Source organism: Helianthus annuus, chromosome 14 (genome assembly GCF_002127325.2).
Source record: "Helianthus annuus cultivar XRQ/B chromosome 14, HanXRQr2.0-SUNRISE, whole genome shotgun sequence".
NCBI classification, from domain to species: Eukaryota; Viridiplantae; Streptophyta; class Magnoliopsida; order Asterales; family Asteraceae; genus Helianthus; species Helianthus annuus.
This window is the reverse complement of record NC_035446.2, coordinates 118,413,142-118,484,124: the sequence shown is the minus strand read 5'-3', so window position 1 is coordinate 118,484,124 and position 70,983 is coordinate 118,413,142. Positions and strand designations below refer to the sequence as shown.

At 37.3% G+C, this 70,983-nt stretch overlaps 6 protein-coding genes, 2 long non-coding RNA genes and 1 pseudogene across 21 annotated transcripts; 4 read left to right on the top strand and 5 right to left on the bottom strand.

Annotated features, from left to right (window-relative positions):
* The first annotated feature begins 5,018 nt into the window (after positions 1-5,018).
* Positions 5,019-7,746, top strand: LOC110905807. Its single transcript, XR_002573434.2, has 3 exons — positions 5,019-5,154; positions 5,816-5,902; positions 7,564-7,746. It is a non-coding gene; the product is annotated as an uncharacterized LOC110905807 (long non-coding RNA).
* A 10,504-nt stretch (positions 7,747-18,250) lies between these two features.
* LOC110909163 (BEL1-like homeodomain protein 3) lies at positions 18,251-22,417 on the top strand. Of its 13 annotated transcripts, none has more exons than XM_022154183.2 (6): positions 18,251-18,375; positions 19,943-20,301; positions 20,402-20,477; positions 20,692-20,785; positions 21,934-21,988; positions 22,070-22,417. In XM_022154183.2, the coding sequence occupies exons 3-6, from the start codon at positions 20,468-20,470 to the stop codon at positions 22,202-22,204; spliced, it is 294 nt and encodes a 97-aa protein (XP_022009875.1). In that variant the 5' UTR covers positions 18,251-18,375; positions 19,943-20,301; positions 20,402-20,467; the 3' UTR covers positions 22,205-22,417. The 13 variants fall into 13 exon arrangements, 9 of the variants coding, with proteins under 9 accessions (XP_022009875.1, XP_022009876.1, XP_035838699.1 ...); XM_022154184.2 differs by having other exon boundaries at positions 20,394-20,477; XM_035982806.1 differs by having other exon boundaries at positions 19,943-20,317.
* Positions 22,418-23,344: 927 nt separating this feature from the next.
* LOC110909165 (ras-related protein RHN1) lies at positions 23,345-25,936 on the bottom strand. Of its 2 annotated transcripts, XM_022154190.2 has the most exons (8): positions 25,744-25,936; positions 25,599-25,676; positions 25,327-25,494; positions 25,089-25,137; positions 24,927-25,000; positions 24,364-24,457; positions 23,790-23,890; positions 23,345-23,550 (listed from the first exon to the last, which is right to left on the bottom strand). In XM_022154190.2, the coding sequence occupies exons 1-7, from the start codon at positions 25,780-25,782 to the stop codon at positions 23,790-23,792; spliced, it is 603 nt and encodes a 200-aa protein (XP_022009882.1). In that variant the 5' UTR covers positions 25,783-25,936; the 3' UTR covers positions 23,345-23,550. The 2 variants fall into 2 exon arrangements, with proteins under 2 accessions (XP_022009882.1, XP_022009881.1); XM_022154189.2 differs by having other exon boundaries at positions 23,347-23,890.
* Positions 25,937-30,043: 4,107 nt separating this feature from the next.
* Positions 30,044-35,544, top strand: LOC110909166 (protein SET DOMAIN GROUP 40). Its single transcript, XM_022154191.2, has 7 exons — positions 30,044-30,285; positions 30,366-30,513; positions 31,331-31,462; positions 31,557-31,697; positions 31,821-32,045; positions 32,530-33,646; positions 35,305-35,544. Exons 1-6 carry the CDS (start codon positions 30,113-30,115, stop codon positions 33,145-33,147), a joined length of 1,437 nt encoding a protein of 478 aa, XP_022009883.1. The 5' UTR covers positions 30,044-30,112; the 3' UTR covers positions 33,148-33,646; positions 35,305-35,544.
* A 3,392-nt stretch (positions 35,545-38,936) lies between these two features.
* On the bottom strand, positions 38,937-39,042 carry LOC118487058 (annotated as a pseudogene).
* A 1,918-nt stretch (positions 39,043-40,960) lies between these two features.
* LOC110909168 (sucrose synthase 7) lies at positions 40,961-45,847 on the top strand. Its single transcript, XM_022154192.2, has 13 exons — positions 40,961-41,256; positions 41,341-41,495; positions 41,559-41,748; positions 41,847-41,965; positions 42,030-42,342; positions 42,789-42,962; positions 43,058-43,174; positions 43,535-43,701; positions 43,795-44,019; positions 44,116-44,682; positions 45,218-45,356; positions 45,458-45,564; positions 45,660-45,847. The coding sequence occupies exons 1-13, from the start codon at positions 41,014-41,016 to the stop codon at positions 45,673-45,675; spliced, it is 2,532 nt and encodes an 843-aa protein (XP_022009884.1). The 5' UTR covers positions 40,961-41,013; the 3' UTR covers positions 45,676-45,847.
* Positions 45,754-46,927, bottom strand: LOC110909169. Its single transcript, XM_022154193.2, has one exon. The coding sequence runs from the start codon at positions 46,821-46,823 to the stop codon at positions 45,915-45,917; it is 909 nt and encodes a 302-aa protein (XP_022009885.1). The 5' UTR covers positions 46,824-46,927; the 3' UTR covers positions 45,754-45,914.
* A 419-nt stretch (positions 46,928-47,346) lies between these two features.
* LOC110909170 lies at positions 47,347-52,943 on the bottom strand. The gene is made up of 11 exons (XM_022154194.2): positions 52,542-52,943; positions 50,076-50,178; positions 49,925-49,938; positions 48,919-49,143; positions 48,682-48,753; positions 48,484-48,567; positions 48,287-48,325; positions 48,108-48,212; positions 47,857-48,022; positions 47,647-47,756; positions 47,347-47,570 (listed from the first exon to the last, which is right to left on the bottom strand). The coding sequence occupies exons 1-11, from the start codon at positions 52,746-52,748 to the stop codon at positions 47,484-47,486; spliced, it is 1,212 nt and encodes a 403-aa protein (XP_022009886.1). The 5' UTR covers positions 52,749-52,943; the 3' UTR covers positions 47,347-47,483.
* Positions 52,944-54,677: 1,734 nt separating this feature from the next.
* LOC110905808 lies at positions 54,678-54,966 on the bottom strand. The gene is made up of 2 exons (XR_002573435.2): positions 54,796-54,966; positions 54,678-54,731 (listed from the first exon to the last, which is right to left on the bottom strand). It is a non-coding gene; the product is annotated as an uncharacterized LOC110905808 (long non-coding RNA).
* Positions 54,967-70,983: the final 16,017 nt, after the last annotated feature.

Here is a 70,983-nt window from a genome sequence, read left to right as displayed (position 1 = left end):
TTCAAGAACACCAAACTTTGGCCTCATTCAACCATGAATAGCTTAGATCTGACCGGTTTCCACATGAACAAACTAAGATTCTTACAAATCTTAACATTTTTATGAATAATTTCCAACTTTCTTCAACCTTTTACACTCAAAACCTTAAAACCGGTTGAAACGGAGCTTGAACCGGCTAACTAATCATTCTAACAGTTTAGAGGTTCAAGATCCGGATTCTAAATACAAGGTTCACCGACGATGGGTTAAACTCTAAACCGACGTTCCGAACGTTCATCGGCCAGACTTGGGTGATTCCTGTCCGAGCCGAAGAAACGAGTAGGAACGAAGGATATCATAGTTCAACTCGTTATCAAACTACCTCGATATGGCAACAAGTGATCAAACAGCCAAGTGTTAGACGAAAGGCCGACCAGGTCAGAAATGCTGGCCGAACGACTAGGTTGTTCAAACAGCCCAGCCGATCGGACATACCAGCCGATCGGCTGGGCTAGCCGATCGGCTAGCACATGGTTCCACACTTTTCAAATTTTATGAAGTATGCTATTGACGAAGTGATGTTCGATCGAATACGCTACTCGATTGGTAAACATTACTCTTCGGATCATGAGATACTATGCTTCAACACTTAATCGTTTTCACAACTCGTTCGTAGTAGGGAATGCCAGCCGATCGAACAATCTGTTCGATCGAGCGACATCCTGTTGAGAACCACTTCAAAAGTTCCCAGCCGATCGGTTAAGCCGGCCGATCGAACGGACCGTTCGATCGATCGACCTGAAAGGTAAGAACACTTCAGTGTTCTCATATACTACAACGAAAACTTCAAAAGCTCAAATCCTCAAACACAAACACACCAGAGGAAGAAACAATCCACTCGAATGGCCCAGCCGATCGAGCCTACCGGCCGATCGAACAGGACTGTCCAATCGGATATACCAGCCGACCGAACAGCCCGTTCGATCGAACCTGCCGTTCTATCGACCAGCCTATTCGATCCATCCACATTTGTTTGCATTTCCACGTTACTCATTGTTGTGCTATCGAACTATTCAGGCTAACCCTACTCTCAGCGCTCCCTTCAATCCATAATCAATCACTGTGAGTATACTCGAACCCTTTTTGCTTTAGCACTTTTGGGTGTCACATACGTTACTTATCAAAATCACAATCGAACACACTATTCAAACTATTTGAACACTAACCGATTGCATGTATTACGTGATTAAATGTATGCTTGTTGTTATATTTACACGTGGAATGCTGTCTACCTGCCTTAGCAACGTAGTACTATAGTTTGGACTCAGCACCCGTTCACACGGGGGTTGTTAAGGACAATTACTTGCATGATTACGGTGGTGATCATGTATTGCGAACTGTCTCGGACAGTCAACCCGCAGTCGTTGGTATTGATAGGTCCATGTCGATAATTAACGTGCATCATTTCCCTCTGTGTACGTGTTGGTTATGCGTAAACTATTCGAACTCTATATGCTATTATCAAACTTGTATGCTCACCTTTACATTATATGTATTGACCTTATTTTAACGTATGTGACAGGTGTTTAGGATGCTTACTTGCTTTCTCTGCTGTGAAATCGAGGCTAGGAAAGAGTCTAGAAACCAAGACAATTTATATTTATATGTTTAAATCTGAGTTGTCGGAACATGTTTTTGTTTGAAGAATATCTATGTCTGTAATAACTAAATTTATCTTATGGGTCACGGTATGGGACGTGACATTTAAACTATTCGGTAATAATAGTTGTTATGGAATTTCTTTGAATAATCTGTTTCGCTCAGTGCCGCGCCCCGATGATTCCGCCATCGGTTGGGGTCTGACACCAAGGTTGAAGGGTAATGTGTTCGGTTCGAGGCTTGATCGCAAATCCGGTAAGTACATGTATGTTAAATGGTTTAGCGTGTTAAGGTGTTGTAAACAACACATAGGGTTATCGTGTAATACACGTTACCCCAATCAAACGATTGATGCAGTTGACGAAATTTCGCGCGTTGACACGTATAGTAGAAAAAGCCTTGTATTACAATACGGGCGATTATTGAAGGTGACACTACTAACTTTTATTAATGTGTTAATTCAAGGACACTCGCGCCTAAAGATGACGAGAGTTGAACGAATTGCGGATATGACAGAGGAACGGTCCGAAGTATGACAAGAGGAGCATGCTCACCAAGGACTAAATTGCGTAACGACCGCGAACAAGGTTAATGGCAAGGAACGCCCGTCGGGGCAAGCATTACAAGGTGCACACTTTAAATTCAATTGCACAAATAGTAATATGCAACAAATATGTAGAAATTGAAAGTTGCATATGTAGATTAGAAACTTGGAAAAAAAAACCGAATAGAAAATGTATTTGGGATATTGTTTCCAAGAGAAACAAATAGAGGCATTACTTACATAGGGCGTGATGTGAAAACTATAAAAAGGTCATGCGTGTCATGTGTTAATCGCTTACTCTGGCCAAGTAAGTAGTGGCATATGATACCATGAACTTCTTATAGCGGACACATTTACATCCGATGTAGTAAGGACAGGGTGAATGGGACAAATTAAAAAGTACCCAAATGAAACAAATGAACAAAATAGCTGATAATAATGTAAACGCACAGCCGGGTGACAGAAGCGTATTACATTAGGAAAATGAGCCCGAGAGAAGGGACAAGGATTAATGTAAAAGATGATATAAATGAATGATCAAAAGAAAATTTACAAAAATAAGTCATCTTGGACGAAAGGGCCATGGTGAACAAAATGGGCAAGTAAAACCAAAGTATAGATGATCCGCCGAGTCATAAAAACAAAGGTGTTGCCCACACAAAAAAGATAATCAAGGTTGTTAACTTTAGTCGTAGTAAAGAAAGGATAACGATGATAATCATCACTCATAATTAATAAGGTCGTCAATGGTGGTCACGTAAAGAATAAAAGACATGGTCGAATAAAAGCGACGGATTTCGCTAAGATGACCAAGTAAATCGAAATGAAGTCTTAATGCATACCGGAAGGGGTGCAATGATAATGATTTCGGTAAAACACCCGATTGATGGGTAAGGAATTAAACGCATGCGTAGACTGAGAAACAGGAACGCGAAATAGAAAGTCAAAAGACTCGGAATATGAGTCATGACTAAAAGATGACAAGAATTTTCGTAAACATAAATTTTGGTAATTACGTTCAGCCATTTCAAAGTTGGACGGGTCAAATAAAGAATGAAGTTTGACATTCATAGGTGATAAAAATTCACCCAAAATGAGTCAAACGAGTCAAATAAGGAATAATGCTTAATATAATAGGAAAACGCAAACCGGTGAAACCGGAAAGCTAAAAACAATAAGATAGAAGGACCCGGGTAATGGGTTGTAAAGGAGTATAAGTATGAACCGGGTAACGGTAAGCGTAGGACAAACCGACGTGTAAATGACGTTAGAAGTCGTAAAGTCGGAAAGATAGTCCGAAAGTAAACAAATGAAACCTTAGACTACGGTCAAGGTCAACTAAAGTTCAAAAGCAAAATTAAATGATTCCAAACATAACAAAGGATGCTTTAAAGCTATATATGTATGAATAGGCAATTGAATAAAGACTAGAATAAAAGATGATCTACGGGATCATCATAACCTACGGGATATTAATTAGTGTAAAGGTCTACGGGGCCAAAATGACCCACGGGTCATGAATTGAAGCAATGGGATCATAAGGGCCTCGCCTTAAAAAGATGAAAGCTTAAGGAAATAGCCTACGAGGTTAAGTGAAGGAACCTACGGGTCAATAGTGTAAGGTGAGGGAACTTGTTACGATTCCCTGCGTAAAACGAGAACGGAAAACAATAAATTATGGGTTGTCAATTTCCTTGATATGAGTAATTGACATAGTTAAAGAGAAAAACGTTAAACTAAAATTCAGTTTTAGTGAGAAATAACATTTTTACAAATATAAATTCTCATAGGAATTTGAATAGTAAGCATGAAAGATTCAAGTCTTGACGCTGATAGGCGCAAGACGATATATTCGAAAAGTGATCTTTTCGAAAATGAAAGGTAGATATATAAATTAAATATGATACGACACGATCACGGTTAAGAACTGTAATGTGAAGTAAAATCGCATTATAACCAAGCGAGCGATAAAAAGTAACTGGACTAATAAGTCTAGTCAGTGAGACCGGTGAAGGTCAGCAATTCAAATCGAGAAATTTGGTTTGCTCGTAAGAGGAGGATTCGGAGTAACTGAACCGAATAAATGAATTTGAAAACAAAAGAAATAGTTGCTAAAAGTGAAAGATTTCACTAAAGACCTTTAAACGGGTCAAGGTAACGGATTCACAAAGGGTTCGCTAATATATAAAAGTGATGGATATCGCTAAGTTAACTAAACTAGTAGAAATAATAGAATTACCTTATTTCAAATCACATTATGTCATATGAGGTACGTAGATGTTCTGTAAACAAAAAGATATTACCATAATTTTTCCGGTAATACTAACAATTGTTAAAGTATGAGTAATGCTTAAAAGATTACTCAGGTCAAACGCATTGAGTTTAGAACTCGATGAACTATGTAAGAAAGGTTTCGAGGACGAAACCTCTTTAAGGGGGGTAGACTTGTAACACCCCGAAAACGGGTTTGGTAATTAAACTCCGTTAATACTAAAATACGGGTAACGTACCGTTAGTAGTAAAAAAAAATAACCCGGTAAATATTTGGATTTAAATAAGAAATCCTAATATTAAATAAAAACGAATCAAAGTTTTAAGGAATTAAGTTTATAAGAGCCTGAGTTAACGGGACTTAAAATATAACGGGTTATAGCTTCCCGAACCCATCAAGTTAACTAGGAGTAATTAACCTAGTAATAAGGTGTAAATAAGTAAATAAAATATGGAGTTCTAGTACCTAATAATTAAAATCTAAACTTGAGGGACCAAAACAGTTGAAAAGGAAACAAGTTCTAATAAATAAATAAAAAAACACACCACACACACAAGGTGTGTGCGTGGATCGATCATCAGGAGCGACCAAAGAGGGTGAAACCCTAAAGTGCCAAAAATCATCAAATTGAAGGTCGATTTCAGTCCTAAATCGATGCATGATCACATAAAAACGATCACCAAGTCATGGGGATCACAAGGTATGTAAAAATTTGATGATTCGTGAAGTTGCAAAATTTGAGTTAGTATCATAATTCGCGAATTATGTAAGGATTAGAGGAGCTATGGCTAAGTTAGTGATGTACACATGCTTGGAAACTAAACCCTAAGTGAAAATCATACATATGATGCTATGACTTGAATGATTTGGTGATCACCTATATGTGTGTTAAATGGGTGTTGTAAAATGATGAAGAACACTAGAAATTAGATTATAAATTGAGTGTTATTTATTTACATGAGGTGAATCTAGATGTTATTATGAATACTAGATATATTAAACTTGCAAGAATTATTTAATCTTGGCTAAATAGTTAGTCATGAAACTTGATTGTTGATTTTATAGAATATGCCCACAAGGTGTTTGTTAAAAGGCCTAAGAGAATGTTTATATGTTGAAATTACGAATGAAACGCGTAATTGCCTTATTTGATTAATTATGTGAAATATGGGTTAAAACGGGTTCTAATCATAATGTTGATTTAACCTAATTATGTCTATTGTATGATTAAAGGTAGTTGACTTTTAAAGGTCAAACTAACCAATGATAAAGTCGAATAGTAGTTTCGACATAGAAAATACGTAAGGTGGAATAGTCGTCAGTTGAAATGACTAATCTAACCACCTTGTGAATGATGATAGTTTGTCGCCTAACGAGCTAGGTGGAGGCTTGGGAAAGAAGCGGTCAAACGAATCAAACACGAGAAGAAAAGCGTATTCGGATGCGAGGTAAGTATAGCTTACACTAGTCCTAAATTGTTGAATATTCTCTTATTGTATAAATTACGAATGAGATAACTAAACAATTAAAATATGATGTTCCATCATGTAGTTGTACGAAACAAGATAATCAAAGATGAAAGAAACCATAATAATGGTTAAAGAGAAGTAAATCGATAAGTCGGTCATATTATGACGAAAGGAATAATGAACTTTTAATGGTTACCCTTTTATGGTAAGCCAAAACAAATAACAAGGGTAAAACGGTAATTTAGTCACACGTTGACAATAACCGTTAGTTTTTTTTTTAAAAAGACGCCTTTTCGCGTAAGACATAAAGAGTTGAAAGTGGTAATAAACAATTTATAATGAAAATGACTGTACGGTGTTAAATGGAGCGAGTCATGTAGATGAGATGATAATAAATATCATCTCGCAAAGATAAATGGTCAATTCGGCCAAACGGGTCAATAGGTGTAGACATCACCTTTTGACAATATCTACTAATGATTTTGTCGAGTTATATGCTTACAGGAATAGATATCCAATGGGTACTCGCATCTTTCTTAATTAGCAATTACAAAGCAAGGTATTAAAACCGGATTAATAAGTTGATCCGAGCCAGATATGTATAATAGATCAACTCATCATTTAGAACTTGAAGTTCTATGAGAGTTAGGCAAAGTAAAAGGGACATTCGGTTACCTTAAAAGGTAGACTGGAGGATTTAGATTATAGACGGAGTGTTTTGAAAACAAGATTTGGTTAAAAATGAGATTTTGGGCGTGCATGGCTTAAGCAAGCCCTTCGTCGTAAAAGAAGGGTTAAAAATGACCAAAACGCCCTTGTAAGTGAAATTGAGCAAGCAACCCTGAGAAGTCACTTGTAAACGAGTTTTACAATCAAGCCAATACTTAGAATAAGTATAAAAGCAAAAGATGTAAAATCCTTGGTCAAAAGACTCTATATGGGTCGTTGTCGTAAAATGATAATCCGAGGGGTAAAACTCGGATTATATAGATCGCCACATTAAATCCATCACAAATATAGTTGTGATGGAAGATCATTTGATAAATAATGTGGAAATAAGATGCTAGGAATAAACGAGTGTGAATCTTGTGTAAAAGTGCTTAAATACCCTTAACGGGTCAAATTAAGCATACGAGCGAAAACGGGTTTAATTTGTGTAATAAACCTGTGATTAGAACCTAATAAGGTAGATAATCTTAATTTGAAGAAGTGTATGTGATATAAAGATCAAGCAAATATGTTTGTTTGATAAAATGCATAAACGGGTTAAATTTTGATAAAAAGGTAACGAGTCGAAGACTTAAAGGTCTGAAAATTTATTATGTTGGATGTTGGATTTTAACTCCATATGATGGAGAATTAAATTACGGACGCGTAGGAAAAAGAATCGGGTAAAACGGATTAAAAACGAGAGAGTTATGCTCGTTTCCGTGAAATCGGGTCATGCTGGGTATGTACAGCAACAGTTCAAGTAACATTCTGTGAAAAAAGGGGGCTAGGCGTCACGCGACGCCCCTAGGCGTCACGCGATGCCCCCTAATTCCGAAAAATTGTTAAATTTTGGTTTTTTAACCCATGTAACTTGTTTAAGCTTATTATTTAACTACCAAAACTAACTTTTAAGTTGGTTTTGATCTTAGGTGAATGTCAAGAGTGCTCGGATGAAGATCAAGCTCGATGAAGAACCGAACACACAAGATTAAAGCTTCCGCAAGGCGTAACGTCGTAACTTTTAAACGACGAACTTATTTATATTATGTTGAAAACTTTTAAGTTGTAAAAGTTTTAAATTACTCGTATTTTCTAAGGATACTTAATCGTAATTGCTTGTTTATTTTCGTTATTTATACGAAAAGCTTTATAATAATAACAAGGGTGTTACACAATCAGGTCCCCACACGACAGACGTGTGTCCGAATCAATCTCGTCAACAGTGCCTTGAAAATGAGAGCACACACATGCGTCGACAATGTCGACATAGTAAGCATGTCATCGTGACTTTGCGGATGCTGCATTGATCTTTTGATATCAAATGTCACGTGCTCGTCATTTACTCGAAGCGTGATTTGGCCAGCTGCCACATCAACAATCGTCCTCGCTGTATTGAGGAACGGGCGTCCAAGTATTAAAGGCACTCTTGAATCTTCGTCCATGTCAAGGATAACAAAATCCACGGGGAAAACAAATTTATCTCTTTTTACAAGCATGTTTTCCACAAATCCGCGCGGGTACTTTATTGAGCGGTCTGCCAACCGAATGCTCATTCGAGTGGGTGACGGCTCACCCAGATCCAGCTTAGTAAAAACCTTATATGGCATAAGGTTGATACTCGCTCCCAAGTCAGCCAATGCATGGCTAACAGACATGTTTCCAATCAAACACGGGAGCGTAAAACTACCCGGATCTCCCATTTTTGTGGGCAGACGGTTTTGCAGAACGGCGGAACAAGTTTCATTCATCACCACACATGATATATCCTCGAGCTTTTGTTTATTCGAGAGGATATCCTTTAGGAATTTCGCATACTTTGCATCTGGGCCAAGGCTTCAACAAACGGTATATTAATGTGTAGTTGCTTAAACAACTCAAGGAACTTACCGTATTGCTCTTCGTTCTTCTGTTTCTTCAGCCTTCCTGGATAAGGTACTGGTGGAGTGTAATCTTTGACCGGCTCCTGGACTTGTGCTGTACTTGCTGGGCGTAGCCTGGCTTGCACCTCGTCCGGTGTGTCAGTCGGGACCGCTCCAGTGATCGGTGATGAGTCCGATATGACGGGTCCGGTAGTCTTTCCACTCCTGGTCATGATTGCATTCACATGCCCACCCGGGTTTGGTTCTGTATTGCCCGGTAGACCACCTGGGGGCCTTTTAGACATCATCTGCGCCAGCTGACCAACCTGATTCTCGATATTCTGAATCGAGGCTTTCTGACTCCTCATTTCTCCCTCGTTAGCTAGAAAACAATCTTCACTTTCTTGGTATCGTTTTTCGGAGCTAGAAAGAAGCTGGGCCATCATATCCTCCAGCTTGGAACTAGACTGAAGGGCCTGCTGCTCGGAGCTACTCCCAGTGCCCTGATTCTGATACGAATATGGACGATACTGGTAAGGTTGGTTGTATTGCTGGAACTGCTGACCCTGCTGTGGCGCTGAAGCACGCTGAGTGAACCCCAATGGGTTCTGATTACCTGTGTTCGCTCGCCACCCAAAATTTGGGTGATTTCTCCAACCGGGATTATAGGTGTTGCTGTAGGGATTGTTCTGCGGCCTCACCTGATTACCCACAAAATCCACTTCTTCGTGGCCCTCATACACGACTCCCTGAAAGCATGCACCAGGCTCATGTGACACTCCACACTGGTCACATCCCGAACCAGCTTGTGCAATCGTCTGGGACTTATCGAATTTCGCTGCAAGAGCCGAGATTTGTGCAGTAATGGCCGTGTAGTCATCCACCGCGTGTGCTCCTGCGCGAGATGATGATAATGATGATGCTGCCCGGCCTCTATCTCCTTCCCGACGCGAGCTGGATTTCAACGCAGCTTTTTCTATGATATCATACGCTTCAGTCGGCCTCTTAGTTCCTAGATCGCCTCCTGCGTTCACATCTAATCGCTCCTGTGTATGGTAACTGAGCCCCTGATAGAACGTCAAAACCAGCTGTCTCTTGGAGAAGCCATGATGTGGAACATCAATCAACAGATCTTTAAATCTCTCCCAGGCCGTGTGCAACGACTCTCCCTCGTCCTGGCGAAAGGAAACAATCTGGTTCCGTAGCTTGTTTGTTTTCTCAAGTGGAAAATATTTCTACATAAACTGCTCCACCAACTGATTCCAGGTCCTAATGGACCCGGCTGGAAGTGACATAAGCCAAGCTCTAGCTTTGTCACGCAACGAGAAAGGAAATAACCTCTACCGAATTGCATCCTCCGAAACACCTGTAATCCTAAATGTCGAACAAATAGCAAGAAAAGCAGCGATATGCCTCCCGGGATCCTCATGCTCACGCCCGTCAAACTGTACTGAATTTTGCACCATGTTAATAATACTAGATCTAATTTCAAAAGTAGGTGCATCTATAGTAGGCTGAAGGATACTCGGTTCCAGGCCTGCCCTTCCGGGCTGATTCGTCTCATTCAAAGGTCGCTCGTCGTCCGCCATGACGCCTCTTTCTTCGTCCCCTGAGCTTTCGTCTTCAGAAAGTATCACCGGCTCGTCGATCGCGTTTGCAATGCGTTGTGCACTGACACGTGACCTTTCTCGCAGCCTCTTACTTCTCCTAAGATTATGCGCTGGTTTGTCAGTCGGCTCAGCAACAGCGGGCGCGGGAGTTGAGGACATCAACCTGTAAACGAAAATTTGACACAATGAATATTTTATTAATATAATAATGTTGTTTTTTTTTCTTTTTTGCTGTAAAGAAACATAATATTATTTTAAATGGGCTGAAAAATTTATAAAAATCCGAAAATGGGCCCGAAATTTTATAAAAATTAAAGCAATGAAAATAATCGAATCGGCTAGTGTAAAAATGATTTTGAAGAGCCGAAAACTCAACGAATAAATGAATAATTAAATCCGGATTAGAACAAATAAATGGAACAAAAATTTACAAGTGTACAAAAGAATCACGAAAACGAATAAATTGAATTAAAAGCAAGAAATATTAACAAAATAAATAAACAAATAGATAATCAAGAAAATATTCACGAATATTAACAAGTATATACACCGATAACACAATGACTCGGGTCGTTCCTAAAACTCGTCATATCCCCGGCAACGGCGCCAAAAACTTGACCTGTGCGCGACTACACATATTTTTACAATGAAATTACACACGATTTGGTTTTAAATTTATAAAAGTGATTATTAATTTTACATCAAAACACACACGAAAGAGGCAAGTGTACCCCGTCATATATGTAGTAAAGTATCTGTAAGAACCAAGTATCGATCCAAGGAAATGGGCGGAGAAATAATACTAGACCTTTGTCACTAAACTACCGGTAAAAACATAAGTTGTTTGATTTTTTAATAAACTAAAGTAAGCATAAACAAATACTTATAAAACATAGTAGAAAATAGATAAATAGCCTTGCTTAATACACAACCAAAGCATGTCAACTAAGTCGGTTTTGGCACTAGAAGCATTCGGTCAATTTTCCATTTTTAAGACAATTAGTATCCCTTTCGGGAATCCTAACATGACAATCATTCGAAAAGCTAAAACGATAAACACACTTTAACCACCTAAAATTGTTCTTTAATGTGCAATTGATAAATGTCTATGAAAATCTCTTAAAAATAAGTTAGTCATCCATTAGGAGTTTTCTAACCTCACTTAAACAAGGAAAGTGACACCGATAAACACAATGCAACCACCGAGACAAGCATAAACTAGATTAAATCACAACCGAGTTCATTTTACAAATCTTGCACATAAATTCACCAAGATAGCAATTTTGGCCTAAACTACTAACTAAGCTAACAAATCATGGCAAGAATTCATAACAACACCATTTAACCCGTTAAGGTCCTTACGTGACGGCAAGCATTCTTGATTAACAATAATTACATTTTATTAAACCACTAACCATTTCTAGTATCATGGTGCCCACATTTTAACCAAGCTAAACTAGTTAACCAAGTTTAAAGTTTACTAATACATGATTAATTAAGCTTCATTTTTCAACTATCTCAACTAACCAAGTATCAATCATCCAACACAATTACTTATAATCAAGAAATCAATATCAATAACAAGGTTACAAACTAATCATCAAAGATAATCATAGAAAATACTTCCAAATGTCATTACAAACAAAGATTAACATACTAATGGCTATAATCAAGCAAGGGATTGTTGTGTTTTTGCCCAAAGGCTACAATAATACATAAATATTAATCTAAATGCTTGAATGATTAACAAAATTATGGAAAGATTAGAAAACCAAACCATAAACAAGCATAAGATTAAGAATCTGGAAGATAACGAAGCTTATCGGCACAACGTGGCTTGAATCCGGGTGAAAGCAGAAGCCTCCGGAGCCTGAAAATCGCCAGAATCGCTCCCAAAATGTCAAGAGTTACGAGCAGAATGTTTCTGCAAGTTTTTATATAATTTCGATCTCGCACGGTCGTGCATCGATCGCACGACCGTTCACTTTTTTAATTATTGGAGTTACTGTTCATGACATCAGCAGAGTTGACTGGTCTTTGGTCTCGCACGACCGTTCTTCCTGAGGCACGATCGTGCGTTTTCGGGATCATGTAGCACGGACTGCTGCACTTGTAGTGCATTGCCGGGCTTTGGCTGAACATCGGATACGCACGGGGTGCAATCGGACGCACGCCCGTGCATTACCGAAATATGCTTGCACACCGAGTCGCACCCTCGTTCACTGCCGGACTGTGCTGCATTTGTCGGAGATGCACGGTCGTGCATTTGGTCGCACGACCGTTCCACTTGCCCAGGTCAGAATTCTAACAGAATGTCTGCAGCTTTGTCGTTTCGTCCGGAAAGTCCTCGTTTTCACTATTATCTTGTCTGGTATGTTGTTTTAGGCCTGTAAACAAAAGTATACACGATTAAGTATCCGAATGACGGTTTTATGGCCGAAAATGCATAAAATGGGGATAAAGTGGGGACTAAAATATGTGTAAATTAGCGAATATCAGTGACTAGGGGCGATATCCCAGCGCCTTGGCGGGGTTTGTTGCATTTGCCCCTTTACATCGTTGCTCAAGTTGGACATTGGAATTAGGTGTATTGCCGCACTATTTGGAGAAGGTTGGTTTCTAAGATAGTTGTGAAGAAGACGGGGAAAGAGATGGCCAATTACCTTAGTGATCTCCAATTCGGGGTAGGGATCCCTATTGGGGCGGAGGTTGTGCTCCATGGCGCGAACATGTTTTTCAATCAGTTCCATTTGGATGGGTCGTTGGCTATGCTTACGGTTGATTTCTCTAATGCCTCCAACCTTGTGAATAGGACGGCTCTCCTTGCTAGTCCCATTCTCGAGGCTCATCCATCTCCCCCATGGGTCAATTTTCTATATGGACAAACAGCTAGGTTGTATGTTGGGGATGATTGCATTGGGTTCACTACTAGGGTTCAACAAGGAGACCATCTAGGGCCCCTCCTTTTTGCCTTAGTTTTGCACACCCCCCCCCTTTCATTGGGTGCAGGGTTGTTGCAACTTACTTACTTTTCCATGTGGGGTACTTGGATGATAAAACAATTATAGGAGACACTATTAAAGTGGCTAAACTTTGGATATCATCAGGTCTGAGGGACCATGTTTGGGGCTTGAGCTTAACATCAAGAAAACTGAGGTCTTTTGGTCGTCATGCAATGAGGTAAAAACGAAAGAAGGTTCGTTCATTAGTGGGATCGGGAAGCTAGCATTGGAGGTAGTCGGGATGCCGGTCATATCAATAGTTTGGCTATGAAAAAGGGCTTCATGTGTGGTTGATCTTATGAGATACCTACCTCACTTGTGAGACTCTCAGTGCGAGCTCATTCTGCTTTGCTCTTGTATGTGGGTTACTAAGTTGTTGTTTGGCTTACAAACCTGCCAACCCATGCTTGTTGAGGAGGCATTATCTATTTTCTACTAGGGCCTCTGGATGCAATTAGGGATATTGTAGTTTGTGGAGAGGTCATTTATGGGGACTTTCAATGGAGGTTGGCATCCTTGCAGATCCATTTTTGGTGGTTTAGGCCTATATTCGGCGAAAAATGTATCTACATACGCTTTTGTGGCCTCAAGAGCACAATCTTGGAGTCTACAGGACCACATTCTACGAAACAGTGGTACCGATGGACTGGACGCTGATTATGGGTATGTTAATAAGGACATAGCCCCTCCAAATGTCCAAACTACTTTGGTGAGTGCCTTATATAGTAAGGCCGCTTAGAGTTTAGGAGTGAAGCCTGACTTATCCCTGCACCAGAAAGCAGTGTTACACTGTCTGCGGGACCCCATGCTCAATATTTCCTGACCGTTATCCCCAACAAATGGTTAGGCCAACACATGTTAACGATAGAGTATCGGGTTATCCTTAAATATTGGTTAATGATCCCTTTGTTTCCGTTTAATGAGTCTTGCCCAGTTTGCCATAAGGTTTATTTGGATTACTTTGTGGAACATGTGATCCATTGCAAGGAGCCGGGTTTAAAATACAGACATGACTTGGACAAAGATGTCCTATGTGATGTGCTTAAACAGACAAGAATCTCCGCCAAAGAAGATGCCCTTGTGAATTTCCTAACAGGCCCCCTTGAAGGGAGGTACACTCTTCGACTAGCGGATATTCTTGTGTTCTATTGGGCAGGTGGGAAACACGCTTGTGTGGACCTCACTAGAGTATCCCCCCTTGTTGGGCTCAGTGAAAACCATTTCGTGGTTGGTCAGGTTGTGTTGAAGACAGAATCAGGGAAAATTGTTAAACATGCAAAAGCTTCCACTGGGAATCAACATGTTTTGTCACACCTCGATATCATGGTGAGCCCGGATGTGGGGTTTACGCGTGACGATTGTATATCAGTTCACAAATAAAGCGGAAGTAGGGAGTTGATAAAGTACAAGTATTAAAAGTGCCAAAATATATTAAATTTCATGTATTGATATTCGGTACAAATATCTCAAAGGTAGGATCTAATAAAAATGGATTTCGGGACTTTATAGGTCTTTCTACTATTGAAGTCGCAAATTCCAAAGCCTGGCCGAACCTTATCCAACATACTATAGAGATTCGTCACCTGTAGTCAATCTTTAAAAATATGTCAGCTTTCGCTGGTAAATACAGTTAACCGAGACATTTGTAAAACATATGAAAATCATTTGATATTCATTGGGATAGATTCTTGTTACCATATTCACATGCTTGTCTTACATTCGGAACCAGTATAATAACCAGTATTTGATCAATATACACATCATTTATTTTGTGTCTGTCAGGTGTATGCCTACACCCCGCAATTTATCGCCATTACAATTAATGAATTGGGACGTCCGGATACGGTACTGTTAACCACCAATTGTTTAATTGTTAATCAAGCAATACGAATTAAAACTAGGTTATTCACATTTTGGAAGTATTTGCTCATTTGCGATACTCGTACCAAATGACTAGTGCCATATCATAAGTTTTATAATAAAAAGTGGTTAAAAAGTATTTACATGTACTAGTTGTGTTCACAGTCTATTTGGTTCTCGTAGTACAGCCGAATTCAAAGTTTATTGTCCAACAAGGTGACTACTAGAGGGCTCTATAGTCCAGATTGAATGGAAATATTTTCCATTAGAAAAGTTTACTGGTCATTATAAGTCATTTGGACTTGACCGATTAACTTAGATTAAGCTCGGTTCTGCTAGTTTAAGCGTTGACCGGATAGAATGTGGTTTATAACCATACGAGCGAGGAGTCTCGTGTAATATGGTTTATTTAACCACATATTCTGATTTGAAAGAGTTTTGAAAAGGTTCGACCCGTTACGACTCGTTTATATGGTGTAAGCCATTTTAACGAGTTATGCACGTAAATACGGATCCGGATGGTCAAAGTGGTCATAATCGAAAGTCAACAGAAAAGTCAAACTATTGACAATTCTGGACTTTTGGACGAAATTAGACTTCGAAGCCCAATTCTATGGAAAGAGCTAAGGAAAGAGCACTTACTAGCTTTAGAAGACTACTCCAAATAATCAGAGGAGACGCTTGAAAAGCAAGAACAAAAACTTACACACCGGACTCCTTTAGAATAAAGTGTGTTTGTTTGAGTTTTGAATTATAACTAGTTGGTTGCACCCGCGCTCCGCGGCGGGGCGACCCGGCTTTTAACAAAATTTAATTGGAAACATAGACGCAATGATATTGTGAAAGGTGTGAATCCGGTCGGTATCTGTTCGGCTTGTTACGGTACCAGCACTCGTTATAACAACCAAAAGAGAGATAAAAAATAAAGTCATTATATGACCAAAAGGATATCGACAGTGGCGAAGCTTGAGCTTTCCGACCGAGGGGGTGGAAGTTACCGGACCTAAAAATTTCTATAAAACGGGGGATCGAAAACGTATATACCAAAAAATTTCTATACAAAAATTAGATATTCTCCACTACTGAGCGAAAAGTTCGGGGGGTCGGCCGCCCCCTCCCGCCCCTTAAAAGCTTCGCCCATGGATATCGACACGTGTTTTACATTCATCGAAAACAATAAAAATGAATACCGATAACGGTACCGAACTTGTGATATGACCAAAAGGATATCGACACGTATTTTACATCAATGAAAACAATAAAAACCGAATACCGGTATCGATGTTGTTCGGTCGGTAACGGCACGGCTCATTCCGTTACCTATACAATACCAGAACTTTATAAAATAAATGAACGTAAGTTATTTAAAGGATAAAAATGTGATTAAAATAAAAAAAACAAAAAGATAAAAAATTAAAAGAAAAACAAAGGAAAATGACAAATAAAAATTCATCTGTATAATAGTTAAAACTTACGTAGAAAAAAAGAAAAGACAAAAACTAAAAGAAAATAATTGAAAAGGAAGTTGACAAAAAGTAAACGGATTAAAAGAAAAAGAATAAAATGAAATATAAACAAAACCTAAAAGAATAATAAATAGATAAAAGACTAAAACTACTGTAGCAAACCATTGATATCATTTGATATATATAATAATTATGAGTTCAAGGTAGCTATTTACAATGAATGAAGAGCCATGATTTTTAGGACAAGTGTCCGTGAGTGTTTATATGCATGATTAGCGTCTTAATATGTGTCAACACCAGATCAAGAGTGGCAAATATTGAAGAGATGTGGCAAAATGCTATTGCTAGCAGATTATCTGTTGTCTGGGACCCCTTGCGGACCGCGAGGGATACCCCATACGGTCCGCAAGGACTGCCGGAATGCTATTTTATTTCAATACCCATTGCGGACCGCAAGGGGTTTACGACACCGTCCGCAAGGGACCTAATTGCAACCAAAAATTTGGTTTTAAACATTTTCAGTCCCTCCACTCATATCTTTGCCCTTTTTGATGATTTTCTCTCCTTCAACATTTTGAATTATGTGGAGGTGTCTAGACACGTGTCACTTTAGGAGTCATTAAATAAATATCGAGGTGTCACATGTTTTCATTCTCTTTACCTTTGATACTTTTGGTTCCCTTTCTCCTGAAGCTGTCGGTTTTTTGAACAAAGTGTAGAAGGCCGTGCTCAACAATTTCTTAACGTCAATAAACCATGGTTTCGTGTTCAATAGACTTGGATTTACTATTCAAAAGGAGGCCGCGACGCAACATGTACCTTTCATTCTTATTTAACTTTCTTTTATATTAATTAAGATTATAATAAACCATAGTTCCATAAAACGTTTACAACTTTTTTAAATGATCAAAAACTTCAAAAATGAGTATGTTTGTTGTTGACTTGAAATTTAAAGTTCGACTTGTTTGATTGGCTCAAACTTGCCACTATCAAATTGATAGTATCAATTAATTTTTTAACGGCTAAATTTCATTTTAAATTACGGCTTATTCAGATATTAACATAGGTCTTTTTCAAAAAAGTTTTGCCGTTATCACTGGGTTACAACCCAAGTGACAATAGGATCAATCAATTGTTTAACATTTTAGATATATGTTTTAATAGACGCACAAATGTTATAACTAATAATGTTGGCATCCAAAACATAATGACATGACATCTTTAAGGGTGTTCAAAAAGTTTGCTGCTCGTGGCTCATTCTAAAAAAGCTCAGTTCGAAATCGGTTCAATTACAACGAGCCAAGCCAGCTTAGGTCAATTTGTAAACAAGCCCTCGCTAAGCCTAGCTCGGCTAGCCAACTCAAAATATTATAAATATATATTTATATATTCTTAAACATAAATGTCGGTGCACCCCTCAAAAGACCATAAGGGGATACGGTGTGGGACGCGACAATGCTCGGCAAACGTGTTTGCCGATCGGCAAACGTGTTTGCCGATCGGCAAACACCGCCGCCGACAATCTTGGGACGCGGCAAAGGAAAGAAATCGGTGATGGATTGCCGATTCGAGAAGCATGAGAGAGGGTAGTGAGAGAGAGAGAGAGGGGATATTGTGGGTGAGGTCCATTTCTATCTCAACCAATCACAATTTTTTCCTTTTTTTTTAAAAAAAATACTTTACCACTTCACCAAGTGTTTAAACCACTGCCAACAATTTTCAGCAAAGTTTAAACACTTTTGCCTAATTGACATGGCACGCTCTGATTGGTCGGTTTTTTGGTTTGCCACTTTAAAGTGTTTAACCACTTAATGCCCCTCAAACAAAGAAGTCGTACTCTTTACAAAAGTGTGTGGCCAGGGATTTCTTCCAGACCTTTCATCATTCTGCTCCACTATCTCCATCTTGCTTGCTCTCGCCTCTTGCAACCATTGCTGCTATCAGGTTAGTATCAAATTACTTTTCTTCTCTTTCGTCTTCTAGGTTTTCTGTTGAAGCTGGGTATTAGGTTGAGAGAAACTGAATTAGTGTTTGTAGAGTGTGTTTGACAAAAGAAACTATGGCAGATCTTTAACAAAAACCCCGAAATAAGAAAATCTAAAAGTACAAATTGGCCAACCAAAAGACGGGTTTGTGGCTAAAAAAGAAATCGCCAACCAAAAGACGGGTTTGTGGCTAAAAAAGAAATTGGTGATGGTGGGTCTGTGAAACGGGATCAAAACTATCATCAAAATGCAAGAATGGTTGTGATATAGAAGATGGTAATGTAACTGATATATCTGGGTTAAATGGTTCTCTTTCTTTCTTTCTCTGTTTTTTTTTTTTTTTTTTTTTTTTTTTTTTGGGATAAATAGCTTCACCATTAATAATGATAGGAATATAGAAGATTTATTAAGTCCTGTAAGTTTTTATTAAAAAAGGGCCGATTGGTTTATGATTTTTGTTGTTGCTGTTTTGTTACTCCACATTGCCCACTCAAGCCGATTCAATTTTGTTTTGTTTTCATCTTGAGCTGGGGACTTTGTCTTCCATTTCACAAAAACCATGAGGTTGTGAAAGGCAAGGTAGGCTGGGGGCTAAAAGGTCAAGTGGGTGAAAGTGAAGAAGGGGCAACACCAGTTAAGATATTGCCTTCTTTGAGGGGCAACGCCCATTTAATTTAACTCATTGTTGTGTTGACTGATTTGAAAATTTTATGTTTCCTGTTGGCTTCGTGGTTTATTATACATGTGTGGTAAGTGTTCTTTTTTGCCTTTCATGTGTGATTCGAATTGTGTGATGACTGCTGCAAAAGAGTTTCCCAAGTTTATGACCACCCTCATATAATATGCACATGTTTTATTCTTCTTATATCTGGAAAACCCCTAAATTCTTCCCAGGAGGTCTATTGCGCTGCAACGTGGGTAATCGTAAATAACATTAATCAGAAAAAGACATCAAATAAGGCTTTGGATTTTTTTTATTGATTTGAGTATAGAAGTACGTTTCCCTTTGTTAAGCATCTTACTGTGATTAGCATTAAAATGATAATTGAAAGTTCCTTATATGGAATACATCAATACTTAGTTTGTTTAGTAGATGTTAGTAACTTTAGATATATTTTACAGGTTACACATATTTGGTGATGTTGTTGGTTATATACAAGAGAAAATACACTAGGCTGAAGAAGCTTTCGGTTTTAAACCTTTGGAAGAAAACATAAGAATGATTACCACATGCAGAATTTTAAATTTAAGCGATGTGAGCAATTTTGTACTTTTTGTCACAGATTCGGTATTTTACTCAAGCTACAAACAACTATATTTTTTGTTTGTGGTATTAACTTTTAAGCCACTGCCATGAAAAACAATAAGAGTTAAGGGAAAATTACTTGCTGTCTATATCTATTAGTAGAGAAACCTAAATGAATAGTAATTTATCTATTAGTACAGAAACTTAAATGAATAGTAATTGTGTTTGTGCTGTTTTCTAATTGGGTTTTTTGGCGGTTGTAACATGTGGTTGAGAATAGAAATAGAGTGATACAAAGGAAGTGAAAAATAAAAGCTGAGAAGAGAGATAGAAAGAAGAGAAGAGAAGAAAGAGGGGTGCAGAAGATAGAGAGAGAACCACGGAGCCGGCGAGTTTCCGGCGACCGCCTCCGGCACGTGCTCGCCTTCATCCACATAGCGGAAGATGTAGAAACCCTTGGTGGTGTCGGATTGGTCAACTGAGTGACAGTGGTTCGTAATTCGCATGACGATTCGAGGGTTCAGAGGTGGTAGTGACGAGTTCCGATGAGTCTAGGTGATTCCGACAAGGTTAAACCTTACGGCCAACGACAACAATCGACCGCTGCCATGCTCACATCCCTGCAATTGGCTTTCGCACGTCAGATTGCCATGCTGCATGTTTCTTTCATTGTTTTGTGTATTTTTTTCCAGATTTTAAAGTTTTGTTCTATGTCTGACATGTATTTGCAGAATTGCAGGTGAAACGTGGGGTTGGTGTAGAAGACTACATGAAAATCTTATTCGATCCGCAAGGATAGTACTTGATGCGTACAGGTACTTTCGATTTCTATTTATATGTCGGTAAGTCTACGATTTAGAAGTGTGATTGAATGATTTTAGCATTGAGTTCTTTATCTATGGTTTTTGTTTGTTATGGTAGGTGTTTTCTTTCATAAATCCAGTTTTCATCTTCATAGCATGTTGCATGATTGATTTGCTAATCCTTTCTTTTAAGGTTTTGGGTTTTTTTTTTAATATATTCTTTTAGTGTTAATCATCAAGATGTTTGTTAACCGAGTAGAGACAACCACATTGGTGAACCGGATGTTTTCCGGGCATCTCCCATTTCCGATGAGAAAAAGGTAAAGTGTGTGGTGTACACATCATCTTTTCGGCGATTTGAAAGACTTTTTTTTTACATGTATGATTTTGGGGTAGCTTATTCCAGCGATTTGAAATGCCTGCATATATACCGTTATCAAAATCATGTATGACTTTTTGTTTTGCATGTTGATGAATGTTTATATATGATGAATGTGTCATCCGGAGTATCATGTGTTGTTGCTATTGATGACTATTCAAATATTGATGTCTTCAGTTTGCATGATTTTGATCTTGCTGATCTTAAATTGGGCTTTAGTATAGTTAAGTAATAAGTCTTTATTTTACGTTCATGCTATTGCTTTAGACCTTTAGTAATGTTAAATCTAAGGGTGAGAGGGGCACTCCTCTCTTAGGGGAGTGACATCTCTTACACACACCCAATCAGCACGCGCCACGTCAACTCCCCTCTTAAGTCCCCATTTTGCACTCAAACGTTGGCATCACTCCACTCACACAATTATTTTTTTATAAAAAAAAGAAGAAAAAAATATGATTGGTGGAAAAAGGGTGGACCCACATTAACAACCAATCATCCCCCCCCCCCCCTCTCTCTCTCTCCTCTCTCTCAATCGGTGAGTACACACCGCTCCCCCACCCCGCTTCCCCTCCCCGAATTGATGGCGGCGGTGTTCCCGCTCGGGGACTTCACTCCCCGCTCCCCTCCCCGAGAAGTGCCCCGCTCACCCTAAACATAATGTTCATGCTATATTGTCCATATGGAATTGAAGTTTGACCAAACCCTTTGTATACTTTGAAAAGATAATATTGCTGCTATATGAACAATCATATATCTTCCCCAACCTACTCAAACTAAATGATAATTTTTCTTCTAAAAACAACACGCACTGATCTGTTATGGCCGTCCGTTTGCCAGGATAGTTAAACTCTTTATTGTTTGATAAATCATATTTTGTTGTGCGTGGCATTAAACTAATTATGTCATTGTTCATAAGTTAATCAAAGCATGAGTCATGATATCATTATAAACTGATGTAGTGTTCAGCAAATTATCATTTTATAAGACAAGTCCAAACACCCTAACTATAATATGAAACAACAAAAGAACTGGTTATTTATTGAACTTTTATTAACTTACGTTAACAAATTTTACTATTGTTATCTTTAGTTACCCGAAAGATTCAGAGAAGATCATGCGACAAACGGGTCTCGCTAGAAGCCAGGTATATTGATAATCGAGTTGTATATATTCTTTAAAGATTTATGTTTATCGTCGTATAAATCATATTTAATGTGCGTATCAGATTGCAGACTGCAGACTGGTTTATAAACGAACGCGTGTGCACGCCTTTGGAATAATGGTTGAAATGTACAAAGAAGAGTTCGGTGATGAAGAGGTGAACTGTGAATCTTCACCAGAACAGGCTGCAAGTTTTTGATTTTGGTTTGGCTTGATCCACTTTAGATGAAGAAAGCCAAGAATGCGATCTTGAACCAACACTACGTGGGAGGTATAAACTAGTATATATTAAAACAAAATTAGTGTGTTATAGTAACTTTTTCTCTGTTTTTTTACCTTTTCAAGTTTGATTTTCACCCTTACACTTTAAATAATATGTCTTTGATTCAATAGTTTCATTTTCTTTTTATAATTTTCGTTGGTTAGTAAAAAAACAAAATCCATGATATAATTTCTTTGAAAAGCAGAGGGATCGAGCCGGTACCCAACGAAAACATCAGTACCGGTATTGTACTATTAGAACCGTTACTGGTATTCGTGTATTATGGTTTTTAATCGATGTAAAATCTGTGTCGACATCCTTTAGAACTTATCACGCTTTTATTTATTAAGTTCCCTCTTTCGGTTGCTATATCGAGTGTTGATACCGAATCAACATCGATAAGATTCCATACATTAACATCATTTTTACCACTTCATCTACATTTCTATTTAAATTTATTAAAAGTCGGACCGCCCCACCGCCGAATTCCAGCGGGGCCCACTTGTTTAATCATAGATTAATTAATTTTTAAATTTTAAATGTATGGAAATTAAAAACATGTGGGACGTTGTTGAAGAGGGGTTATAGTGTAAGCATGTTCAATTAATCAATAACATATAAAGACATTGAAAAAACTACAAATAATAACTATTATACTTTTAATATGTTTTAGGCCTTTAATGTAATATTGAAAAAACTACTAATAATACCTATTATATACTTTTAATATGTTTTAGGCCTTTAATATAAAAATCTATGTTATTTTTTTTTTAGTTTTTAATCTTTTAATATTTATTTTTATGTTATCAATATTTGTAATTTTACTTTTTGTTTTTATGTTATCAATATTTGTAAAAAAAATTCAACAAAAAAAATTAACGAGCCGTCTCGATTGGGCTCGAGCTGGTTGATCTTTTACGAACCGAGCTCGAGCTTGACTTTTCACCTGAGAAAATAAACGAGCCGAGCCGAGCTAGCTCATTTAAGTTCGAGCTCGAGCTCGATCCCAGCCTAGCTCGGCACAATTACAGGCCCTAGGCATCTCAATGCAACAAGGCACAGATGCACCTTAGCATCTGTTAAAACATTAACACAGTACTATCCTTATAGCAAGAATTACCAATACACAGTTATTTGCACATCGTATACAACTTCAAACCATAAATTCCACCAAGCCCATCACAAATTTACAATCTTCATCACACAATAGAGAACGCCCAGATTCCATGAAACCGTAGGCTGCTTCCACGTGTGTATCACAGTTACAAACAGTTAAATCATACCTGTCATCAGGTTATATCCGGTATCATAACAAATTTACTTGTTTAACGTTATATATCATTCAAAGGTTCAAGGGTCAGGCTAGCAAATCAAAAATCACATAACTAACAAGGACGACTAGCCGCGTACACCTTTTATTGATATCAAACTTTCATGCTATTCCAGTAGAGTTTCAAACAAATGTGCATAAAGAAAGAAAACCGCTACAGAATATAATAATAATCGAGAATTAAGACGTTACTTATGAACAGCATGATGCGGCCCGGGCCCCGTCAGCTGGTCTGTCCACAAGAACCATGCCAGCTGGGTTTTGAGTCGGTTGAGCTCTAGGGAGTCTCTTGGCTGTTTCAAACAAGACAACACTCCCATATCAGATATTTTGACAAAAAGAAGGAATAATGGATTTTAATAATCCCAACTATTAGCCGTTGGCCGGCAACGGTCCTAACTTCAAAAATAACCAGTGGTGGTCCCACCTTTTCATATATTGTAAACCAAGGACCTTTACTAGACCGAAAAGGATAAGGGGGCAAAAAGAAATAAAGTTTCCGTTAGTAAAGGTCCATTAGTTTACAATATGTGAAAAGGTAGGACCATCACTGATTATTTTGGAAGCTGGGACCGTTGCCAGCCAACGGCTAATAGTTGGGATTGTTAGAATCCATTATTCCTAAAAAGAAATACAATATTAAATAAATAATTTACAGTAATCGTTCAAATAAGGTTTGTATTTGAAGAATTGGGGATATTATTAAGAATATAATAACTTAAAAGATGTGATTTTTCAAAGCTTCTAAACGAGAAAGTGTGCATACCTATTTCATGGAATACGTCATTAACATTTGCAGCAGTTTTAGCAGACGTCTCCATGAAGAAAAGACCATTCTCTTCGGCATATACACGAGCTTCCTGCATGATAAATTACTAATCATTGTAGGCGATAAGGGTATCTTAGGAACTTGATTAATATATTACTTATTATTATTATCATCCAACTTGGATGCAATGTCTAGTGTTGCAATTAGAAAAAATATACAAAAGATAATAGCAACAGAAGTTCAACAACATGTCAGTTAAGTTTAGGCTCAGGGAAGAACTGTATACCAAGTCATTTATGCATAGAAAAGTGTAAAAACATAAGAGGGGTTGCAAAAACATAGATTTAAACACGTTAAAGTGAAACAAAATGCTCCAGATTAGCGCTTTCTTGTGTTTTCCGGTTTACAAAGGTGGAGTAAACATATCAGTTGAGTTCACGATGCAAAAACAAAGAAACGACGACCATTTTATGAAAAAACAAATGAGTTTCCTTTCTCCTAACATGAACAACCCTAAAGAGTCAATTTCACAGAAGTAAAAACAGAGGGAAAATGCATACTTCTGCTGTCACTTTCCTCTTCTCTTCCAGATCAGCTTTGTTGCCGGCAAGTGCCATAACCATGTTAGCATTGCCTGCACCACCCACACATTATAATATAACATGAAACATTCTTATATTAGTGTTCTGCTTATCAACCTAAAGTAGATGACATCTACTCACCTTGCTTTTGAAGTTCTTGCACCCACTTTTTAGCGCGTGTAAAAGAATCCTAAAAATAGTCACATAAACATCAAGTGAATTCAATTTCCAAACACATAACAAATAATTAAAAAAACCACAAAACAATCCAACTTCTCAAACCACAGACATATTAACACCAAACAACATATTAACCCAAATTCTATCAACATACACACCAAAAAGCATATAGAAATTGAAGCAGATAAATAAATAATACCGCGCTGGTAATATCGTAGACGATAATGGCGGCAGCAGCTCCTCTATAATACATAGGAGCCAAACTATGATACCTCTCTTGACCAGCAGTATCCCAGATCTCAAACTTGACAGTGGCATCATTAACTGCTAGCGTTTGCGAGAAAAACGCCGCTCCGATCGTCGATTCCTGCCATCAATTCATACAAATTCTTCAACAACAACCACAATAATCAAACTGAAACCCTAACAAGTCAACGTCAAAATTAAAAACGAAGAAAGTCAGAAAGTAACCTGAAATTCAAGAAATTGACCTTTGACGAAGCGTAAAACTAGACTTGATTTACCTGCTCCCATGTCTCCGAGCAAAACCTAACAAAATTGTGAAGGTTTATATGAGAGATTGAATGAATTATTGATGATGATTGAGTAAGTTTACCAGTTTTGCGTTGAGATTATTGTGTCCGATTGTAGCCATAGTGATGCGATCGAGGTGAAATGTTGCTGGAGAAAAGGGGTTTTGGCTTTGCAGGTGGGTGGGAGACGTAATAATATGGTTGAAGCGTCGTCGATATAAATGATGTCACCTTGCAATATGAAGCTTCTTTGGCGTTTGTCTCACTCAAATATTAGTGTCGGTCTATAATTGGGGTTGAAAAGTAGGGATAACCATTTTGCTACCGGGTTTTTTTTTTTTTTTTTTTTTTTTTTTTTTTTTTTTTTTTTTTTTTTGCGTTTACGTGATATGTACTTTCGGTTGGGTACCACTAGTGTTTACGTGATATGTACTTTCGGTTGGGTACGAGTATTTAACCAAATTTTACATTCAAATATTGTACCATACCGTATCATACTAAGTATTTTTGATACCAGTTGATGATTTTCGAAATCGGTATTTTCGATACTGGTACCCAGAGCCAGCCAGCTTGTGTCGTCGCCTGAGATCCAAATTTTCAAATGGTTAGAAAGATTTTCATAAGCTTTTATATATGTATTAAATACATATTTAGTATATACATTCGTTTATTATACATAAAAATGTTGGTAGTAGAGTGGAAAAACCAATCACGACCCTGCTGGTACGATACCAAACTCATCCCTAAAATGGACTGGTACTATACTTTCGGGTTTGTGTTGGCCTAGTTTTTTATTAATTTAGATTATTTAGGTTTGATTAGGCGTTGGGATTTGGTATAAAGACAGATTAGTGGTAGATGTAATTAGGCGTTGGGTTTTGGTGTAAAGACATGTTAGCGGTGGTATTAGTGGTAGATGTAATTAGGCGTTGGGTTTTGGTATAAAGACATATTAGTGGTAGTTTAAAGAACATTAATATAAAGAAGTAATTATGTTTGTGATCTAGGTAGAAGATTTGATTACAAAAAAGAAATAAATTTGTGATCTAGGTAGAATATTTGATTAGAGAAAAGAAATAAATATCGAAGGTAGGTAGAATGCATCTTAATATTGAGCAATTGACTTCCACTTGATTTGAGATTAGGTTTTTATAAATTGAACAACTGAGTTCTACTTGTTTGAAGATTAGGTAAATTGAGTTCTCTACTATTTTGAGATTAGGTTTTATTTCTAAAAGAAAAACATACTTTCAAAAAGCCTTGATTAACTTTTGAGATTAGGTTTTATTTCTAAAAGAAAAACATACTTTCAAAAAGCCTTGATTAACTTAAACTTAAAGGCAAGAAACTAAATTTGTTAAGAAAACTAAAAGAACAAAACATAGCCGTTTTTTTATTTCAAGTTAACATGGTTGTTAGCTAGATCTGTTTTTTTCTTTTTTTTGCTAAAAGTTGAATACTTTGTAAGCATAAAAAAACACTAGAAAAACGTACACAACACTGCCCCCCCCCCCCCCCCCCCCAAAAAAAAAAAAAAAAAAAAAAAGAGAGAGAGATCGACAAATGTTGGGAGAATGTGGATTAACCACTACAATGCATTTCAACTTTTATATTCTTTGCTAATACTTGTATAGTGTCACACTAAAAAATAAATAAATAATAAAAACTAGAATGTAACTCTGAGTTTAGGTTGTATTATACATGACAGATATAAAAAAAAAAAAAAAAAAGTTATTAGACCATGTGTGGTGGTAAAGGGAGACCCTTGGACATTATTCGTCATGTGATGGTCTAGTCAGCAATGGGGTATTACGATGCATTTTTCTAAGGGTGAGAGGGACACTCCTCTCTTAGGGGAGTCCCCTCTCTTACACACATCCAATCAGTACGTGCCACGTCAACTCCCCTCTTAAGTCCCCATTTTGCACTTAAACGTTGGCATCACTCCACTCACACAATTATTTTTTTATAAAAAAAAAAGAAAAAAATATGATTGGTGGAAAAAGAGTGGACTCACATTAACAACCAATCACCCCCCTCTCTCTCTCTCCTCTCTCTCATGCGGTAACCTCTCACCGATCCCCCGCCCCGCTTCCCCTCCCCGCGTTGATGGCGGCGGTGTTCCCGCTCGGGGACTACACTCACCGCATGGGGTCACCGCATGTGTCCCGTGCACCCTAAAATGGGTGTAGTGGTATAATGCCCCAAAAATGATTACCTAATTATTAATTTTTTAGAAAAATAAAACAAATAAATGAGTTGGAAATTTGTTATTGATCAAAAATAAAACACTCTGGCGTTTTAAACTACATGCTCAACCAAAAAAATGCAAAAAAAAACGCCCAATTTAACTTCCTCTACGAATGGTCTAAGGTGTTAAGTGACATCATAGCCTAAAGGTTGGGTCCACAGTTGTGTGCAAGTCAGCAAGTGTACAACCATGTGTGTGGCCAGTGAAACCTTAAATAATCTCATTTATTTATACCATTCTCTTTTATTTATTTTTTTCTACATTTTGAGTTAGACAAAATTGATTAAAACTTAATAAAATTGTCAAACTTAACTTTATCCGAACCCCTAACCACTACAACAATCAAGTCAATAATAAAACTAATCCAAAACTGGCAACGATGATGGTGAAATGTGTCGTAGGAGATGATGGGTTAATTGAGTTGGCGGTATATAATGTGTATGGTCGTTGCTTGACTATGTGTATAGTTAGAAAAGAGGCAGTCAAAGATGTAATCATCTTTGTAGATGGTTTGAGAAGAGGCTAGTGATGAATAAATGGAAGATTGATAGGTTATTAAACCGAGTCAATCTAACATCATTGTGACGGGTCAACATTGTTATTAAAAAATATAATTTAGATACGCGAAAACTTGACCTCCACCCATCCGAAGGCACGACAGTGGAACAATCAGTAAAACACTGTCTCCCATCCAAGACGAACCGGCGCCACCCTTAATATTGAATCAATAACTAGTATTAAGGTCCCCGCGTTGCGGCGGGGGGCGTAAACTGTGTCAAGTTAAAGCAAAAAATTAGACTCAAACGTAAAACATAGAAAAGAATCATCATCATCATCATCATCATCATACTCAGTAAATCCCACCAATAGCAAAGCTAAGGTAGGGTCTGAGGAGGGTAGATGTAGACAGCCTTACCTCTACCCCGTAGGAATAGAGAGGCTGCTTCCAGTGAGACCCCCGGCTCGATTGTAGTTTTGTATCAAGCCTTGGACCTAAGACACATAACACTCAAACAATCGGGATAGAGACTGATTGGTGCATGTACCCCCGTGTCTTTCAGCTATCAACGTCACCACATGATGCATGATTAACCATCCGCCGCTTTTAACGTTATTTTCACGAGATTAGTAAAATAACGTTAAAGTTAGTACCATTTCACTTTTGCCCCCTAAGCGCCCACACATATATATATTATATGTGCACACCGCAAGCGGGGCATAAAACATAGAAAAGAATAACTAAGTAAATCTAGGACCCTCGCTCGTTGCGACGAACCTGCCAAACAGGGAAATAAAGACGTGTTGCAACAGGCTTGTCAAATGGAAATAAAATAGACAAAAAACATTGAACCCACACGCACGTCGCAGCGTATTCACTCACAAAATGTAAAACGAAACGCATAACGAAAAATTTGCAAAATATGAAAAATACGGGGAATCAAAGTTGTAAACAAAAAAGTATTATGGGTTAACTTGAAAAAGTTGAAAAACTTTGGGTAAAAGTAAAAAGAAAATAATGAGGTTAAAATGCAAAAAAGATGAAAACCTTTAAACTAAAAGTGAAAAGGCCAACTTTTTTTTTTTTGAAACACTCCTTATACTTAGAGTACAATTACATAAAACACCAACATGTTACTGATTTATAGTATGAAAATTATTATAAGTTGACATAACATTCTTTATTTATATTTACAATAATTTAAATTTATTTTCTCATTAAAAAAACCAATGAGGCAATGACTTATTTGGTAGAGTGGTGGTAAGGAGACTTGGGTTCTTTAACAGAGACCAAGTTCAATCCTCACTTGTGTTAGTTTGGTGGATTAGGCAATGATAGATAGTCTAGCCTCCTTGCAGAGGTGTCAGACTCTATCTTAAGCCCACACGTGTTTTCGTCTCACCGTGTGTTACGCAAGAGAGTTGTGCACTTGTGGTATGGTTTCCTGAGAGAACGCACAAGCCAAATTCTGAAGTCAACATCCTGGTTAAAACAACATAGTCCAATCAGAGTGAACTAATGGAGATTTTCAATTTAGAGAGTACGGTAGCCTGATACAAGAAATTCTTTCAAAAAAAATGTCTAGTTTTTTGACTTTTTGATCGGACTCTATTTGGGCCAAGTGGAGGCCCAGCCCATTTCGTTCAATCCAATTACTCCTCGCCTCTGTACGGCGTCTACGCTGGTGGTTGCAGCGACGGAGATGGAGGAAACACAAAAGCTACACAACTTCCTAAATTGGGCAACCGCTCTCGGAATTTCAGATTCTCACTTCATCCACCTCAACGAACACGAACAACAAAACCCTAACAATCATCACACGCCTTCCTGTTTGGGACAATCTCTCTCTATATCCTACTTCCCTAACGCCGGCGGGTAACTAGTACCTCTTCATCCCTTCCAAATTCAGTTTCTGTGTGTAAATTGTGTGTTGTTTTGGTTGATCTTACCTTCAGGAGAGGATTATGTGCTGTTCGTGATCTTCAACGAGGCCAGTTGATACTTAGGGTTCCGAAAGCAGCTTTAATGACATCTCAAAACTTAATGTTGAATGATCATAAGCTCGCTGTGTCGGTTTCTAAATTTGATATGTCTTCTACTCAGGTTTAGTTATCTTATTGTTTGTCTAACAGTTAACAGTAGGCAGTTGTATGTTTTTTTCAGTGAAAATGATCAGCTTAGGGCAAATTTATTTTGTTTGTTAACTGATGAGTTTATCATTTAAGGGTGGTGAACCAATCGTGTTCGCAGGATGGCGAGTCCAACCTGAAAATGACATGAACGCGAAAATCGTGTTGGACATATGAATCCGAATATGACACGAATGTTCGCGGGTTAATCCGAGTACAACCGTCTAACCCAAATTTTGTATTTTTTTTGTATAAAGTACCATAAATTTACATTTCCACAACAAAAAATTACAAATGTATATAATATAGTTACATTTAAATGATATTATCTTCTGTCAATTTCACTTTTAATTTTAGATTTTGTTATAATGTACCGAATCCTTTTAATTTGACATAAAACACATATTAGAAAATAATATAATAAATAATAAATGTGTTAAACGGGACAAATCACGAACCCGACCTGTGTTTTCGTGTTGTGTCAGAAATTCAAACCCCTAAATTCCTAGTAATTATTATTATTTGAATTACCATTTATGCTGTTTGTTAGTCTCTATTTCATCTCTAGTTTGAACATTGTGATTGTTATTGATGTTTTGTTATTATTATTATTAGTTTGTTAGCTTTATTATTTTTCATTTCGTTGTAATTTCTCTGTATAAAGATACTACAAAGTTGATACCACAACCTATAAGCACATTTCTTTTATCTTGTTGATGATTATCACTTTACAGTGCTGTTTTGGGCACAATTGACGAATGAAAAGAAATCTGAAACATTTTATGGTGCAGATATTAACTATCATGTTGCTAAATGAAGTTTCTAAAGGGAAACGCTCTTGGTGGTATCCGTATTTGACACAATTCCCTTCCAATTATGATATATTAGCAAGTTTTGATCAGTTTGAAATACAAGCTTTGCAAGTGAGAATATACTTGTTTAATCTTTATCTATAATTAATATATAAAGAATCACCTTGCTTGAATGCAATATGTTATTCGGATAACTAAATTGCAGGTAGATGACGCTATCTGGGCTGCAGAGAGAGCATTAGAGAAGACAAAAACAGAGTGGGAAAGTGCCACCGCAATTATGGAACAACTTATGTTCAAACCGCATTACATGAGCTTCAAGGCATGGGTCTGGGCTTCTGCATCCGTAAGTGTATAACGAAATCGATAAACTTTCATTGATATCTATGTTTGTCACACTTAAGTTTTTACCATGCTTAAACCTCGTTTAAGATGTAATGATATTCGATCGTGGTTTTGTTATGTGAAGCTATCTTCCCGCACAATGCATATTCCATGGGATTCTGCCGGTTGTTTTTGTCCGGTAGGTGATTTTTTCAATTATGCTGCACCTGAAGATGAGCAAATTCTCTCCGAAGATGTAACAGCTGCTGACATGGCTGCCACGTCACTTAGGTTGACCGATGGTGTATTCGAAGAAGAAACTGATGCATACTGCTTCTATGCTAGAAAAAGCTACAAAAAAGGAGACCAGGTATTGCTCAACGTTCTTGCTAAACTTTGAAGCATAAATTAGTTAAGAAAAAGTTCGAGTAAAATGCAATTTTCTTCCCTGAGGTTGGGCCAGTTTTGTGACTTTCATCCAAAGGTTTGTTTTTTCCGCATCTGGGTCCAAAAGGTGTGAAATCTTGCCATTTTCATCCAGCTCATTAACTCCATCCATTTTTCTCCGTTAAGTCAGGGGTATTTTCGTCTTTTTCAGGGGGTATTCGGTCTTTTACATAAAGTGAAAAAGCTTGAATTTCCCTTAAGTTAACAAAAAAGACTGAAATACCCCTGACTTAATGGAGAAAAATGGATGAAGTTAACGAGCTGGATAAAAATGGCAAGACTTTAAGCCTTTTGGATCCAGATGCTGAAAAACAAACCTTTGGATCATTGTTGCAAAACTGACCAAACCTATGGGACGAAAATTGCATTTTACTCAAAATTTTATAAATTTGTTGCTCTGATTGCAGGTTTTATTGAGCTATGGAACATATACTAATTTAGAGCTTCTAGAACACTACGGTTTTATTTTAGATACGAACCCGAATGACAAAGCATATGTTCCTTTACCTTCTGACCTCTATTCTCTATGTTCATGGCCGTTAGATTCGCTATACATTCACCAAAATGGAAATCCGTCTTTTGCCCTGCTTTCCGTTACGCGATTATGGGCGACACCAACACACTTACAAAAATCAGTACGACACCTTGCGTATTCTGGATCAATAATATCAAATGAAAATGAAATTATTGTTATGGAATGGTTATCAGATAAATGTAGTCTGGTTTTGAAGAATTTACCGACATCGATTGAAGAAGATGAGTTATTGTTATCTGTTACGGATAAAGACTTTGGGTCAGTGATGGAGGTTAAGAATGAGTTGTTGGGGTTGACGGATGAGAGTCGCACGTTTTTGAAAGTGAACGGTTTGCTGAAAGATGAAATTAGTGATGGTATGGCTTTGCCGAGAAAGACGATAAGATCGATGGATAAATGGAAATTGGCGATTTGGTGGAGGCTAAAGTATAAAATGATGTTACGTGATTGTGTTTCGTATTGTACAAGGGTAATAAATGATCTTTCTTGAGAACGGCCTATATGGAAGTTTGTGTTTCTTTGTGAGTTTTAAGGTTGTTGATACGAGTAATAGCTGCTACGCCCCGCTTGCGGTATGCGCATATAATGTATGTATGTGTGTGGGCCATCGGGGGGCAAAAGTGAAAGTGCACTAATTTTAACGTTATTTTACTAATTTCGTGAAAATAACGTTAAAAGCTAAGGACGGTTAATCATGCATCATGTTGGCGTTGATAGCTGAAAGACAGAAGGGTACATGCACTAATCGGTCTTTGTCTCGATTGCTGAGTGTTATGTACCTTATGTTCAAGGCTTGATGCAAAACTACTATCGAGCTGGGGGTCTCACTGGAAGCAGCCTCTCTATTCCTACGGGATAAAGGTAAGGCTGTCTACATCTTACCCTCCTAAGACCCTACCTTTGCTTTGCTATTGGTGGGATTAGCTGCCAGTCTTGGTGATGATGTGGAAGTGAGTCGGGCAAAGATCAAAAAACTCGTCTTCATCCAGGTACCATTATATGATCATCACATATCTCCATTTTATCAAATACTAATATATATTGTTATTATATGATAACCCACTAATATTTTTTGAAACAGAAAATAAGTTGAAACACATAATAATTTAAATGGTTTACAAATCAACCTTTTACTATAATATGCTGCACTTCTAATCAGCCATTCATGTTAGCTTGGTTTTAAAATGCGGACATCACATGATGTGATGAGATCGTATCGCGTGATGCGATTCCATGATGCGGTGCCTTATGAGGTTATTTGAACAAATCGGACCATCAATTGAGCAATCGGTTCGAGCATTTTAACAAATTAGACCATCAAATTGAACAAATTTGACTAGAAATGATGAGCATATCTTATATATTAGTGTTTAAAAGTTAAGGAGTTCAAATATTATCTATGAACAATTTTATAGTATTTTTTTATGACGAGCTCATCGCATACGTGATGTGCCCGCTTCGTACAATTGCTGGAATAATTTCTCTTAGCTAAGAGCCTTAGTCAGCTTAATCATTATTGGTTAACTATGGCAGACAATTAAAGTACAGTTTAGTTTTTTTTGAATGGCTAAACTTAAAAAGGGTAATTGCACGGTACCCCTGACCGCGGAAGGGATCCCCCTTCCCAAGCTAGCGACCCGGCAACGCTGCCTGGCAGTGACTACCCAGCCGGAACGTGGGGTGCGAAGAGCCTGCAAGCAGGGTTCGAACCCGCGTCTGTCAGACCATGAACCGGTTTTAGGTGGGTGCCGGTGGCCACTGGGCTGACACCCCGTGGTTTTGAATGGCTAAACATGCACACCATAGGGATTGAACTCATGACATCCTACTACCCTAAACTCTTATCTAACTCACCAACACCATTGGGCTATTCCCAAGTGCATTATAGATGAGAACTGGGAAATGGTTTATCCTTCTAGATTATGTTTAAAAATTCTTATAATGAATATTTGATATTGATCTAATATCCTGAGAGAATATGGGCATTGTGAAGTGTTTTTAAGATGATTTTTAGTTATAAGTTTAGTAACCAAAGGGCTTGTAGCCTAGTGGTACCAAGACCTTGGAAAGATGTTCCTCCCCGTGAGGCTAAGGGTTCTAGTCTCATAGTGGACAAAAGATGCTGATCTAGGAGTAGGATTAAGGATTAATAAGTGTTTAAGTTGTTCGTTCAAAAAAATGTTATTAAGTTTAGGAGGATATATTATTACATGTTATTCCTCTTATAATCATCATTATATCTATTTATCATTATATTAGGCTCTATTTTTTTTTTCCAATATGATGATTATGATTAGATGAGGGAAGGTTAAATATAACCTAGTCTCTATGCAAATATTTCATTCCTCTGCCTCCTTATACATTTTGAAAATTGTTTTGAAGTACCTATTATTCTTGGGTATATTTTTTTTAGTTATTAATTATGATGTTAAAATCTTCAGGTTTTTGAGATGAGTGTACCATGAGTTTAATATGATAGCTATTTTGTTAAAAGTTACTAAAAAATAATGCTATTTATCAAATATTAATCTCAATGAACAAAACATTCCAATGGTATGGTCATCAATCACAATTTACCATTTACCATTTAATAAAAATGTAACATTGTACTTAATGTTGTAGTTTTGTCTTTTTTTTTTTGGAACAGCAAGATGAAAAAAATAGAAAGGAAGATATGTCAGCGGGGCACTAGGCTTGATACAAAAGTAAAAGAGGTAACTGCCATTTTCGTCCCTGTGGTTTGTTCATTTTTGCCATTTCATTCCAATTTTCAAAAATGCACCAGTTTTCCTTTCCTTCCTGACATATTGGAAACGTGTTATTTCAGTCCAAAAATTCAAACCCAATTAACTGACACAGGTTTAATGAAGGGTATTTTTGTCTTGTATTTTCTCATTATTTTATGTCTAATAATAAACCCCAACCCCTTTAGAACCCCATTCGTCCCTGCAATAACCCACACTCCCAACCCTAATTCCTAATTCCACTGTCGATTAACACCCCATTTCCCTCATCAGCTCTGTAATCAACGATCAAAACAATGGATCATGAAGACGAAAACGACCCAAACTGGAGGGTTCGCCATTCGAGCTCCTGATTCAAATTAAAACCCCCAAATCGCATACAGTAGGTCTACATTCTTCATATTTAGCTTTTTTACTTGTTTTTCTTCATCAAATATAAATTATCACTAATGTTGGTTGTATAATCGTTTCAATACACGAACCTGAGATGTTTACCATGGAGGTAAGCTCACTTTCTTCCCAAATGTCACATACCAAGGGGGGTGGACAATCTCATATGTTGATAAGGTGAATGCAGGCTATTTCTCGCAAGTAATCATCAATGACATGATGATTGAACTTGGTTATATGGAAGAGGATCTAGATCTTATAAAATACTAATTTAGGATTCCAGATGAAGATATGGATTTTGGGTTAAGGTCAATAGGTACTGATGCTGATATTCTTAGGTTGATTAAACATGCAACAATGACTAAGGTTATAGAGTTATATGTTGAGAAAGTTATAAGAGTGGATTTAGGTGTGATTTTGCCTGAACAACATCAACAGCCTCAACATGATCCTGATTTAGGAGATTTGGCACAGGAACCAGGTTGTGGTGGTGATGATATTCCAGTAGGTGGTGATGATAGTCCGGGAGGTGGTGATGATAGTGAAGGCAGTGGTGATGATAATGAAGGTAGTGGTGATGAGGAATGTGATGGTATCATCCCCATTGCCTTCAACATTATCACCATTGCCTTCAGCATCATCACCACCTCCTTCATCACCACCTCCTGGACTATCATCTCCACCTCCCAGATGATGTAGTGTGTGATACGATAAACGAAGATCAACACGTTGATTCTACGAATACCCGTGTGTCTCTTCCCCAACCCCCAAATTGCAACCCAAAGGCCACGGAATTTGAAGTGAAAAATAAGTTTTCTCAAAATTCAAGTCTGATTGTTTCATTCACTAAAGGGACATATAAATAATGACAGAAATTCGAAACGGGCCTAAAAAAGACAACGGGCCAAACACAAGCCCAAAAACAAAATGCCCAAAATACTTGAAAAAACATAAAAATGGAAAAAACTAATAGAAATAAGCGTTTTCTCGGCTCGGACGATGACCCAAACCGCCGTAGGCGTTTGCAGCAAGATAGAGCTCGTTCTCCCGTTCGTTTTGACTGGTCACACGCCCCAAACGGACCCCCGAAGCCCAAGTTAGAGCCATTTCAGTGAAGCCCCTTTTGTGACCCGATCTTGGGCCTCCAAATACAGGATGGCCCGCTCTTCCACGCTTGGGCCCGCATCACCAGACCATCATCACCACCTACTGGAATATCATCACCACCACAAGTTGGTTCCTGTGTCAAATCTCCTAAATCAGGATCATGTTGAGGCTGTTGATATTGTTTAGGCAAAATCACACTTAATGGTTCTTGTGTCAAGTCTCCTAAATCCACTCTTATAACTTTCTCAACATATAACTCTATAACCTTAGTCAGTGTTGCATGTTCAATCAACCTAAGAATATCAGCATCAGTGCCTATTGGTCTTAACCCAAAAAATCCCTATCTTCATCTGGAATCCTAAAATAGTATTTTATAAGATCTAGAACCTCTTCCATATAACCAAGTTCAATCATCATGTCATTGATGATTACTCGTGAGAAATAGTTTGCATTCACCTTATTGGTCTTAACCCAAAAAATCCATATTTTCATCTGGAATCCTAAAATAGTATTTTATCAACATCATGTCATTGATGTCAGTTAACTCAAAGTAAAATAAGCATCAAACAACAGTAGGCGTCACGCCAAAACTACCCTATGACAAACACACCCCACGCACAACATCAAGATTATTCAAAGCATGAAAGAGGAGCACAACACCATTTTGACCGCCGAGGCGTCTCCAAAGTCCAAACCAACAGGGTCTGTTGCTAATGCATTGGAACGACTAATGTATATTGTTACAAAATATACATCCTCTTATTCTACATATAGATGAATTCAAGGAAAACTTAAATATCACTAAATTATTACCATATTGTGACAATAGTTATCAACTATAAATAATCACTAGTGCTGTTATGCACCCTGTCTTTCCTTGATTCGAGTGTTAACGGCATTTGTATATGTTGTCAGCATGGCTTATAATACCATTCCCAAAGACCCGAACTATACTGATATGATAAAAAGCTTAGTCTTAAAAGATATTTAAGTGTAAAACTGTATCCTTTAATTTTGTTTTTATGTTTTTTATTATTGATATATCACTTTTAAAAGAAACTGGTTTAGCTGTTTAAGAATGTATTTGATGAGCAAAAATCAAATAGTAAAAGATATTTCTCAAAACTAAACTTTAATCCAATTTAACTTAGCCAAGGAGATTTTCACGAGTGTTGTAAGGATCGCTAAGCGTTAGTCGGCCAGTGGAGTACCGACTAGTGAATAATCAGGATTGATTGAGATTAATTGGATTGAAATTTTATATGTAATTTTCAATTTTATATATTGATATCGTTTATTCCTTTGAAACAAGTCAAACAACTAAACCACAAACATGATCTTTGACATCCGATAAACTTATATCTAGGTTAAGAGCTTGGTTATCTGATATGTATTTTTATTAAACAGATTTGTTTTAACACCTTCAACCTATATTTTCAAGTAGATAGGATATATTTTAACACCTTCAACCCATATTTTCAAGTAGATAAAGATATATTTGAACACCTTCAACCCACTTTTTCAAGTTCTGGGTTTTACATGTTTTGGTCAAAAATCTAAACAACGATCAGTTAACTAGTCAATTAGATAAAAAGTACTCTGTGCATTGGTCAAATAACAGTTCTTTAAACCATGAATATCTTTTACAAGAATTTTTATAAATTAGTTATCATTTTTTTAGTTCAAGCAAATAACGAGGTGCCAATATATATTTTATTTCATTCACTAAAATCATAATAGTAATATATTATTAATTTAAATAAATTAATATCCAGTAACAAGTTTAACCAAATCAATTATACCCATAACCAGTAGTTTATAAAAAATTCAAAAACCAACTAATCACCAAAACTGAAAAGACAAATAACTTAAAAACCCATACTCATTTTATCAATATAAATCGATTTTTAATACATCAAAGAAAATTTCAATTATCTCTAATTGAAAAAAAAAAAAAAAAAAAAAAAACCTTCATCTAATAAATTATTTAGAAATTAGAAATAACATTTACTTTAGAAGAAAAACATGGATGAAGATGATGGATCAGATTTCTGGCTTGGATTTTTCTCAGCAAGGAGAAAAATAAAAAGGAGCGCTCAGTTATTTCAGATTCGATCATCTGGGGAAATAATCATCATATCCATCAACATTTAATCAAAAATAAAAAAAAATTGGAAAGAAAGCATCAGAAATATAAAAAGGTTAATAATCAGAAAACAGGGAAGAGACTAATGAAAACCGACTTAGAAAAACATGTAAGTGGCCGGCGGCAATTGAAGAAAAGAAGACGCATGAAGGTGTTTATATAGAGGATGACTAGGGTTTTTCATAAACCCTATTGGTGATTTCGGCGTGTTTTTTTTTCTCTGAGTAAATTACTATTTTGGCCCTTTAATTTAATCACTTTAACTTTTTTAGTTCAGAGTGAACTTAAAAAGAAGAAATGTGAACATCATTTCTATTTTGTGTCCTTTCTGTAATGAGTTTGAGGAAACAGTGGAGCACCTTTTTACGGCGTGTTATGTGGTGAATCGGGTGTGGTCGGAGTTAAGTGTTTGGTGTAAGATCCCCCGCAATTTTTGCTTTCAACTTCAAAGACATTTTGGATTCACACATTTATTCTCAAGCTGGGAAAAAGGCTAAAAAAATCATCCAACGGTTAGTGATTATTTCGTGTTGGTGCATATGGAAAGGAAGGAACGACATGGTCTTCAATCAAATCAGGCGTAGCCCGCAGAAGATTGTGAGGGAGATTAAGTCGAGAGGTTATAGTTGGATCAGAAATAGAACGTCATGTAATCATATTAGTTGGGGTGACTGGTGTAAATACCCTATGTATATGCTGTAATTTTTTGTGCCCTTTGCCCGTTTGGGTCGAGGGAGTGTGTTCTTGTTTGGCCTTTTGCCCGTTTAAGTCGGAGGTTGTTTTTAATGAAGTTTTCTTGTCAAAAAAAAAAAAATATTTAATATATCGAACTGAGATTACATTTTATATCGAACTCTGAGATTGAAAAAATATATTTAATATATGTTTTTTCCTTTTATTTTTCTTTGTATCAACTCTTTTATGAAAAGGTACTTTGATAAAAAAAAAAAAAAAAAAAAAAAAAACTAAAATGCATTAGACTTAACTATTTTTTTTAAATGTTGATAAATACAACTTTAAATAACTCAAGAAAAAACTTATATTATAAAAAAATGAAATTATCAGTGGCCTACAGTTGCGTAAAGAAACTAATGATGTGTTTCGACAAACATAATATTACGACCCTCCACTTTAAACGTCTAGTTTCGCCACTGCCGAGGTGACGAAACTAGAGGGGGTCAGGGGGTCCTTTGACTCTCCAGCAGACCAGATTTCGTATATAACATCATCATTAATATGTTTAGGCTAATAGGCTTTATAGATATTAGTTTTATATAGTTTATATAAGCAAGATGAATTAATGAAACTTGTATGATATTGAAGGCGGATAGGGCCTGATTTTTTTATCTTGCATAGGGCCTAATTTTATTTTAACATTTTTGAAGACGCCCTGAATCCCTGATTGATTATTACTTGTAATAAGTGCCAGGCCTCAAATTTTTTTGAACACCCCTACATATAAATCCATGATTATTTATTCTAATAATATAGAGAAATATAATAACGTGAAAGAAAAATACATCAATGAGTTAGCTCGTTCAACCCTTTAAAGTAGTATCTACCATCCTAATTAACAAATATTATTGAAGTTGATAGAAGTTTTGGTAGACATTGGTATAATAAAAAATGTTTTGACATCTTAAAAAGAAATGTATAAAACAAGATTGAACCACAAGATTTATGTCCTCCCTAGGAAACTAAGAATCAAACATGTCCCAAACAATAAAATTCCTTTCTTATTTCCCACAAACAACTAACCTCAGATTTCCTTTGACCCTCATTTTACAATTTCTCAAAACCATCCCTTCCTAAATGCTTGACAAAACCATAAGCAAAGCAATCTTTTTTATAGTAACCAATCTAACATACACATTTGCCTATAAATCCCACAAACTTCCTCCACCATAATCAAACAAAAGCAAAGAGTTTCTTGTTTGCATTCTTTATCATCTCAATAATTCATCACATCATGGCAACTAGTTCAAGTTCATCCATCATGAAACGGTCCGACTCAATAGTCGACTCCATGCCAGACGCCTTGAGGCAGAGCCGATATCACATGAAAAAATGTTTTCTAAAATACGTTGAAAAAGGAAACCGGATGATGAAACTCCACCATATAATGCAAGAAATGGAGACCGTCATTGATGACAAGGACGAACAGGCTCAGCTCTTGGATAGCTTAATCGGCTACATCTTGCGCACAAGTCAGGTCCATAAAAATCTATATGTATTCGTATACACCGACATATGTATATCTATACTTTCTAAAAATAAACAATGTTTGATCTCACAGGAAGCAGCTGTTGTCCCTCCTTATATTGCCTTTGCTAGTAGACCGAATCCTGGATCCTGGGAGTTTGTTAAAGTCAACTCTAACGATCTATCGGTTGAAGGGATCACTGCCACCGATTACCTGAAGTTCAAGGAAACGATCATTGATGAGACATGGTATATATGCATAATATTTTGTTGAAAAGTTACATGACTGCTAATAATGTTCAAATCTTTCAGGGCTAATGATGAAAACACGTTGGAGATTGACTTCGGGTCAATGGACTTTAATCTGCCAAACATGAGTTTACCTGATTCGATTGGAAACGGTGTTAACTTCACATCGAAGTTCATTACTTCTAAACTTTATGCACAATCTGGCGGCCAACAGCTTGTTGATTACTTACTCTCATTAAATCATCAAGGAGAAGTATGAAATGATCTAAAACAGATATAATTTTTATAAAAAAAGAAAATATCTAATAATCTATTATAAGTTTTGTAACATTTTCATAATCAAATGTGCAGAACCTTATGATCAATGATACACTGAACACAGTTTCAAAACTTAAAGCGGCTCTAATCCTAGCTCATGCCTCCCTTTCTTCGTTACCTAACGATACGCCATATCAAAGCTTCGAGCTTAGGTAAAGTTTAAATATTTGTTTATATACTTTTACTTAAACTTAAAACAATGATGAACATCTACAGATTCAAAGAATGGGGGTTTGAGAAGGGATGGGGGGATAATGCAGAACGCGCGAAGGCAACAATTCGGTGTCTTTTGGAGGTTCTTCAAGCACCCGATCCAGTAAACCTGGAGGCTTTATTCAGCAGGATTCCAAACATATTCAACGTCGTTTTGTTCTCGATCCATGGGTATTTTGGTCAATCCAATGTTCTTGGCTTGCCCGATACTGGCGGCCAGGTAGTTTATGTTTTGGATCAAGTTGTGGCTATGGAAGAGGAATTGCTTATGAGGATTAAGCAACAAGGACTCAACTTCAAGCCTCAAATACTTGTGGTAAGAAAAACATAGCTGCTACATGTTGTAGCCTTGATCAATGTTGTTAAAATCGAACCGAATGGACAGTTAGACCAGGAACTTGACCCTTCAGTTCAGTCCAACATGCTAAACCGGCTTTTAACTAACCATGGTTGAACTGGTTGCAACCCGCATACAATCTCAAATAAGGCTTAAACGAGCTGAGCCCAGCCAAGCCAGGTCGGGCTCGGCTCATTTATAACCAGATGAAATGTTAAGCTCGGGCCAACTCATATATTTTTAAAAATATTAAGTTTTATATAAATTTACACATAAAATAATATTTTTAACATAATCATAATGCCGAATTAATAAACTATAGTATTTAAAATTTAAACAAGCTAACGAGCCAAGCTTGAACCAGGTGACCCGAATGATTCAAATTCACTAATCAAACTATTCATATTTCGACCCGAATTAATCAGGTGACCCGACTTCTTCCTGATGCAAAAGGAACCAAATGTAATCAACAGCTGGAACCAGTAACAAACACAAAACATTCACATATACTTAGGCTTCCATTCAGAACAGAGAAAGGTGTTCTTCGCAAATGGATATCTCGATTCGATATCTATCCGTATCTCGAAAACTTCACTCAGGTATGCTCAGTTGTTTATTAGTTGATTCTGCTTCGTATTCGTGTTTAATTTTGTGTTTTATATGATATGTTGATTGCTTGAACTTGAATCAATAGGATGCAAGTGCCAAAATTGTTGAAATGATGGAAGGAAAACCGGATCTGATCATCGGAAACTATACTGATGGAAATCTTGTTGCGTCTCTCGTTGCGAGTAAACTCGGCACCACATTGGTACGAAAATGTTTATGCAAACCCTAGATATTTTTATTTTGTCCATATCATGGTTGATCGCTAGGCGCTAGTTGGGTGGTGGTGTGTAGACTAGCAATTATAATTTTATATATAATTTTTAAAACTTATATGTACACACACAAAATTTTTCAAAATTTTATATATAATTTTTCAAATACTTTAAAGTTTTGACCAATTTTGGCTTAAATTTGACCGATTTTGACTGCCTTTGACTGATTACCGATTTTCGGTTTGCCTAGGTGAAATTTAATCCGTAAACTACCGGTTACCGATTAATCCTGATTTTTACAACACTGGAGCTTATAATCAAATTGATTATAAATTTTGACAAATTTACAGGGAACGATTGCACACGCGTTAGAGAAAACCAAATACGAAGATTCAGACATGAACTGGAAGCAGTTGGACCCTAAATATCACTTTTCATGTCAATTTACAGCAGATATGATTGCAATGAATTCAGCTGATTTCATCATCACCAGTACTTTTCAAGAGATTGCTGGAAGGTTTGATCTTAAAACAAAATAAATTACTTATTTTGTTGCTGATTTTGACTATTAAACCGTTTTGTTGTCGTTGTTGTTGTTACTTTTTCTCAGTAAGGATAGACCGGGTCAATACGAAAGCCATACGGCTTTTACACTTCCAGGCTTATACAGAGTTGTTTCGGGCATCAACGTGTTCGATCCAAAATTCAATATCGCTTCTCCAGGAGCTGATCAAACTGTTTACTTCCCGTACGCTGAAACACAGAACCGATTCACCACATTTCGCCCCGCCATAGAGGAGTTGCTCTTTAGTAAAGTTGAAAATGATGAACACATGTAAGATTAATATTATCGATTTTTTGTTATCTGTATTGATACTTTGATTATGTAATTAACGTGTTAACATGTTAACATCATCGTTAATGTTAACAGTGGATACTTAGAAGACAAAAACAAACCGATCATATTCTCAATGGCACGGCTCGACACTGTGAAGAACATCACAGGGCTAACCGAATGGTTTGGAGCGAACAAGAGGCTCCGGAGCTTGGTCAATCTTGTTGTCGTGGCTGGTTTTTTCGACCCCTCGAAATCAAAAGATAGAGAAGAAATGGCGGAAATTAAGAAAATGCACTTGTTGATCGAGAAATACCAACTCAAAGGTCAAATAAGATGGATCGCTGCTCAGACCGATAAGAAAAGGAACAGTGAGCTTTACCGGTTTATCGCTGACTCAAAGGGTGCGTTTGTCCAGCCCGCTTTGTATGAAGCGTTTGGGCTCACGGTTATCGAGGCTATGAACTGCGGTTTGCCGACTTTTGCGACGAATCAAGGTGGTCCCGCTGAGATTATCGTTGATGGCGTTTCTGGGTTCCAGATTGATCCTAATCATGGAGATGAGTCCAGCAACAAGATTGCGGATTTTTTCCAGAAGTGTAAAGAAGATCCTGGGTACTGGAACCGAATTTCAGAAGGCGGTTTGAAGCGTATATACGAGTGGTAAGTAACTATTTGAGCCTTGATATATATTGTAGAGTAAAATGCCATTTTCGCCCTGAAGGTTTGGCCAGTTTTGTGACTTTCGTCCAAAGGTTTGTTTTTCCCGCATCTGGATCCAAAAGGTTTGAAATCTTGCCATTTTCATCCGGCTCGTTAACTCCATCCATTTTCTCCGTTAAGTCAGGGGTATTTCTGTCTTTTTTGGTTAACTTAAAGGGCAATCCAGTCTTTTTTTCACTTTATGTACAAGCATTTATCATAATGTATAAGTATTCAAAAACCAAATTGCCCTTTAAGTTAACAAAAAAGACGAAAACACCCCTGACTTTAAGGCGGAAAATGGATGGAGTTAACAAGCCGGATGAAAATGGCAAGATTTCAAACCTTTTGGATCCCGATGCAGGAAAAACAAACCTTTGGACGAAAGTCACAAAACTGGCCAAACTTCAAGAACGAAAATGGTATTTTACTCTATATTGTAGTTGAAAATGGAGATAAAATCGTCGTTAGTTAACGGTTGTTTCTGATTTTTCAGCTATACTTGGAAGATTTATGCAAATAAAGTGTTGAATATGGGGAACATTTACACGTTTTGGAGGCGGTTAAACAAGGAACAGAAAGAAGCCAAACAAAGATACATTGAACTATTCTACAATCTACACTACAAGAACTTGGTATATATCATTTAACTCATTTTCATCAAGTAAAACGAATTTAATTATCAAAAGAAAGGGTTTTTATAAAAAAATGTTTTTGGGTATGATCGATGTCACAGGTTAGGACTGTGCCCATTGCTAGTGATGAAGCTCAACCTGCACCGGTTACAAGGCCAAAACCGGCAACACAGCCTACAACAAGGCGTACAAAATCCACGCTGGAAAGGTAAATCTGTAACCCGTCTTTGACAAAAGGAAAAACATGTTTTGGATGACACGCTAAAGCTTGATAAATGTTCTTTTTTTTTTACTTAATTTCAGGCTGTTTGGAGCTTAAAGGATTGATGGCAATGCACCCAAGTTAAATTCATGTGACTTCATAACAAAAAGATTTGTATACATGGACAATACATGATTAAATAAAAGAAATAAAGCGCCTGTGAACCGTCTTTGAATGAGAGCTAACATGTATACTATGGAACGAAATAATAAAATTCACATTCTTCGTCTATGTTGTGTTTTTTTCTCTAGAAACTGAATTCTTAACGCGAATCGATATTGAATATGAAAATCGAATTAAAAATCTAAACCATGGTAAAGTTTGGACGCCTTAAGTTCTTTAGTCACGTTAAAGTACCGAATCACAGCAAGCCATTGATCCCATCTTTTGAGCCTGTGAACGGCTATCGTGTCGGGAATAAGCTCATGCGAGCATCTCCCGTTTGTACCCGGATAATCATACATGGCAGGCTTGTTAGAAAACCTGTTTCTCGCTTTCCGTCCAGCATTCAACCATCTTCCAACTAGTTTATCCTCAGGACCAAAAGTGTCATTTCTAGGAATATCCGAACTTGCAATCCATTCAACCAAATCCCATGATAAAACAAACCCCATTCCCGACATATACGACACAAACGGATTCATACTTTGGCAGGGAATCACAAACCCGTAGTACAAATCCGATCTTGGTAGTGGCTGTAGTGATAATGCCAGTGGCAAAAGCCGTAAAAAGACATCATCATCCGCCTTCATGACATAATCATAAGACTGAGATAGAATTTGTGGAAGTGAAGAGAAGTAGGTGTATGTTTTCCCGTTGTTCATGTTCTCGAAACAATTGAGAATGATAACGTCGTTGAATCGGAGGATCTCTAGGGATATTAGAACTCTTTGTTCTTGTTTTGTGAGGTTGCAGAATACAAATTTGATGTCTATTTGGGCGAACGGAGGGGATTTGATTCCATAAATGAGGCGTAGGAAATGGCGACGATCATAATTATCTGCTCGAGTTAGGATTCCTATTAGGAGGCTGAATTGCTTTGGTGATGGATGGTTCTGGAGATTTGACGAATAAAATAACGGGGTTTTCACACTGAGGTTGAAGACGACGAAGATCGCGATGAGGAGAGCGGAAACCATTAAAGGTAACATTGAGAAAACAAGTCGTTTTTGGTTCATTTTCGACACGGGTTTGTCTGGATTCATGATGTATGTATGGATACATTGAGGTTCATGTAGAAAAATAATCAAGTAAATATTGTTGGGAGTATTTTATTTTATTTTCGGGTGAAGTTCATGCTTTATGCATGTATAGTGCTTGAAAAAGTTTGCTTTTTTCATAAATTTCATGCTTTCTGCATCTAGAAAATGTGTTTAAAGGAGGTTTTTCTGGTGGAAAAGTGAATATTCAAGTGTGTTTCTCATGTTCCACAAGGTTCATGTGAAGGTTGCAAAATTTGGCATGCTACATATGTTAATCAACTAATCATGATCTCTTTTTCAATAAATGGGTTAATTTTAATATCTTTATTTGTTAAATGGGTTGATTTATATCTACTCAAACTATATAATGAAGGCATATTGTAGATATATATTATAAGAGATTTTATCACATTAGTTAGAGACATATTAGTGTGATTATCTCTCCTATATTTATGTGTACTTATGGTTTAATTCTATAACATAAATATTATTCAACATCAATACAATACTTGGTTTCCCCTTCTCCTGTTACCAAAAACTCTGTTTTATAATAGTGTAATATAATTCGGGTCCACACGAATGCTATAAACACAAAGTAACAAAGCAGAGTCTCTAGTAAAAGAATTCATTGAGATAATACTAAAACCAAATAGACAATGAATTCTATGTGCATGCTATTATAGTTGGCTCCATGGCCGTAAAAGTATCGCGATCGCAGTTTTCAAGACCAAGGCTTGTAGCCTCTTCGCCCTGCATTCATTTTGGATGTACAAAATATATAAGTTCAAATACAACACAATATGACCGGTCAAGGAGTTTCAAGTACCTTTAGGAGGTTTCTAAAGTAAGTAGTCGTATAATTCCCCGTTGGAAACAACATTTCCATTAGGTCCGCAAGGACTAGTTGCGGTTGCGACACAGCTCCATCGAACCAATCTTCAAAACAAATGAAGAAAATATCAAGTCGATTTCAAGGATCCATTGAGAGATTGTTTATGTACTAGTTAACGCGTCATAATGCTTAAGTAGAAAATACCAAGAGCCAGGTCAGTTGAAAGGCGTTTATCGTGTCTCCACACGCTTTCATGTGAAAGAAATGCTAAACAAGATTGATCCTCTATATTGAGGTTTTGAAGAAACAACGTTGCATTGTAGCCAAACGGGTCTGGGGTTAACGTTCCATCAATCAATACATCTACGGTCTAAATTACAAAAAATAAAAACATAAGAATCTTAGTATAATATAAGTTGAAATACGAATTTGAACAAAAATCATGTGAAGCTTACACATAAGATAGCATGAAGTTGTTCCATATCTTCAATAGTTGTTATGTTGTATGTTATTTTGTTTATGGACTCATCCAGGTTTTCTCCACCTGCATCTTCTATATACTGTTGTAACAAGTACCAAAATGTTAGATTTTGACAGTTTTGTTAGTTTAATGACAGTTATTTGAAAAGCATACCTTTAGCTTGTATGCTTCTTTTGTGAAAGTCCAAACACCCTGCACCAACACAAACATGCACATGGAGATATAAGCTTTATTCTCTTTAAAAATAGTTTTTAACATCATCAAAGTCACAACACATGCGGTACACATATGTGGACCGCGTGCGTTGTGAGTCTGATGATGCTAAAACGCGCTTTTATAGGCATACATACATCATTAAACTCCATCCAAGCCACTATTGGTTTGAGCTTTTTGCTTGCGGCAGAATTAGCCAAGCACATGTAATTGCTTTTCACCTGTTTAATTACAAGCATCAAATGTAACCAAACATATGGCCACTTATGACCGGTTGTTAAAGATTTAAGACTCATCAAAAGAGATATAGAAAATCAGACAATGCTCTCACTTACAGCATCATAGATTTCATTTGCTCTCGTTTCCACATTTGCAAAAACTCCCAAGTACTTGATCCACTCGGCCCTCTAACAAACCAACGACTAATAACCATGAGATATATAGAGAGTAGAAAATATTCATGAGGTGTTTGAAATTGCGTTTTAAAGTGATTATATGATATGGGTATTCATATACTAAATCATAAACGCAATGCCAAACGCCCCCTTAGAAATATAGAGACAAGGAGGTACTTGGAGGGGAGTTTGCTCGCCGATGGGGACAAAAGCAACATAGTTGCATGACTGAGTTTGTTGATTGGAGTTATAGCTGATGAAATGCGCGGTATACTGAGAAAATTGTTGTGGCTCACTCTTGTTAAGCATTTGGAGTTGTCCCTCATTATAGAGTTTAAGGAGACATGGAGAAGCTATCCTTTCTGATGTGATGCCTTTCAATGATGGCATGAGTCCTAGAAGCTGTTCATGTTTTTGGCAATCCAATTACAAGTTCAAAGTAGTTAAAGTTGAAGAAAGGGTGCTAGCTAGTAACACATGTTTTTATGTATCCCAGTTTTTGGATTTTGTTAGAGCGGACATTTTATTTGTGACGCGTCTGGTAAATACGACATGACTTGACACAATATAACAGGCTAGTGTTTGGGGTAAATGGGTCGACATGTTAATAACACTATTAAAAACGTGTCTAAACGGTTTCAACCCATTTATGACATGCGTAACATGTTGATTATCATGTTAAAGAGGTTAATAGGTTGACATGACTTTTTATGATTTTATGAGTTATGACATGTTCATCAAAACGTTTATAGTTTTTTAAGAGTTAAATGCCATTTTAGTCCCTGTGTTTTAGGCCATTTTGGCAGTTTAATCCAAAGGTTTCATTTTTCACATGTGGGTCCAAAAAGGTTTTACCGTTGCCATTTTAGTTCACTGGATTAACTTCATCCATTTTTTCTGTTAACAGTAAGGGTAATTCGGTCATTTTATATGTAATTATGTTAACGATAAGTGTGTTTCATACATATAGTGGAGTTAGAAATATAGCAGGTTAGACGGTTGTATAACCATCCTATACGGCTATACTTCATATTTGAAACAAATGGGTATACAATTCACGTAGTTCTCTACTTAAAACTTTTTAGTATTCAAGGATAATTTAACAAACAATAAGCAGTAATAAATTATATATATATTTGTATATAGAGAACGATAAGACTTACAAACAAATGCATAATCTCACCTCAAAGAATGAAACTGCAAAAATTCAAAATAAAACAACCATAAATGAAATATACATTATAGTTATCTTTTAAATATATGAAATGTAATTTCTATAGTTTTTAATATGTTAGTTTTAATTTATAAATAAAGAATTTAATCTAAAAATGAACCTGGAAAATAACTGACATCCATGGAAAAGTTTGCTAATGGAATGACAAATGATTTGATCCTTGGCGTACAATATTTGGTCTTTGCTGCCATCTTTGAGTTACTCTGCACTTCCAAATGCAACATTATATGTTTCATTCATTTAGAGCATAAGTGCATAACACAAATGGTTATTTATATTTTTAAAGCACAGCTTATACACCTTATAATTATAGGAAGGTTATTTAACCAAAAAAAAAAAAAAAACTTCAGAACTATAAACACTACATAAACGTATATATGAATTAGTAATATTTAAAATTCTTATATAATCGCTTAACTTAACCATCACTAGTGCTCTAGTGGTGGCCACGAGTATTCAAGTTCCACCTATGGTGGCCCAGGTGAGTTTTCCCCTACAGGTCTCAAGTTCAAGTCTGGGTGATAGGGGTTTCTCGTTGAAGGGTTTAAATTGGGGATCTAGTGTGCGAGGGGGTTCTCTAGCGCGGACCCGGTTAAGACAACGTATGTTAAACCTCCTGATATTCGCGAATAATTCACACCTTTCAAAAAATATATATATATATATACAACCGCATAACTTGCTCATTATATGTGGTCAATAATATGGATGTGTTAAAAACGGTTTTCATGATTGGAAACATATGGAACACATATTTAATTTTTGTTATATATTGGTAATACTAAATGGTTTTTGGAAGTTAGTTAGGTACATGTAGGCCTTATGGGTCACCATTCACCAAATAAATTATCAAAAAAAAAAAAAAAAAAAAAATCGGAGACAAGTTCTTGCGTCAAACTTGATCGTTTTTTGATAAAAAGATCTGGAATTTCAATTTACATTTTCGAACAAAATTCTTTAAATGGGTATATCGAGTGAGCCCGTGACTTGATAGATTATTAGGTGATGTAAAGTTTTAAACCCGTGATGCGTACCCGACAAAGTGGGCCGAACTTCTTAATTCTCTTTTTTACTACAAAACAAGACAAAATAATGAAATGACACATAACCCCCTTATATTATATATGTGTCTGAGAAAAATAAATAAATCTCAAGAAAGAAAGAACACATTTTTTAACTCATAGAGTAGGAACAAAATAACTTAGTAAAACAAGGATTTTTTGATGATAATCATAAAAGGGGAAATGTGTCAAACAATGTGGTTAAGAAACTTTTGGTTCACTAAAATTCAATGAAATGAAATTCTGATAATATGTTTGGTTAAAATTTAAGGAATTTTTTTTAATAAAAATAGCGATTTCACTCATACTTGCCAAGTAACGTAATCAACATTCCTTCCAAACAGTGAACGTAAACTTATCAGATTCCTCCACTCCGTCATTGTCACCATAACCATCGTCACTAACGCCACCAACATCGTCGCTACTGACACCTCTGCACTTCCATACTCAGTAACTTACACAATAGTCGCTCTCACCCCTACCACTGTCGCCAACGCCACCAAAGACGTTCCTACCACTACAACCTCCCCTGTCACCCACGCCTCCACCATTACAACCTCCACAATTCCATCACATTTGAACTTTAACACAATTATAAATCAAACATAATTATTTTGTCAGAAAAGTGTGCAATGAGTACACATATATAGTTTCCGACCTCTTTTCCACTGATTTATAAAAACGACAAAATATATTTTGGGCTTTTTATATGTGAAGGGTATATACCAATGCAATTTAGCAATGATTTTCCACTATTCCCTTTGTGGAATGATGTTAAATCTGATGAGGTCTCACAACCACTTTCTTTTTCCATTTCTAAGTTTTTTTAATTCTTTTGAACGGCCCAAATGTTTCTAACACTATGTTTCCCCAGTTTCATTTAACAAGGAAAGAGAAAGGAATTAAAAGGAAGAGAGTAAAAAATATGTTCCAGAGATTTTTTTTAGGAAGGGAAGTGGTGAGAAAAGAAAGGAAACAAGGGGATGACTGATGCAAATATTCATCCTCTCAGTTTGGAGAGATTTGGTGAGAAAAGATTATTATGAATCTCAGACTTTTTTTAAATTTCCTAAATTACCATCTAATGCATTATAAATAAACTTTTTTTTCTTTTCCTCCCAACTCGGGAACACATAAAATGTTTAATTTCCTTTCATTTCCTTTTCTTTTCATTAAACTCGGGAACACGAATATAATCACATCTTTTCCTTTCCATTCCCTTATAATTCCCCTTCCTTTCTCTTCTATCGTTAAATGAAACTCGGGAACACAGTGTAAGTGTCATGCCCAAATGTGTCAAACTACTACTACTACTACTAATAATAATAATATTATTATTATTATTATTATTATTATTATTATTATTATTATTATTATTATTACTACTACTACGGCAACTATTCTAGAGATATAAAATAATAACTAACAAACAAACTTAAAAATAAATGGTAAACTGAATAATAATAATAACTTCGATAGGGTAGACTCTGTACACAAAACCATACCTGGATGAGAAGATAGCTCTTGCCATCAAGGTCGTTTTTGATGACTTTGAAGGTATTACCATAATATATACGAAAATAACTAGCGTCTTCTATCTTCGAAATGTTACCGGTCACTTTTACAGCGACGCCCTCCACCATTACTCCGCCATTGAGAAGCAAAAGACCGCTAAAAGCCGACGATAAAACCGCCATATACAATAGTAACATGATGACTGTGTATATATATAAGAAGTTGGAGTCTCACCCTCTTCACAAATAGAGAGATAGAATGTGATGTCAAGTGAAAAAAGACTTGTGAATTTATGAATGCTCAATAACACTATAAGGGGTTCGTATTGATAGTGGGGTTGGGCCTATGAGAAAGTAAGTGTATGTATGTATGTATATATAATATAAGTATTTTATGAGTCAGGTAAAGGTGAAGGCAAAGGGAAGTGGGTGGGTTGGTGTAGATCTTACCCGTGATCTGCCAAGCATATATATAATTTTTTAGTTTGGAAATTAAGGGTTTGTCTTTATGTTTTTGTGGCTTGTTTTTACCTTTTACTTTTCATATTCTCTAGCACGTTCTATATATAAAAATATACATGCATCTCGATCTTATAAATAGATAAATCATTATGTAATGTATTCATGCCAAGTTATAACTAGGTTAAATAATATAACTGCAAGAGTGGTTTTGGTAGTGCGTACATTTTCTATGGGTTACTTTGATTTGTTTTAGATTGAAAGCTCATGTGGGTGAGTAAGATTTTGTAGTTAGTTGTATCATGTTGACGCAAAGCAGAAGCAAATAAAAAGAGCCAAAATCAAGAATCGAAATCATCAAAATTCACATACAAAGAGAGACACAAAGAACAAGGAAACGCAGTCACTGCTACAAAAATACATATTTGCTAGGGCTGGATCCATAGCAAATCCATAGCAAACACCCATTTTGCTATGGATTTGCTACGAATTTAGTTCGTAGCTACAAGTCTCGTCGCTAATTTATTTGCTACGAATTTTAGCTATGGAATCATATTTTGCTACGGTTTTAGCTACAAGAGGAGACGTCACTATAACTGCTATGGATTTTGCTATGGAAATGTTTGCTACGGAATTATTACCTACGAGAGTACGAGGTTTGCTACAAATTTTTAGCTACGGTTTTTGTTACAAAGTTTTAGCTACGTTTTTTGCTACTGAGTTTTGGCTACAAATTTTGCTACATATTAGGTCACAAAATGTTTGCTACGAATTGTGCTACGGAATTTAGTTACAGATTCAACCAAGTAACTTTCAACTTTGCTATGGAGGTTTCTTTGTAGATTTTATCCCACATAATTTATTTTTAAAATCTTCTTTTTATATTAAAATATATCCAAATTCACATAAAGATTTACAATCACAAATAAAACCTGAGTTTCTACAATTTGATAAAAATTATAAGATATATACAATGCAATAAAATATCATAAAATTCTACAATTATTCGAATACAACTTCTATATCCAAATGAAGAAAACACTACTTCATCCCATCAAGAACACAACTTCTTATTGGATGCAACATAGAATATAATGTTTATAAACAGCACGGCTTTCTCTTGATCTTCATCATTTCAAGAACCTTCATTGCCAGCTTTTCTAATCAAATGCTTCAAAGCACATGCATTTTAGAGATTCGAACATGGGCAAAGACATAATTTAAATTTATTAGTGTAATATAGAGGAATAACATTTGGTGTTCAAAAAAAATGCTTCGAAGCAAATTATATGTCCAAGCATATACACCTTTGGCTCATAATAACTAATTTGTTTAGTTGTGAGCCTGCAAAGCATTAAGAACCATCCAAAATCTCAAAACCATCTTGTACAAATGGTTCAGAACAAAAACACGAGAGTATAAAAAATATATATTTAAATGGGATTCATACTTAAATAATGCAAAGTGCACCTGGGACTTAAAAAACAAATATTAGTGGTAATGATGATTAATTATGAAAAGAGATTAAAAAAAAAAAGAAATGATTGCATACCCCGTTACGCCGTAGTTTGAATGAGGAATTAGTTTGGGGGATGAATTAAGAAAATAAGTGTCTTTTGGAAGAAAGAAACTTGAAAAATCGGATAATAGAAATACTTCTCTTTTCTCTTTTCAGTTGTCTCTAAAGAACTCCATAAACAATCAATCCCATATACATGAACCCTGTCATATTTCATATGCAATTAATTAATAACTTAGATAAAAAAATAAAATATAAAGAACATACCAAAGAAGTCAAACCATTATCCATCCATGGAGATGTGTGGATTCTACCTGCATGATAGAAAAGTTTCATTCACTCACACTGATCATGGGATTTATTGGGATTACAGGGCAGGAATTTTAATTTTTCATGGTGCCGAATTATGGGGAGAGATGCAGTTGGAAGGGAAAATTAGGCGGGAAGGGAGTGGGGTTATGGGGCGAGAATTTCAACTTTTGACTTTTTAACAACTTATGTAAATAAATTCTATAAAAATTATATAAATAATAATAAGAAGAAATTGTATAGAAATATATAAATTATTTTTTACTTCTTAGAAACTATAGATAGTTAGTTACGTGTATTAATAGTTTAATATATAATAATTAATTTATAGTAATCAAATTGAGTTTTTATATATAAAAGCATCCACAATAGAGAAGTTTTTTGATGTTTTTACAGAGAGAGAAAGTGATGTGGAGGAGAGAAGGTGTGGTAATGTTTGTGAGGAAAAATAAGAAAAAATGGAGGGAAACGGGTTATGTGAGTGTGATGTAGGAGAGAGGAAAGAGGAGATAATATATGTTTTTGTGTTGTGTGAGTAGCGCAAGAGAGAGAAAGATAGGTATTGGTTGGGCAAGTGCCAACTAGGCACTAGAAAAAACATGAAAAAACACCACTTATTGGGGATGCTCTAACTGATCATTATTAGATTAGTTTGAGTTTTAATGACTCATACATGTTTTACTAATCTATTGAAATTTAAGAGTATTGTTAATTCTTAGTGGGACCATCAGGTATGGTCAAGAGGAAATGAGGTGTAAAAACTTTCATTAGGGGTGCAAACGAGTCGAGTCGAGCCCAAGCTCGACTAGATTCAAGCTCGTTTAACATATGAGGGATCGAACTTGAACCCAGGCTCGTTTTTTATTTAATAAATAATTTATATTAATTATAATTATTATTTTTTCTAAATTCATATAACATAATAAATTTATATATGTAATACATCTACCATAATTTACAAACAAAATTAATTTGAATAATATATATATATATATATATATATATATATAATATTAAATAGAAATAGGCTCGTTTAGACTCACGAGTCGGCTCAAGTTCGATAAGTGAAACTTGGGCTCATGGTCGTTTACTAAAGAAACTTACTTTTAGGCTCGAGCTTGAGTTCGGCTTATTTCGAGCTTTTTTCCACATTCACGAAATGTTTATATGTTGGTTAAAGAAATATATTACTTTTTTGTTTCCTTGTCATGGCTGTAGGACCACACCCCATCTCCCACGGTGATACATCCCTTGGTCATGTGGCCCTTGATATGCCAAGGTTAGACCTTAAATGGTCGATATGGTATGTAACGAGTCATATTATGATGTGATACGTTACAATATGTCATTCACGTCTTAACGTGTCACCTGAACTCTAAAAGCAATGATAGCTCGTTAACCAATACGTTGTAAAAGCCATTGACCGTGAGAAAAACGTTTTTAAAACATATTAATTGAAAAAGCTCGTTAATCTAGTAAATCTAGTAACACGTATGAAAACATGTGAAAAACATGTATGCTAGCCCCGAAAACATTTAAAAAAGGATTAGAACTTACCAGTTGCGAAACTTTCCTTCCACACGCAAAGCGTCTAACGAATATCCACGTTTTATATGCATTTCCTCACCATATCGACTCTAATCCTCCATACTAATGATTTAAAATTGAATCTCAAACCTAACACTATAATTAACTCCAACAAGATCACACGTTCATTCAAACAATTAAACGAAAGTTTGGATTACGAAACTAACCTCAGTTAGTTGAAATTGGATCCTGTCGCTACCCCTTGCTTGCTCTTCATTTTCTGCTCCTTCTGCACAGTGAACAACCTATGGATAGATTATGATCGACCTTGGGTTTTTCTTTGGTGTTATAAAATAACAAATTACACCCAACCATCTACTTTGCGATTTAATCCCTTGCTCCCGAAACAATACATTTTAGAGTTTAAAATTATGACAACTGGGAGTTCCTTCCTTGGGTCCATCATTTTAAGAATATCACACCCACCATCGTTAATCATCACGTGAGCTAAAAACCCATCCATTAATTCGCCAAAACATTGTTGGTGAAAATTGTGATGTTATATGTTGCTACAAGTTTGTGTACGTTTGGTTCAAGATATTTTTTTCTATATTTTGCTACAAAATTTGCTTATTTTATTTTATTATTTTTTAAATTCTTATATTCTTAACTTTGCTACAGATTTTGTGATGAATTTTATTTAACTTTTTTTAAGTAGTTTCTAAATATTTACTTTAATGATTTTGCTACATTATTTTTTCTTTATAATTATTTCCTCAATTTTGCTACAGATGTTGCTAACTTGCTACACGTTTTCCTACAATTTGCTACGAATTTTGCTAGACATTTTATTTAATTATTTTTTTAAATACTCATTTCTCAATTTTGCTACAAATTTTGCAACGGATTTTATATAACTTTTTTTAGTTAATTTCTAAAGATTTATTTTCATGGTTTTGCTACGGTGTTTGCTTGCTATATTATTTTTTTATATTCATTTTCTCAGTTTTGCTACGGATTTTGCTACGGATTTCATTTGCGACGGAATATTCGTATCAAAATGTGTTCGTAGCTAATTCGTAGGAAAATTTGCAACCAATTTTTCCCGTGGCAAAACTTCATAGCAAATGCCTCTTTTTGTAGTAGTGAGTCAAGAACTCAATTATAGAAGTTTGAACCACTATAAGAAACCATTGAAGGATGTCCGCGTCTAGCCTCGGACGTGTTTGTGTGTGTATGTGTAAACGTGTTACTGAGTTTACTTAATGAAAGAAAAGAAGGGTAGTGGAACAGTTGGGTTCCAGATCTTTTTTTAAGAGGGAAGTGGAAGGAAAGAAAAAGAAGTTGTACGTGTTCCATCCTTTCAAAATAGAAGGAAGTGGAGGAAAGAGAAGAGAAGAAAAAATGAAAGGAAAATATTGTCTTTCTCTTCTCTAACATCCTTAGTAAACTCAGGAACATAGTAGCGAACATAATATCAGAAGTGTTTTTTAAAGAGAGAGAATATGTAGGATCGTTTGCACGACCAAAACGAGTCGTTCAGAAGAGTTCTTGTCAATACGAGAGGCGGAAACTAACGTATCGACTTTGAAACAACTAGATATACACTCTAATTGTCTTGTTTATTGATATAACAGCGTTTTACAGCGAGTAGACACTTCAGCAGCACTTCGGCTCTGGAATCGGAAAGTTACAAATGAATTGAACACGGCCACTATATATAGACCAGTCATTTCGCACGAAATGACTACTTGCCATTTCGCATGAAATGGATAAGTCCATTTCGCACGAAATGACCATTTCGTGTGAAATGACTTTCTCATGACCATATCCTATTTTCCTCGTTTATCGTGCCCTGATCTATCATTCTATATACAAGACTCGATACAAGACGAAGTCGACAGACATATGCACCAACAAACTCCCCCTTGGATGTTGACGAAGTCTTTAGTGTCGAGTCTTCGGCGTCTTCAGTCTTTATCAGTCTTCTCGTTCTCTCCGAAGTATCTGACATTGTTAGCATCCTTAATCTTTTCTCTTCTTCTATCAGCATCTAACCTCCCCTTGGATGTTGATCTAATCTTTAATCTCCTCTTTCTCTTACTCATCAGCGTTAGCAGCTAGCATGATCATCAGGATTCGAATCTTGCTCTAAGCAGCTTCAAACTCCCCTTTTCTAACAGACTCCCCCTTAAGTTGTGCTGGGATCGTAGTCTGACTTTCATAAGTTCTAGAATCTTGACCTGGCTCATACTCTGCCCAGGTTTAAACACGAGGACCTGCACAAAACTCTACCTCACAATAAGTTTCACAAATTTAAAATTTTACAAATTTATTCTCTGCTTACCACTTGTAAAAACAAACTCAAAACATCATTTGTTATAATATGACATTTCACAAATTATCTCAACCTTTTAACTTTACTTTTCATCTAGAACAAACTCACCCAAACCTGTTCATCATGTTTAGCACTCGGAATCTTGAAAATCAGCTTTCCAACATCAGTTGTCGAAAATCTTTTTGTATTTTAAAAAATTCATGCTAAAACACACTGAAAATCTTTTTGGATTTTGTGTTTAACGAAAAGCATTAAAGAAATATTTACAAACAATATTTTTGTGAGTTTGTGTAAGAGGATCATATTAGTTTTTGAGACAAATCACCAACACCGTTAACCTTTAAACATTTTATGTGACAACTCTCACAATTACAGGTACCGTACAATTAATTAATCTTAATTATGTGCTTAATGACTGTGCTTGATTACAACTGACAGTTTAAACTGCTTTATGATTTTTGTATCATACATACATATGCATCATATTTCATTCAGTCACTCCATTTATTACACACAAACTTTAGTGACATACTTGATGCACAAAGCACAGTTAGCACACTGAACGGATAATTCAGAAACATGCTGACAATGCCAGCACATGGACAGACAATGTTTTTGAGGCCAGTATGAGCCAGGGACAGGATGTTACACTAGTATGGAGTGTAGGGAAGTAAGGACCATAAAACTGCGTCACTAGGTGATAGTTAAAGTGTCGAGAAGTGCCTAAAACCCACTAACAATGCAGACTTCTGCATTCATTAACAAAATTCAGCACTGTAACATGCTAGTAATATGCAAAAATATGGCAGAATGGTCCTGTATGCTTTCTTAAGTGCTGGGAATTAAAAGTGTTACAAAAATATATATAAAAGACACTTTTTGAAATAATTAAGCACTTTAACAGAAAGGTATCTAACCGGATAACCGGACATTACCTGGGACACCAAATTTTTGTCAAATACATTATTTAAATATTTCTTGGCTAGTCATGATCCCCGTACACCATAACACCCACTAAAATCCCTACTAACTAACATATGGAATTAGATACTTGAGATTTAACTAACATTTACCAACTTGGTCACAAAATTTACATCAAGCCCCCCCCCCCCATGTCCGATTTCGGTCCCAAGGGACCCACCCCCATGCCCATGAGATTTTATCTATTATTTTATTAGAGTGTTTCTTGTTAAGGTGAACAAGATATTAGAGAATGATCTTATAAGTATGGCATCATACCTTCTCAACATCACTTCATATCCTTCACTAGATTCACCCCACTCCTTCACTCTCTTCTCTTTCCCTCTCGGCCACACATAACCGCCACCACCTCCACCATATCAACACCATCTTCATCCATTTCTAAGCTTCATTCAAGACTAGAAGGTGATTCAAGGGAGCTTGCAACTTGTGGAACTTCAAGGAGCTTTATTTCTTACTTTTTCACCATCATTTTCTTCATCTTCTCACTAGAGATTCTTCCCTAGCCTTGTGCTAGTTGTAAGTCTTTGATCTACCTTAGTTTACTTCCATATTGAGTAGTTAAAAGATGTAGTATGATGTATAATACAAGAACACTAAGAACAAGAACTAAAAACATAAACATGAAGCTTTACATAAAGTTTACATAAGGATGAAACATGAAGATGAAATGTTGTTAGTAGGATGTTGTAGTGAACATGTTGTTGATTGTGTGATGATTCTTGGTTGTGTGATGCTAATCACCATATGGAGCTTGTTAAATGATGTTTAGAAACATGATTTAACAAGACTAGGAAGGTGATTATGTGATACATGAAATAATCACCTTCTAGTTAAGCATGAACTTGAAAGAAATATATTTCTTGAAAAATAAGTGAACAAGCAAGTTGATGGTAATGTAGATCCAAGTTTTACAAAAGGTTTTTCTAAATAAACCAAGTTTAAAAATCGATTTTTAAAAGATTATGACTTTTACATACACTTACACATTTTTGGAAATGAAATAAGTGTAAAAACCTTTTATTTACAAGAAGAGTTCAAAAGTTTTACTTTTGTAAAAATTGTTTACAAGTTGTAAACACTAAACTTTTGTAAGAAAATGGTTTTTAAAGAAATAATTACACTTTGGAAGGTAACTAAACCCACTAAACACCCCACTAAGTTACTACGCGTTTTTACTAAAAACCAAGTTCATGTTATTATGTAAAGTGCATTGTTTATGCACTTGGTTAGTGTAATGTTGTTTAATAATTTGTTGTGATTGATTGAATGAATTTTTGAAAAGAAAATGATATGCTAATAAGCATGGACACATCCGTTTACAAAGGAAACTCTGGCGAAATTTTCTAAAAATTCCAACACTTAGAAAATATTTTTTTTCAAACAAGTGTTACAAGTATATTTTATAACTTGTGTTTCGAATATAAACTTCGCCATAATTTTTGGAACAAAAATACAAGCGTCGGAGGTTGATTTTCTTAAATAAAAATGGATAAATATATATTTAGGGCAAAATAATGTAACTTAGCAAAATACCATCACGTTTATAATTCCGGAAAATACTTCAACACATATATTTTTGGTAAATATTATCTTTGAAATTTAAGAAGTAAAATATATTATTTTTGGGAAAAATATATATATTTTGGGAATACATTATGTTGGACAAATAAGTTAAATATATTTTCCCTAAATGGCACTTAAAGTATATTTTTCGAAACCACAAATATACATGTATAAATACCCCTATTCTTGGGAAGGAAATACGCATATAAAATACCTGAGAAGTATGAATACGAAATAGTTGCCTAACTATTATTCCAAAACCCTAAAAATAAAACTTAAGTTAAAATAATTATTATTTTAACAAGAAGTTATGACTTGGAATAATAACAAAGTAACGTAACTCAAACCCGTAAATACAAACGCAAGGCACGGCCTGTTTGTCTAATAGACAATAGGAGACGCACTACTGTGAGGTTGTCGTGTAGCGGACCAAGGTTTGAGTACGAGCACAGGAGACGCACTACTGTGAGTTCATGCCCCCCCTTTTTTTAACTGTTTTCAGTTTTATAACTCCGGGGGTGAAATACATGTTATAAGTATTTCGGACATTTTTATACATGGTATGGTGAGCTTAAGGAGGGCATACTACTTAGATCATGTGAGTGACAGGCGCGACACTTAAGGCCATTAATCCTCGTCATAGGACCGAGGGACATGAGTGATAGATCTATTTGGGTGTAGCGAGCCCACACCCATGAGGCCAGGGTGGCCCATAGTGGTGACTATGTCTTCCAGCTGGAAGCCCGGTGCAACTCTGCTAGGTTTGAGTTTTCCTGTATCACTTCACACATACCAGTGGCCTTGCAACCCATTGGTGATCTCTTTTTCCTTATTGCTACATACCAGGGATTTTCATACGGACATATTTCGAAGGTTTATACATACTCACTTATACATGAACTCGCTCAACTTTTGTTGATTTTTCAACCTACATGTATTTCAGGGAACTGACCGGATCTGGCAAGTGTCTGCATAGGTGTTAAGTTGCGTACTAATAAAGATGTCATCCAGGGTTGTAGGGTTTGGGAGGTGTAACCCTTTCCTAGACGGGTCACATGTCTCCAAACCTCGTTTTAGCTAAAGTCTTTTGTGTAGTCTTATGGACACGTTTAAAACAAGTATGGTTTGTAAGTTATCTTAAGTGTCGACATTTTCAAACATTGATGTTATGGTATTATTAAACTATATTAATGGATGAACATCTTGTATTTTATCATATAGCATTGTTATGATTGTTGTTATGGTATTAAGTAGTCACACCAAAATAATCCACGCTTCCGCAAAAGCCAGGGTGTGACAGCTTGGTATCAGAGCCTCGATCATAGCGAACTAGGGTTCTTTCTCGAGTCTAGAATATGATCACTAGGGCTCTCACGAAAACGTTTTACATTGCATAAACTAAACGTCCAGATCTAGGGAACAAACATTCTTAGAAACAAAAGGCACAAATACATATTTCAATATTTATATTCAGTCTTAGAGACTGAGGGAGTTCAGCCTTAGAGGCTGGGGAGGTTCAGTCTTAGAGACTGGGGGGTTCAATCTTAGAGATTGGGGAGAATTTAGTCTTAGAGACTGGGAGAGTTGGTCTTAGAGACCAGGGAGTTAGTCTGAGAGACTAGGGAGTTCGATCTGAGAGACTGGGAGGGATAGTCTGGGGAAGACTAGGATGATTACTTGCTTGCATTAATTGTGACTTGCATGCTTATTTGATTTCATGTTGATATATGTGCATATGTGTGGTTGTGTTACAGACACTATGTCTTCTTCTTCCGATACTGGAGTATCAGACACGTTGGATCCGATGGTGATTGTATCAGACGACGAGATTCTATCTAAGAGCGAGGTCTATACGTCGGATCCTACGAGCACTGATGAGGACGACTTCCAGCCGTTTGCCCTGCCAGACAATGCGCCTTTAGCTGATGGTCCTTTCGACGGGGATCTACCTCTCGTTGCGATCCCTGCTCCTATCCCCCTCGCTGCGTTTCCCTTAGAGGATTTACCTTTCGATGCGTTATCAGATGACGATATCGTCCGTTTCATAAAGGGTCCCCCGGAGGGCGACCAGGATGGTGGGGCCCCGGAGTTCCTATTGCTGAGGCTCCTGTGGAGGAGGCTCCTTCTGACCCATCTGGTCCAGACTCGTTTGAGTTTGTAGCATCCGCTTCTTCTCATGACCGGGGCGTGCAACACTACTCTCCTGACGCAGACTCAGACATGGCGATGTCTGCGGCACCTGTTGTTCACCAGGACTTTGGCCCGGAGCCAGAGGTCGAGTTTGTACCAGCTGAGCCTGCTCCAGTTGGTCCAGAGCCTGTCATTGCTCACGACCCTATTGATGTTCCAGTCGTTCCACTTTTGCCTGATCCTCTACCAGAGCCTGACCACGTTGATCCACCAGTCATGGCACCACACGTTGTTGATGCACCAGTCATCGTACCACCGGTTTCTGATGTTCCTATTGCTGATGCACCCGTTCTTACACCACCTGTTGTCGACCATGCACCATTTGCCACACATGTCGACCCTCAATACGCTGACACCCATAATGGGTGGATCGAGGATGATGATGATTATCCCCCGTTTATTCTACCAGTCACCCCACCTACTGCACCTGCTTTTGCACCCCTTGATATTCCCCAGTTTCACCCACACACATCTGATGTTAACCGCACAGACTTACCTATCACTTTCCTCCAGGACATACCCCCTCCCCGTCCGGGGGAAGGACCTTCTTCTGGGCCACACGATCACATGCCACCCACGACAGCTGCTTTTCCATTTATGCCCTCTTTTACTCCGGCTGCACACACTACATCTCCCTTTGTACCATCGGGCGAGCCATTTTTGTGGTCATCGCCCAATGTCATGCCGTTATCAGACCCCTATCACCCTTTCCATGTCGGATATACCACTGAGGGCATACTTATATCCCTGCAGTTACAGCAGGATGCGTTGAGCCAAAAAGTCCAGGAACTGGAGAGGATTCCGCGTCCTCCCCCATGTCATTGTCAGTCTCCTTTTGCTACTCCACCAGCTCCTCTTCCACTACACCCGGATTCTGATGTCCGCTTTCTCACTCATGAGCAGCAGATTGCTTACCTGTTGCGCGTCATCCACGCACTCGAGGAGGATTGGGTGCATATGCGTCGATTGCTTTTCTTCCCTCCTCCTCCTCCCCCGCCATCAGCTTGAGGACTTTTGGTCTGTTGTAGGTAGCACTACTTTTGATGAGAAGACAACGATTGAGCCAGACTGTACAACATTTTTGAAGACCAAAGGAAGACATTATGATCTTTGATATTTGATTTTGGTTATTGTATATGACTAGACAGTTCAGACAAGGGCAATGTGGCCCTTAGCCTTTTTTGGGATGTATGATATCTTTGTAAAACTCGTAAACACTGTATTTGTGGTCTCGATTATATGATAGTTCAATCGCAGTATTCTCATTACATGCATTGTTGATTTATTTGTTTATGATTATGACATGAAATGTTATGTGTTATAAAGTTGATGGATGTTATTACGTACGCATATTACTTACTTACCGTACTTAATCCGAGCGTTTCCGCGGTCGAATCCACTTTGAATAGAGTCGCCACAATTGCGGAATTTGCTCCTTGCAAATTTTTATTTGTTCGAGTATGCAAATAAATTGCGAATACGATCCAAGTAATAAAGGCCCTGATCTTCTTTTAGAAGATGCCTCCACGACGAGACACACGCTTGCCTACTACTGAGGCAGAACTGCAGGAATGTATTTCAAAGGCGATAGCTGACTATGAGGCCTCCCGCGCGGAGACTAGCGGAGGTTCCTCAAGAAACAACAACAACCCACCCAATGGTAATGTCAAGTCGCTTGAGACACATTACGTTATATTTGGATACTTCTTACACATCCACTAATGCTTATTGCTAATGACATTGCCTGTACAGACTGTACCTACAAACATTTTCTGGATTGTAAGACCTTAAATTACGACGGCACTGGGGGTGCTGTTGCGTTCGTTAGGTGGACAGAAAAGATAGATTCAGTAATAAGGATGAGCAAGTGTGCTCCTGAGAATCAAGTTACTTACATCTCAGGACTTTTTCTTGATGGTGCTTTATCTTGGTGGAACCTGCAAGTTCAAACATTGGGAGAGGCGGCGGCGTATGCACTGACATGGGCTGAGCTGAAGGAGCTCATGAGGAAGAAATATTGTTCACGAGCAGAGATAGAGAAGCTGGAGACGGAATTCTGGAACTTAAAAATGGATGGCCCAAAAATTGCTGAATATGTCCAAAGGTTCCACGACTTGTCACGCGTTGTGCCGTATATGGTTGAGCCTGAATTTAAACGCATTGAGCATTTCATCTGGGGATTTGCACCCCAGATCATGAGCGTGGTAACAACATCGAAGCCTCCGACAATCACCGAAGCCATCGATCTCAGCGTGGCACTTACAGAAGAAGCCATCTGATTGAACAAGTTTTCAATTTCTGAACCGAAAAAGAAAGAAACACATGTCGAATCCTCAGGAGAAAACAAGAGAAAGTTCTTGAATTTTAAGAAAAGTACCGGCAGTGCCAGCAAGAAGAGGGATACAAACCCGCCAGCTGAAGTAAAGACTGGCAGCGAACACACAGGGAAAGGATACATGGGCACTCTGCCTAAATGTGAATTATGCCAATATCATCATGCTGGCCGGTGCAGTGTTAGAAAATGTGAATCCTGTGGAAAGATTGGTCAATTAAAGGACACTTGTTGGGTTGGTACTGGCCGTGGTGGCCAAAGGAGAGTTGGTAACAACAACCATGGAGGTAACGGGAATGGGAACCGCAACGGCGGAAATGGTAATCGCGGCAACTTCGGGAATCAAGCAGGGAATGGTAAATGCAATCAAAACAACAATCAAGGCGGTAATGGAGATGGTAACGGTCGGGGACCGGGATGTTTCAACTGCGGAGACATCGGGCACTTCAAGCGTGAATGCCCAAAACTCAATCAAGCTCGTGGAAGGGTATTCAACATTGGAGCAAGGGAAGCATGCCAGGACCCGAATGTTGTCACTGGTACATTCCCTATAAACCAACGCTTTGCATCTGTACTATTTGACACTGGTGCCGACTATAGTTTTGTATCACTAGAATTTAAGAAAATACTTGGGTTAACTGCTAGTAAGTTAGACATTCCATACTCAATCAAACTGGCTAATGGAAAGCTAGTAGAAACAAATGAAGTCATCAGAGGATGCATAATAGAGCTGGGAGAGCGCGAGTTTACACTGGATCTACTGCCAATCGAGTTGGGAAGCTTCGACATGGTAGTAGGGATGGATTGGTTGTCAAGCAACAGAGCCGAAATTGTATGTCACAAGAAAACCGTTCGCATCCCAATGGCGGATGGAGAAACGATTGTGGTTCATGGAGAAAAGCGCGATACGCCCTTAAGGATCATTAGCTGCCTGAAAGCTAGAAAGTGTTTGAAGAAGGGATGTGTTGCCTTCTTGGCACACATCGTGGATAAGGAGGCCGCTGAACCAAAGATAGAAGACATCCCAGTCATAAAAGAATATCCTGGAGTCTTTCCAGAAGACTTGCCAGGATTGCCGCCAGAAAGACAAGTCGAGTTTCGTATTGACTTAGTTCCAGGCGCCGCGCCTGTAGCTAAGGCACCCTATCGTCTTGCCCCTTCAGAGATGCAAGAGCTGTCAACGCAACTTCAGGAGTTGTTAGACAAGGGATTCATCAGGCCAAGCTTCTCGCCTTGGGGGGCTCCAGTTTTGTTTGTTAAGAAGAAAGATGGTAGTTTTCGCATGTGCATCGACTACCAGGAGATGAACAAGTTGACAATCAAGAACAGATATCCCTTGCCAAGAATTGACGACCTGTTCGATCAATTACAAGGTTCAAGTTTTTACTCGAAGATCGATCTACGATCAGGATACCATCAGTTGAGAATTCAAGAGGAAAGCATACCAAAGACTGCTTTTAGGACTCGATATGGACATTACGAGTTCCTGGTTATGCCGTTTGGTTTGACAAACGCGCCAGGTGTATTTATGGATTTGATGAACAGAGTTTGCAAGCCGTACCTCGATAAGTTCGTAATTGTGTTCATTGACGACATCCTGATCTACTCGAAAACAAAAGAAGAACATGAGCATCGTCTAAGAGCCATCTTAGAGCTACTTAAGAAGGAGAAGTTGTATGCGAAGTTATCGAAGTGCGAGTTCTGGTTACGCGAGGTTCAGTTTCTTGGTCATGTAGCTAATGGAAATGGAATTCATGTGGATCCCACAAAGATCGAGGTGATCAAGAACTGGGAAACTCCAAAGACGCCAACTGAGATTCGACAATTCTTAGGTTTGGCGGGCTATTATCGCAGATTTATAGAGGATTTCTCGAAAATCGCTCAACCTTTGACCCCCCTTACGCAGAAAGACAAGAAGTTTGATTGGGGAGACAAACAAGAAGAAGCCTTTCAGTTGTTGAAAAACAAACTTTGCGACACACCGATCTTATCTCTACCCGAAGGCACAGACGACTTCGTGGTATATTGCGACGCCTCGCGTCAAGGCTTGGGATGTGTACTAATGCAGCGTCAGAAGGTTATAGCGTATGCATCTCGCCAGCTAAAGGTCCACGAGAGAAATTACACCACGCATGATTTGGAATTGGGCGCGGTGGTGTTTGCTTTGAAAATCTGGCGACATTATTTGTAAGGCACGCGCTGCACGATCTACACGGATCACAAGAGCCTACAACATATTTTTGATCAAAAAGAGCTTAACATGAGGCAGAGACGCTGGGTTGAACTATTGAACGACTATGATTGTGAGATCAAGTATCACCCAGGGAAGGCGAATGTAGTCGCCGATGCCTTAAGTCGGAAAGAAAGGATTAAGCCCATAAGGGTTAGGGCTTTGGAAATGATTGTTCAGACGGACCTCTCCTTGCGCATTCGTGCCGCGCAGAGAGAAGCTCTCAAGGAGAAAAATATTGAGAATGAATACCTCCGTGGGTTGGAGAAACAGTTGGTGCCAAACGTGGAAGGAACGCTTTGCTTCATGAAACGTATTTGGGTTCCTTTGTTTGGTGGTTTGAGAAATGTTATTTTCAATGAAGCTCACAAGTCACGGTACTCGATCCATCCTGGAGAGGATAAAATGTACCAAGATCTAAAGGATTTCTATTGGTGGCCAAGAATGAAAGGCGATGTTGCGATATATGTTGGAAAATGTTTAACTTGTGCCAAGGTTAAGGCCGAATACCAGAAGCCTTCAGGTCTCTTGCAACAACCTGAAATCCATCAATGGAAATGGGAACAGATTTCCATGGACTTCATAACGAAATTGCCAAGGACGCCCAAAGGTCACGATATAATTTGGGTAATTGTAGACCGTTTAACGAAATCAGCACACTTTTTGCCAATCAAGGAAAAAGACAACACGAGCAAACTTGCTGAGATATACCTGAGAGAGATTGTTGCACGTCATGGAGTGCCTCTCTCAATCATCTCTGATATAGATGGAAGATTCGTGTCAAGGATTTGGCAATCCTTTCAAGAAGCCTTTGGTTCTCAGTTGAATCTGAGTACTGCTTTTCATCCACAGACAGACGGATAGAGCGAACGAATGATTCAAACACTAGAAGACATGTTGCGAGCTTGCGTAATGGATTTAGGTGGAAGTTGGGACACTCACCTACCATTGGTTGAATTTTTATACAATAACAGTTATCATGCAAGCATTCAAGCCGCACCGTTCGAAGCTCTCTATGGGCGTAAGTGTCGATCACCGGTTTGTTGGGCCGACGCGGGAGATAGACAGTTAGTTGGTCCGGATTTGGTTCAAGAAACAACGGACAAGATTTTCCAGATCCGAGAACGCATCAAAGCGGCTCGTGATCGTCAAAAGTGTTATGCGGACCGAAGAAGGAAACCTCTAGAGTTTGAGGTGGGAGACATGGTTTTGTTAAAAGTTTCATCCTGGAAGGGTGTGGCACGCTTCGGGAAGCGTGGGAAATTGAATCCCAGATACATTGGTCCATTTAAAATCCTAGAAAGGATTGGTCTCGTAGCCTACAAGTTGGATTTACCTGCTGAACTAAATGGCGTCCATGATACATTCCATGTATCAAATTTGAAAAAGAGTCCAACTCAAGAAACAGTGGTCATTCCTGCCGACGAAGTTCATGTTGACAACACACTCCACTTTATTGAAGAACCTGTTGAGGTTACGGATTGGAAGGTTAACAAGACATGCAGGAGTAGTGTCAAACTCGTCAAGGTTCGATGGAATACGCGACACGGCCCAGAATTCACATGGGAACGTGAGGATCGAATGAAGGAAAAATACCCGCATTTGTTCCCCAAGACCCCTGCAAGTAGAAGCAGAACCTAAAAATTTCGGGACGAAATTTTCTTAACGGGGGGAGAATGTGACAACCCTCACAATTACAGGTACCATACAATTAATTAATCTTAATTATGTGCTTAATGACTGTGCTTGATTACAACTGACAGTTTAAACTGCTTTATGATTTTTGTATCATACATACATATGCATCATATTTCATTCAGTCACTCCATTTATTACACACAAACTTTAATGACATACTTGATGCACAAAGCACAGTTAGCACACTGAACGAATAATTCAGAAACATGCTGACAATGCCAGCACATGGACAGACCATGTTTTTGAGGCCAGTATGAGCCAGGGACAGGATGTTACACTAGTATGGAGTGTAGGGAAGTAAGGACCATAAAACTGCGTCACTAGGTGATAGTTAAAGTGTCGGGAAGTGCCTAAAACCCACTAATAATGCAGAATTCTGCATTCACTAACAAAATTCAGCATTGTAACATGCTAGTAATATGCAAAAATATGGCAGAATGGTCCTGTATGCTTTCCTAAGTGCCCGGAATTAAAAGTGTTACAAAAATATATATAAAAGACACTTTTTGAAATAATTAAGCACTTTAACAGAACGGTATCTAACCGGATAACCGGACATTACCCGGGACACCAAATTTTTGTCAAATACATTGTTTAAATATTTCTTGGCTAGTCATGATTCTCGTACACCATAACACCCACTAAATTCCCTACTAACTAACATATGGAATTAGATACTTGAGATTTAACTAACATTTACCAACTTGGTCACAAAATTTACATCAAGCCCCCCCCCCCCCCCCCTCATGTCCGATTTCGGTCCCAAGGGACCCACCCCCATGCCCATGAGATTTTATCTATTACTTTATTAGATTGTTTCTTGTTAAGGTGAACAAGATATTAGAGAATGATCTTATAAGTATGGCACCATACCTTCTCAACATCACTTCATATCCTTCACTAGATTCACCCCACTCCTTCACTCTCTTCTCTCTCCCTCTCGGCCACACATAACCGCCACCACCTCCACCATATCAACACCATCTTCATCCATTTCTAAGCTTCATTCAAGACTAGAAGGTGATTCAAGGGAGCTTGCAACTTGTGGAACGTCAAGGAGCTTTATTTCTTGCTTTTTCACCATCATTTTCTTCATCTTCTCACTAGAGATTCTTCCCTAGCCTTGTGCTAGTTGTAAGTCTTTGATCTACCTTAGTTTACTTCCATATTGAGTAGTTAAAAGATGTAGTATGATGTATAATACAAGAACACTAAGAACAAGAACTAAAAACATAAACATGAAGCTTTACATAAAGTTTACATAAGGATGAAACATGAAGATGA

Bases quoted from the DNA above. Each gene is read 5' to 3' on its own strand.
- LOC110909170 (XM_022154194.2), bottom strand. From the start codon at position 52,748: ATGTTACTATTGTATATGGCGGTTTTATCGTCGGCTTTTAGCGGTCTT. The intron at 47,757-47,856 runs GTATTTTCTACT...TTTGTTTTGAAG, and splicing joins TTCAACTGACCTGGCTCTTG to ATTGGTTCGATGGAGCTGTG. The intron at 47,571-47,646 runs GTACTTGAAACT...AAATGAATGCAG, and splicing joins ACTTTAGAAACCTCCTAAAG to GGCGAAGAGGCTACAAGCCT.
- LOC110909165 (XM_022154190.2), bottom strand. From the start codon at position 25,782: ATGGCTACAATCGGACACAATAATCTCAACGCAAAACTG. The intron at 25,495-25,598 runs GTTACTTTCTGA...AATTGATGGCAG, and splicing joins GTCAATTTCTTGAATTTCAG to GAATCGACGATCGGAGCGGC. The intron at 25,138-25,326 runs GTATTATTTATT...GACTATTTTTAG, and splicing joins TCTACGATATTACCAGCGCG to GATTCTTTTACACGCGCTAA.
- LOC110909169 (XM_022154193.2), bottom strand. From the start codon at position 46,823: ATGAATCCAGACAAACCCGTGTCGAAAATGAACCAAAAACGACTTGTT.
- LOC110909163 (XM_022154180.2), top strand. From the start codon at position 20,208: ATGAGTCTAGGTGATTCCGACAAGGTTAAACCTTACGGCCAACGACAA. The intron at 20,302-20,401 runs GTCAGATTGCCA...GCAGAATTGCAG, and splicing joins CCTGCAATTGGCTTTCGCAC to GTGAAACGTGGGGTTGGTGT. The intron at 21,989-22,069 runs GTATATTGATAA...TGTGCGTATCAG, and splicing joins CGGGTCTCGCTAGAAGCCAG to ATTGCAGACTGCAGACTGGT.
- LOC110909166 (XM_022154191.2), top strand. From the start codon at position 30,113: ATGGAGGAAACACAAAAGCTACACAACTTCCTAAATTGGGCAACCGCT. The intron at 30,286-30,365 runs GTAACTAGTACC...TCTTACCTTCAG, and splicing joins TACTTCCCTAACGCCGGCGG to GAGAGGATTATGTGCTGTTC. The intron at 31,698-31,820 runs GTAAGTGTATAA...TGTTATGTGAAG, and splicing joins GGGTCTGGGCTTCTGCATCC to CTATCTTCCCGCACAATGCA.
- LOC110909168 (XM_022154192.2), top strand. From the start codon at position 41,014: ATGGCAACTAGTTCAAGTTCATCCATCATGAAACGGTCCGACTCAATA. The intron at 41,749-41,846 runs GTATGAAATGAT...TCAAATGTGCAG, and splicing joins CATTAAATCATCAAGGAGAA to AACCTTATGATCAATGATAC. The intron at 43,702-43,794 runs GTTTGATCTTAA...ACTTTTTCTCAG, and splicing joins TTTCAAGAGATTGCTGGAAG to TAAGGATAGACCGGGTCAAT.